Source organism: Marmota monax, unplaced genomic scaffold (genome assembly GCF_021218885.2).
Source record: "Marmota monax isolate L192 unplaced genomic scaffold, Marmota_monax_Labrador192_F-V1.1 WCK01_AAM20220418_F8-fsc00181, whole genome shotgun sequence".
Lineage (NCBI taxonomy): Eukaryota > Metazoa > Chordata > Mammalia > Rodentia > Sciuridae > Marmota > Marmota monax.
In genome coordinates, this window is record NW_026694276.1 from 974,621 (window position 1) to 1,041,708 (window position 67,088).

The following is a 67,088-nucleotide window of genomic DNA, read 5'->3' on the forward strand; positions in this document are numbered from 1 at the left end:
AATCCTGCTCTAACCTAGACTCATTTTTTTCAAGACCTACTTTGTACCCCAGGAATAACTAAGGATTGGATGATGGCTCTAGTTGGAGTGGCCCACATATTTCAGGGCGTCTGTCTGTCTGTGTTGCCCAGACAGCTCCTACTTACCCTTGGTAATCCCTTCTGGACGAAGGATGCCAAGACAAATATAAGTCACTCTATCTCTAGCAGCAATCTTAGATGGCCAAAGAAATGCCAACCTTAGAAAATAAACAGCCCTAATATTAGCCTGGATGTGTGGACATGTTTCCCTAGCAGGTGTGGGGAGAAAAAAACCCTTAAATTCTCATGCATTTTTAAAGCATGCCTCATGCACTGACACCTCCCAGGATGTCACTACATGTCTTTTGGTCCATAACAGATGTTACTACCCACAGGACGGGGTAGCAGCCAGTCCTCAGTTCTTAGGGATCAGTGTAGCTGTCTGTCTCCAGAAGATTTTGAGCAGTCCCATCCCTCCTGATCCCTCATGTCCCTCTGTCACCACGCAGGCAGCAATTCTAGGGCTATAGCACATAGACACTCCCTCTGGCATAGAAAAATGTGCAAGAGACAGATGCAGACAGGTCACAAAGCAGCCCCCCAAATGTCATGCTGTCACCAACAAGCATTTCCAAATGAGGCCTGAGTACAGCATGCTCATGTTCACAGGGCTGTGTCCAGCTGACAGACTATAAGGCATCCATGTGCTCTCTGTTTCTTACAGTTGACAGTCAGGTAGGATGGACAGGACACCCTTATCATGATGAATGATTATTATCATACCTACAAAATCACACAGGTAGGTGCTGTACAAAAGTACCCAGTGCTTTCAGCATCTCTTCCATTGAATCGGAATTGCTTTCTCATAGTATATATCAGAAAGATGTCCAATATACTAAAGCAAGCAAACAAACAAACAAATAAAGTACCCAGAGGTTGGAGGGTCCTGAGAGGTCAGAGCCAAAGAAGTTTAGAGAGGAAACAGGACCTGACTGGAATCTTGTCTCAAATCTAGAGTTCAAATAAGTTTGAGAGAAGAGGGGCTCCTGGAGATGAATGGGGACAGGCAGGTGACAAGGGTGTTAGACAAGACAGAAGCACATCTGTATTGCAAAGGAGGTAGAACTCATCCTATGACCTTTAAGGAGCCAGAGTAGGATCAGGAAACAAGCCTAGCAATGGTAGGACCTAAGATTCTGGAGGTTAAGTCTCTGTCGGCAGCAACATTATATTCACATTCACAATTGCAGCATCTTCTGAATGAAGAGGTAGGCCCAGGGGCAGGGGAAAGTGGTCAGAGTCTGGGAAGAGGAGAGGCATAGAAAGAAGAACAGAAAATAGGAGCTTCAGCTATGTGGAAAGACAGTGCCCTCCCTTGGCTAAGAAGCCAGTGATCCAAGGCAGTACACAAAAATCAACAAATAATTCCAGTAGCACCAAAGTCTGTTCTTTCAAGTGAACAGAAATATTTGTGTAACTTTATACTTTATAATTTATTTGTTTTATATATGTAAAACAAAAAATTGTGTGTGTGTGTGTGTGTGTGTGTATATATATATATATATATATATATATATTTTTTTTTTTTTTTTTTTTTTTTGCATTGGGGATTGAACCCAGGAGTGCATTACCACTGATCTATATCCTCAGCACTTTTTTTGTGAGGGCTTACTGGGAATTGAACTCAGGGGCATTTGACCACATCCCCAGCCCTATATTGTATTTTATTGAGAGACAGGGTCTCACTGAGTTGCTTAGTACCTTACTGTTGCTGAGGCTGGCTTTAAACTCAAGATCCTGCTGCCTCAGCCTCTTGAGCTGCTGGGATTACAGACGTGCGCCACCACACCAGGCTTGTATATATAATTTTAATAAAATGGAATCAAAATTTATTGTAACTCCTCATTTAAAAAGATTTAGCAAGGAAGAACATTTTGTTTACGGTTCTTCTGTAAATGTTCAGATACAAGCAATTTAAAGGTAAAATTGTCCCTTGATATCTATCTGAGGGGGATTGGCTCTAGGACCCTCCTCAGATACCACATTCACAGATGCTCAAGTATCTTATATCAAATGGTGTTGTGTTTGCATATAACCCACACACATCCTCTCAAATACTTTAAATCATCTCTAGATCACTTATACCTTACAAAATGTAAATGCTTTGTAAATATTTGTTATACTTTATTGCTCAGGGAATAATGACAAGAAAAAAAAAGTCTGTGTACTGTTCAGTACAGATGTAACCATTTCAGTCTGAACCACACTTTCCATCCATGATTGGTTGACTCTGAGGTTGAAGACTTGGCAGATAGAGGGCTGACTGTGTTAGAAATAGTACTTTGGGGAAAATGGTGCAACAATGCAAACATCCAAACATCTGTTTTCAAATGTTCAATTTTAATTTTTAAAAGATGATCAAGCATCACCTGTATCTTGAAGGAATAGGTTAAGACCTTTTTTTTTTTTTTTTTTGAGGGGTGGTATGGGTACTAGGAATTGGACCTGTGGCCTTGCCCATGACTCAGAGCTACATCCCCAGCCTAGGACTTCTTATTTAAAAATACCTGACAGCCATTTGTCATCACAGAGAAGGACAATAAATAGAACTTGGTCTTTTTGTTTAAGAAAAACTTGTAACTTAGCTTTAATGTTGGTAACTCATTAAAATGCTTGCCCCAATAACAACCAGTGAATGCCTATGTAAATAGAAAGATCTTCCTGGTTACTCTTATCCCATTATGAAGAGTTAAAAGAACTCATTATATTTTAAAGAACTTTTAAAAAAAAAATAAATGACATCACAATGTTTTTTGCATGCCTAGCTTTAACATCTTGGCTGTGAATAAATATCAAGTGTGGTCCTACCTTGGAAACCATATGAGGCCCCTCTTTTTATTCCAGTCAATAAATTTCCCATAAAACATTATTTTTAAAGAAGTCATTTATTTTTCTCCCACACACCTTTCCTTTAATGGCTCAAAAATAACTCTTTCTCATATATTTCAATAAAATGTAGCAAATTCCATTAACTGAGATGTTAGAAATTTCTATACTTTTAATCAAATCTATAGCGTGTTTCCTATAAGGCATACTCTGTCCTAATATTCATTTCTTGAATTTCCCAGCAATGTTTTCTATGCATCTTTCAATAATGCTTGCCGACAAAAGATTGCCTTTTTTATTGCCACATTGTTTCATGTATTATTTCAGTTATTTTTCATGGTAGAAAAAGCAAATGGTTCCCTAAGTGCCACAGTCTGGCTGGGCACAAATGCCGCAGTCTGGCTGGGCACACAATCACGAGCCACCACACAGCTTGTAGATTCAAACAGCAACTCTTTATTCCCGAACTCACACCAGCCGTCTACAATCACGTTCTGGGGAAATCCACGTTCTCTGCCCAAATCCACCTCCACTGGGCTTCTATCTCCAAAATATACTGTCTGAATCCCGTGAGAACTCAAGGGGAACTCAGGCAGCAGGATACGCCCTATTCCCAGCAGGAATAATCTTAAACCTTAAACCTGGAACCTAAACTGGGAACGCCCTAAACAAGATTATCTTAAAACCGGGAACACCCTAATCTGCCTTGGTCCTTGAGCAAGGTCACCTACATTCAATGTCACTGCAACATGGGGTACGCTGGCAAGGAAATTGTCATACCTACTTGGGTAATGGCTCCCAGCATCTCCCCCCTTCTGATTAATTAAACAACAAGCAATGTGGCTTAAGGACCGTGCCTGGTAGGTTGTCCAATTCAACATATGGTTCTTACCCGTCATCGGAAAACTGACCTTTAGGCGTCAGCCTCCTGTCTTAGGTTGATACCACTGCAATTGAATCATACCCGTCACTGACTACCGGTCCAGCATACAGCCATACTTGTGGATAGGTCTATGCACCAGTGGGGGGGTGAGGTTCTTTGCCTCACCTCTGTTGGCCCCCAAATTTGGCCTTGGTGCCAGTGGGGGAGTGAGGTTAATGTGGCTTATGGACCGTGCCTGGTAGGTTGTCCAATTCAACATATGGTTCTTACCCGTCATCGGAAAACTGACCTTTAGGCGTCAGCCTCCTGTCTTAGGTTGATACCACTGCAATTGGATCATACCCGTCACTGACTACCGGTCCAGCATAAGCCATTGGCCCCCAAATTTTAGACCATCACTAGCAGAAGGGAGGAGGATACAGAAATGCCACGACACCAAGCCAATTGACGGCTCCTTGGGAAAAATTGCATCACTGGTGACACCATCAGCAAAGATATGCCAGCATTACCACAATTCGCTGCACCAAACGATAGTTACATAGTCCAGGCAAGTTCTGCAAGCAGTTCAAAGCGGAGGAATCTATCAATATGTCCATTTCCTCCCAAAATCCGTTTCCTCCCAAAGTAAGTTGACTCTTTGAGCATTACTTGTTGAGTTCTTCACCGGCACTGGGATGGAGATAGGAATTCTGGCAATGATGCTAAAGAGACATTATCCTGAAAAGAATTATTAAATATAATGAAAAGGAAAGGTGAAAGTAAACAAACAGATCTGTTAACCTACTTTAAAAACAATCCTTAACAGCTTTTTACCTAATTTAAATTAGTAAACAAACAGATCTGTTAACCACCTTTAAAAACAATCCTTAACAGCTGTTTACATAATTTAAATTAAACCATTTAAATCACGTGAATAAAAAAATAATAATAATTCGGATCCATTTTTTCATGAGCGCTCCTCATATAAGAAATATGGACATACGCACATGCAGACATACAACACAAAACACAAGAGTGTACACAAACGTACAACACATAAGAAAATAGTAAAGGCCTTGTAGCTTTACCTAGGTGAAATCTCCATTGCAATGTTTAAAAACTCCACAGTCAAAAAATAAAACTGATCAGAAAAACATTAACCTAGGTTTGTATGAGCTCAAAAAATAAAAATAGAACCTTATGATGTGGAAAAATGCAATAATAAAATAGCTATTGAAAAAAGCATCCTGGTTAATCACTGTCGCAGATGTAAGAATGGCCAAGCTGGAGTTCTGGATATCAACTGTTATGGATTTGAGTCAAATCATCTTCTTTTCGATCTGTAGAAACTGTTTTAGTTAATCTCTCTGGAATCCAAATGGGCTGCTGTTCTCCCTGTGGAAAAACACAAACAGACCCCCGACTCCAGACAATCACTGGGTCAGGACCTTTCCATTGTCCTGTTAGAATATCTTTCCAAAGTACTTTAGGCTTATGTACATTTTTTGGATACATATGCCTTTCCGCAGCACTAAGTCCTGATGAATCCAAATTTAAAAAGTTTAGAGTAAAAAGCGTTATTTTAAGTTTATCTTTGGGGGATATATACCCCCTTCCAATTCCCTCTTTTTGCTTTAATAAGTATGTTTTAATAGTTTGATGAGCTCTTTCAACTATGCCTTGTCCCTGTGGATTGTATGGGATTCCTGTTATATGAGTAATACCAAATGATGAGCAAAATTGTTTAAAAGAGGTAGAGGTATAGCCAGGACCATTATCGGTTTTTAACTGTTTAGGAACGCCCACAGTGGCAAAATTTTGTAAGCAATGAGCTATAACATCTTTAGTTTTTTCTCCGGCATGAAGGGAGCCCATCAAAAATCCAGAAGAAGTATCGACTGTAACATGTAAATATTTTAATTTTCCAAATTCTGGCAAGTGTGTGACGTCCATCTGCCAAATATGGTTAGGTATCAGTCCTCTAGGATTGACTCCAAGATTAACTTGTGGTAAAAATGTCACACAATTTTGACATTGTTTTATTATATGTCTGGCTTGTTCCTTAGTTATTTTAAAACGCTTTTGTAAAGTATTAGCATTAACATGAAACCTTTTATGAAAATTTGTAGCTTCTTCAAATGTAGAGAAAATATGTATGTCATGTGTAGTTTTATCTGCTAAATCATTGCCTAAACTAAGGGCTCCAGGCAATCCTGTATGTGCCCTAATATGTCCTATAAAGAATGGATCTTTTCTGTCCCAGATTAGACTTTGTATAGTGGAAAACAAAGAGAAAACAGTCGAAGAAGGGGAAATCCTACCAGCATCTTCAAGAGATACTATAGCATTAACTACATACTGACTATCAGAAAATAAATTAAATACAGAATCTTTAAACATCAAAAAAGCTTGTAAAACTGCATTAAGCTCTACCTTTTGAGCTGATTGTTTGGGTACTAAAAATGTAAAAGTTTGATCAGGGGTAACTACTGCTGCTGTACCATTATTTGACCCATCAGTGAATATATTTGGAGCATTCATGATAGGTGTTTTTCTTGTCATTTTAGGAAAAACTACAGGATGCTTAGACCAAAAAGACAACAAAGGATTAGATGGTAAATGATTATCAAATGAAACATTAGATTTACACATGATTATTGCCCAAGTATTTAACTCATTAGCTAACTCATCAATTTGATCCATAGTATATGGAGTAATAATTTTATTGGGAGAAATTCCAAACACTCCCTTCGCTGCTTTTATTCCTTTGAGTATTAATTGTCCTACAGCCTCAGGATACCTAGTAAGAATAGTGTTAGGAGAATAAGATAAATGTATCCACAATAATGGACCTTCTTGCCAAAATACTCCTGTAGGAATATTTTTTGTTGGTAGTACAATAAATAATAAAGGCAAACTTATATCAATTCTATCCAAATGTATGTTTTCCATATATGTTTCAATAATTTTTAATGCCTTTCTTGCTTTAGGAGTTAACATGCGGGGTGAATTTGGATCTGATGGACCTTTTAGAATATCAAATAAAGGTCCCAACTCTCCTGTTGGTATACCTAGATAAGGCCTTATCCAATTTATGTCTCCCAATAACTTTTGAAAGTCGTTAAGTGATTTGAGTTGATCTACTCGTATTTGAATTTTTGGTGGACGGACCATGGTTGAGGATAATAGAACTCCTAAATAATTAATTGGAAAATTTAATTGTACTTTATCTATTGCTATCTCTAGATTATAATTTTTTAATAAGTTTGTAAGTGTGGCATAACATTCCAGCAATATGTTTTTATCTTTATGTGCCAATAATACATCATCCATATAGTGAAATATTTGTAGTTCAGGATTTTGATTTCTAAGTGGCTGGATTGCTTTGTTAACATATATTTGACACATAGTTGGACTGTTAGCCATCCCTTGAGGGAGTACTTTCCATTCATATCTCTGATCAGGACCTTCATGATTTAATGCAGGGATAGTAAATGCAAAACGTGGACTATCCTCGGGATGAATTGGAATTGAAAAAAAACAATCTTTAATATCTATAGCTAAAACATGCCAGGTTTTTGGCAAAGCAGACAATTGAGGAATCCCTGATTGAGCAGGTCCCATAATAACCATCTCATTATTAATGGCTCTTAAATCTTGCAACAATCTCCATTTACCAGACTTCTTTTTGATGACAAAAATGGGAGTATTATGGGGAGATATGGAAGGTTGTATATGTCCTTCCGCTAATTGTTGTTTGACCAGATCATGGGCTACTTGTGTCTTTTCTTTAGTCAGGGGCCACTGAGGAACCCACACTGGTCTTTCTGATTTCCAAGTAATTTTGATTGTCTCAGTGGCCCTTTCTGAAAATCCAACCCATGTCTGTCTGTTCCTTGATCTATTTGTACTGGTGCTGCTATACCTTGCCCTTGTTTTCCTAATCTTTTTTCTTTCCTAAAGCCTTGTCTAGCTCTAGTAGTGGGCACATTAGGATTGATATTATTTGTTAACGTCAAACCTAATTGATCTAGGACATCTCGTCCCCATAAATTTATAGGAAGATGATCCAATACATATGGCTGTATAGTTCCTTCACATCCTTCAGGATCCTTCCAATCTAATATCATAGAACTTCTATGGGGATTAGTCGCCACTCCTAGGCCTCGAAGCGTTTGAGTGGCTTGTTGTAATGGCCAATGTTTTGGCCATTCTTGACGAGATATGATGCTAAGGTCAGCTCCTGTGTCCAGTAGCCCATTAAACTCATGACCTTGAATATTTAGTTTTAGCATTGGGCGAGAATCTAAATTTAAAGACAACATAGCCCAATCTACACCTGTGGAGCCTAATCCCCTGGAACCTCTTTCTACACTATGACTAGGAAATTTATTATGTAGGCTGGGTATTATTAACAACTGTGCTATTCTATCTCCAGGTGAAATTACTGATATACCTCTTGGAGAACTAGCTATAATTTTTATTTCACCTACATAATCGGGATCAATTACCCCAGGACTTATCATAAGTCCTTTTAATGTAGATGAACTACGTCCCAGTAATAAGCCTACTGTTCCTTGGGGAAGAGGTCCTTTTACTCCTGTGGGAATGATTTGAACTCCCATCTCTGGAGTTAATACTGCTCTGGCAGAGGCACAGATGTCCAACCCTGCGCTCCCTCGGGTTTGTCTGATGAGGGATTTAATGGACAATGTGTCCTGGGCACTACCCTGATGGTGTTGCTGGGATCCTCCACTGCCCCGTATATTTGTGGTTGTGGGCCCCGGAGCATTGGGCCCCCCTGTCCGTTTTTTGGCAATGGAGCCTGATGCCTTTCTCCACGATATCTTGGATAAATACCTGGTCTTTGTCCGTTTTTTGATAAGGGAGTACCTTCTATGGTGGTTTGAGAACGGCATTCATTAGCCCAATGTCTCCCTCTACGGCATCGTGGGCAAATACCCGGTATTCTATTCCTTTGATACCTACTTTTGTTAAACCCTCCTCCTATGGGGCAATTCCTTTTAAAATGTCCTGTTTGTTCACAATCATAGCATGTTTTTGGCCTGGCATCTAAAGCCTGTTGTACTGCAGCTGCCAAGACTTGCCCTTGTTCATTAATATCTCTACATAATTTAATATATGTGTTTAAATCTTCATGTCTCCATGGTCTAATAACCTCTCTGCAGCAACGATTTGCTTGGTCATAAGCCAGTTGTTTTATTAATGGCATTGCTTGTTCTGTATCCCCAAAAATTTTGGCAGCCGTTTGAATTAGCCTATCTACAAAGTCAGCGTAAGGTTCATTAGCTCTCTGTATTACCTTAGATAGCTGACCTTGTAAATCTCCATGTCCTTGTAAAGTCTTCCATGCCCTAACTGCGTCTGCAGCAATTTGTGCATATATAGCAGGATCATATTCAATTTGTTGCCGTTGACCCTCATAAGGTCCTTTTCCTAACAACATATCTAGATTTCTTTGAGGGTAACCGGCTGCTGCATTTCGCCTAGCTGTCTCCGTGCAAAATTCCTCATTGGCAACCTTCCATAACAAATATTGTCCTCCATTTAGTACAGATTTACACATGCTAGCCCAATCTGCTGGCGTCATGTCCAAGTTAGTAATGGACTCAACCATGCTTACCGTGAAGGGAGCTTGGGGACCATAGGTTGTTACAGCCTCCTTTAACTGCTTCACTGTTTTAAAATCTAAAGCACGGTGAATTCGCTGCCCTCCTGCCTGTTCAAGTACAGGGCATGCTAATCTTTGAGGTCCTGTCTCAGGATCCCATTTATCAACTACGGGGTTTGAGGGCCACTCAGCTGTCTCCATCGGTGGGGCTGTTGGTTGAATTACGCCCTCTTGTGATAAAACGGAGTTACTAAAAGCCTCCTGTTGTGGCCTTTTTCCTAACAACCCCTTTTCCTTTAAATTTTCTTCCTCTGTCTGACTAGCTCGAGAGACCTTCTCTTTTGCTTGATCTAAAATGTCTTTCTCCATGGTCTGAACCTCTAACAATTTACTTAACATCTTTTCAGTTTGTTTTTTACTAATTTCTAATCTACTATAAAGATAACGCAACCCAATAAGATAGCACAAAACAAAGCCGAAACTGAATGAAACAAAAACGGAATAAAAAATCGTTGTATCAATTTTCTCTTCCTCAGGGCCGACAAACTTCAAACCTTTAGTCAACCATTTTTTCCAGTTTGCCTGAGAAATTTCTAGGGATAGGCAGCTTGAAACAAAAACAAGATAAATCAAAACAATAACACATTGTTTTTTGAGTTGGTCACCCATTCTTTCGCTCTTCCTCAGGGGCGAGCAATTTCACTTACCTCCAAGCTTCAGAAGTTCCCCGTACGGGCCACCAAATGCCACAGTCTGGCTGGGCACAAATGCCGCAGTCTGGCTGGGCACACAATCACGAGCCACCACACAGCTTGTAGATTCAAACAGCAACTCTTTATTCCCGAACTCACACCAGCCGTCTACAATCACGTTCTGGGGAAATCCACGTTCTCTGCCCAAATCCACCTCCACTGGGCTTCTATCTCCAAAATATACTGTCTGAATCCCGTGAGAACTCAAGGGGAACTCAGGCAGCAGGATACGCCCTATTCCCAGCAGGAATAATCTTAAACCTTAAACCTGGAACCTAAACTGGGAACGCCCTAAACAAGATTATCTTAAAACCGGGAACACCCTAATCTGCCTTGGTCCTTGAGCAAGGTCACGTACATTCAATGTCACTGCAACATGGGGTACGCTGGCAAGGAAATTGTCATACCTACTTGGGTAATGGCTCCCAGCACCTAAGGCCATGTGGTTTTTTTGTGTATTGCAATTACTAAGAAATACCAGAAGATTCTTGTATGTGCTTATCATTATTTTTAATGAAATATTGTTAAATACTGGATTAAACATTAGAATGACTTTAAGCATCATGCTTAATTTTTAAATATCTTACCAATTAGGAAGCTTTCTCCTGTCATTGGCTAATGTCTCAAAGCAAAAACTCTTAGGAAAATAACCTTTGTAACAATACTGTCAACCATATTTCAGGTAATTATTTTGAAAATGTGGACTTTTTTGTCAACTTCCTTTCAGATTCCATTAGATTGTCATTGCTTTTTTACCTTTGAGGAAGAGGGCCATTCCTGGTATTGATGTTTTATGCTTGCATTATTGATATTACCTCCAATTCAGATCTCTTTGCAGACATCTTTTAAAGACATTTTTTCATTTTGTGAAAGTTCACATGGTAGGGCACTAAAAAAAAAAATGTCGATGGGGCTGGGATGTAGCTCAAAGATAGAGCACTTGTCCTAGTGTGCCAGATTGTGGGTTCTTGTGTACAAGGCACTGCAAAAACAAACAAAAAGATGTTGGATGAATTGAGAGACACCTCAATGATATATGACATATTCATTGTTTTCTCTTCACAAAGTTTTAAGATCTTGCAGATTCTGAAGGCTCAAGAATCACAAGCTACCTACCAGGGCTTTCAGTGGGGAGCACCCTTGGACCCTCAATGGTTTGGGAGCACCCTTGGACCCTCAATGGTTTGATACCTAAAGAGAGAAGACCTTATCCCTGGGTTTGGGAGGATCAAGTTTTTAATTCTCCAGGCATTTGCAGCCAAGAAGCATTTTTTATGAGAACCATATTCTCTCTTGGAACAAGTAAAAACAATTGATGGGATTTTATTCTTCATATTCCCCTAGAGTGATACAGATGAATAATCAAGAAAGAGCTCAGACGGTCTGAGATGAGCACCCAAGTCCACTGAGAGTTCTGCTGGGAGAATTCAGATGCTGTTTTTTCCCTGATAAATGGGTGGGCCAATTTGAAGTCAGGCCAGTTTCCAACCTCAGAGCAAGTGAGTTTAGGTACAAACACAGAATGGGAACTGGATATAGGTTGGCCTAGTCTGCCGCCACAGAGAGTCACCTGCTTTGGTAATCTAAAATGGGAATTAAGATTGCGTTTGGCTCCCTGTTACAGAGACTCAAATGAGGCTTTTTTTTTTTTTTGTCATATAACGAAAGTTAGGAGGCAGATGATCCAGGGACATTGTCAGGAAAGTTACAGAGAACCCTGCTCAAACATGAGGCATTCCTTTTCAGCATGGTGAGACAATTACTTCAATCCCAGGCCTCCCTTCTCCAGGCAGGAAGAAGAGGGTGAGGCCAACGTGTGGTTTCTTCTTGGGCCTTTGCCTTTTTGTTCAGAGACAGATACTCTTCCCAGAGAGTTCTACCAATATTTATTATCTAGCATGGTGAACATCTGTAAGTGAACTTGAGAGATGAGGGTTTTCAACCAAGCATACGACCTCTCCAAATAGAACTGGTTCATTTAGTACAAATTAGCGGGGAGGATTCTGGGATGAATCTGGCTCAACTCATGAAGGAACACCCATGTTTCAATTTCATTTGAGTCGACTGACTCTGGCTTCTTCACAGACATCTCTCAAAACCTTTCATCATGCCTTGGATAATATTTTACTCTAAAAGACTGTTGAGAAGCACCGCATCAGGTGAGTCTTGCTGAGTTCCCCGTATGGCCCACTTTTCACTCCAGAAGTATTTCCACAGATAGAACAGGATTCAGGAGGCCTGGGCTCCAGGTTCTGATTTGCTGAGGGGCTTCTCTGTCCTGTGGGGATGAGGGAATACTCCTCCATGTCCCTGACTTACCTTATGGGTACTGGGGATACCTCTAATTCCTAAAGAACTGCAGTCCTCTGTGAGAGACTGTGTGGAGGCTAAGCCTCAGCAGATCTACAGCCTCCACTTGCTGCTATTCAATATGACTCCAGTTGGCTTTCAGCCTCAGTCCCTGAGGACACTGGTTTTCTTTTCTTTTTTTTTTTTTTAAAGAGAGAGGGAGAGAGAGAGAGAGAATTTTTAATATTTATTTTTCAGTTTTCGGCGGACACAACATCTTTGTTTGTATGTGGTGCTGAGGATCGAACCTGGGCTGCACGCATGCCAGGCGAGTGTGCTACCACTTGAGCCACATCCCCAGCCCAGGACACTGGATTTCAGCACGTGGGAGGCACCCCAGACACAGGAGTCAGGGCTGGCAGAGAGGCAGCTCAGGAGCTGGCCCAGGAGCTGGCCATGCCTGAAGTTGTAGATCCTTCCAGCTCCCAGCAAACTTTCTATTTTTGTTCCATTCCTCTTTCCACAGTGATGTGGTTGGTAGATATCATTCAAACTGAATTGAATTTATATTCGTTTTGACTCTAGGCTAATAGTCACCTATGTGGATGATGAAGGAGGATAGATGTCTCCCCCCACCCGCCTCTTATTGTCAAATAAATATACACACTGCAGAAAATTTAGACAACACAGATAACTTTCACGAAGCAGGAAACAGAACCCCTTTGTAAGCTTAGGAGATAAACATGGGTGACCATATAGATGATGAAATCTCCTAGCAAAGTGCCCATGGCAGAAATTGCTCCCCCAATATCATTCTCCCATTCTTTATTCCTACCACAACCCCAATTTTAATTAGGGCAGCAATGTGCCCGGGGAAAAGGCAACATTTCATAATCTCCCTTGCAACCAGCAGGTGCTAACGATTGTCAGTGGAACTTGGGCTTGCAGGAGGACTTCTAAAGGGAGGGAGGGGAAGGGGAGGGAAGCACACATACTCTATCCCTTTCTCTTTCCACTTTTCCTGTCTGGGATATGGATGTGATGGCCAGAACTTCAGCAGATATCTTGGGCATTTTTAGGATTAAATCTATGTGCTAGAAACAGTGAGACAGGTAGAAGAAAGCTGCATCCCTGATGGCTTGGTATAGCCCTGAAGCAGCTGCCTCTGGACTTCTTTTATGAGAGAGAATAAACTCCTAGTTCATTTAAGTCTCTAGGTCAGGTCTCCCTTGACAGTAACTGAATATAATTCTCAGTTGATCCATTGCCTGATATAGAATGAGTGTCCAGTAAATGTCTAAGGCAACATGTTTCTCTGGGAAGAGGTTTAGGCAACAAGAATAAAAGTGCCCAGAAGGGCTGGGGATGTGGCTCAAGCAGTGGCGCGCTCGCCTGGCATGTGTGCGGCCTGGGTTCGACCCTCAGCACCACATACAAACAAAGATGTTGTGTCTGCCAAAAACTAAAAAATAAATATTAAAAAATTCTCTCTCTCTAAAAAAACAAACAAAAAAAAATTAAAAAAAAAAAAAGTGCCCAGAAGAATCCTGGTCCTGCTCCATCACCTGCTCCCTCAGGGACCAAGTCACATGCTCTTTCTGGGCCTCAGTTGATTTTCTGTGAAGTGTGTCAGAGTAAACACTCTCTAAGAGCTTCTTGGGTCTTACCCTCTGAGTCTATGGACTAGACAGACCTGGGTGTTCTAACACTTTCACCTCTTACCAGCTTTGTCACTATAGGTGGTCACCATGACCTCTTGGAGGTTTTATTTTTCATCTTTTTTTTTTTTTTTTTTTTTTTTTTTACCTACCAGGTACACAGGAAACAGCAAGGAAAAAAATAAGATAATTCCGTACTGTGCTACCCAGAAGAGGGAGTCTCCGTAATTCTAATGGCTCTAGGACTTAGGTGACCTGGCCTTCCCCAGCCTGGGCCAGAGCTCGTATTCTGTGTATTTGCCAGGACTGGCTTCTGATACAAAATGACCCTTCTGTCTTTCTCTCCCCAGCAGCTTCTGGACTCTGTGGGCAGCCAAAGCCTTCTGGAGAAGAAAGAAACAGGGAGAGAAATAAACCAGTCCATGGCAGGTGTGAGGGAGCAATAGTCGATCCCTCCCAGAATGAAGCTCTAGAGACAATGTCCTCTGTTGTCAGGCTGACCCCTTCCAAGGGCATCAGGGAATTCTGCCATCATTTGGCTTTAGGAGAGGAAGCTGTGGTCATCCAAGAAGCTCCTCGATTCCCATTGGTCCAGAGCTCTACCTGTGCCGTTATTTCCTGACAGGAAGTTCGGTTGTCCTGGCACTCAATCTCCATGGCAACCCCTGCTTTTGAGACACTGAATGGAAACTGCTGGTGTGGGGAGGCCAGTAGCAGAATACTGATATGCCCGGGTGTCTGTAACAACGACTGCATCTCAATACCTTTCCAGATACCCGAAGAGCTAAAAATACATCCAGCTCTGTCTAGGGCTCCCCAGCCAGGCTAAGCATCTTAAAGCACCTCTGTGCTGACTCTGATCTGCTAATATTAGTACCTTTGGCAACTTGGGCTTGGGGGACATAAAATCGTTCATTGAAAGCAAAATTGCAGAGCTCAGATTTGGAGGGGTACATTTGGGGAGGAAAGGAAGACCTCCTAAGAGGAAACCCAGGGGTTTGAGGAGAGGGATGATCAGCAGAGAACATGTTGAATCCTAACTCCTCACAGAGCTCCAGCAATCTTGCTAGTCCAACTTAGGTCATCGGGGCATTTGTTCATTTACTTGTTCAAAAAACATGTTATTAGGCACTTACTCTGTTCTGGTGGGTCTCTGTGTCAGGCACTGAGATTACAAGTATGAATAAGAGAGTGTGGATGTTCCCTGTTCTCACCAGAGCTTGCAGTATGTTTGAACTCGGGATTCTTATTCAGTCTAGAAATGCTCTGTGTATAGCCGGATGCCTTCCCTGCTCTGCAGTGAGTTTCTTCAGCTAGAAGATCATGTTCTTTCAACCTTGGCACATTTCCAGTACCTGGTAGGTGGTGAGCTAACATGGGACTGAATGCAATGGGATGGAATGGAACAGCACTTGCGGCTACAGTTGTGCCTGTCCTGCCCTAGTGCCACAGCCTCTCTGTGGGCCTCCCAGAGGCCCTGGTTGGCTCTGCCAAGTGTATGCTCAGGCTGTGAGGTACTGTATTCAGCATAGATGGGGTGACTGCTCCATGGACACCTGCTAAGGGAGCTCAGTATAAAGTGACAGGTTGAATTAATTCCTAGTCTCCTTGGCAGGATCCACAGACAGTCCTCCCCCACCCATCTCCTTCCCGTAATCGCTGCACATGTCATTCAATTAATTCTGTATTTCCCAGAGCAGGAGGCTGTGCAGAGTTGAAGCAAGCAGCCTATTCCAGGACTGTTTTTTTAAAAAGCGGGTGTTGCGCACTTAGCCTCAGTCACAGCTCCAGGCCCAGCCTCTTCCTCAGGTAGACAGGCCACAGATGCAAAAATGGACCATGACTACGGCTCTTCAGGACTGTTTCTGGAGACACAGCAGGTGCTGGGCAGGTCCCTGATGTGCATATGATGCACTGGATCACGTGAGGATGCCATACTGAGCCTCGGGGGGTCAGATCTTGTGGCTGGCCTGCTGGTGGGAAGCAGGCAAGAAGCTGGACTCCTGGATGCACCCCAAATCATTCTAGGTCTGAGAATGAAAATGGTTCTATGCAACCTAATCCTCCCTTCTGGCAAGGCAGCTCCAGAGATGCCTGTGGTGTGTGCGTTGGGACGGAGGGTGGAGGGTGGAGGGCCGGGGTGGGGGGGTGGGGTGTCCACAGCAGAGCTGCTTCTGGCTCCCTCTGGAACCCTGTGGGCAAAGCAACAACAGTCCCATTTCCTTCTTCTTCTGCCCTATTTCCTCCGTCACACATGGTGGCAGCAGGTCTCTGGTGGTTTTCTTTTCCCTTCCTCTAGGAGGAGGGATCCTGGGGCTCCTTGGGGCTCGGTCTGTAACATCACCAGCCTGCACTGGTGGCTCCCTGCATACCCACAGGGTGGGGAAGGGATTCTGGAGACACTTTGGTCTCCAAATTAGCTGAATCCTTTGGGATTCTGGGAAGGTCTTCTCTTGTCCAGAACCTCAGCCTGGCAGGTAACAGACTCTTTCAGGGCATCACCTGAATTGCTCCTTAACACCCCCCTGTGCTCTGACAAGAGCTGTCTTCAGAGCCGGTCTGATGGTCCTCTCCACAGAGCCCCGAAGCGCTCTTCTCATGGCTCTGTGGGGGAGGAAAAAACAAGGAAAACCAGATGGCTGAGGTATCAATTGTACATCTGTGGCCTGTGCAGAGAAAGAAGCTTGGATTCAGGATTGAAACTCAGGTCCCAGTCCTGCTCATCCCCTAATCAGCTGGTCACCTTGGCTACAGCACCAGCCCCTCAAAGCCTGTCTGACCCCAGAAGGTTCTCAGATGACCCATAGGGGCAATGGACATTTAAGAGCTTTGAACCGTAGTACCCAGCTGGGAGGAATGTATTCAACACCTACTGTGTGGCTGGCACTGTGCTGAGTGCTGTTCAGATACAAAAGTGTTTGCCTCTGGACTTGAGAAACTTGTGTGCCCGAGAGATGAGATCCTATGGCTATAAGCAATATGACTTTTTGGAATATTGGCTGTCCTTTAGGGAGGACAAGAAGGGGGAAGGAAGAAGATGTATACATGTGAAAGAAAAGGACACATAAACAGACCATGATGAAGTGCTTTCAAGTTCAATAAAGGCGAATGGAGATGGAGAGGGAGGGGGAGAGGGAGATCAGCCTGACCCGGACCATCAGGGATGCTTTATGGAAGAAGCCCATTGTGAGTTGGACTGTGAAGATCGACAATCAGGAGCCACATAATGATGTTTCTGTAAATGAAGGACCACACATATATGTTGGCAGTCCCATAAGATGATATCACCTAGAAATGTAGCCATCTTGGTTTGCGTAAGTATACTCTGATATTTGCACAACATGCGACCACCTAAGGAGGCATTTCTCAGAAGACATCCGACCGATAAGCAACAGACTGTCCAGACTTCAGAGAGTTGACTGAGAGAATGGATCTGGGGTGGAGGATAGAGGGGATCCGGTGATCAAAGGGATGGAGGCCCCTTCAGTACAGCATAGGGTTAAAAGCCTCTTTGAGGGAGCAGGGTGGGAAGACAGCAAATAAATAATAACATCAGTTGGGCTTGGGCTGCGAAGGTAGGTCTATCACTCAGCAGTTGTTTGCCTTGGGAAAACCTTATTAACCTATCTGAGTCCCAATTTCTCTGCCACTGAAAACTTGAAAACAATACCTACACGAACTGACTGTATTAAGGATTATACCAGATCCCCGCCACAGTTCTGCAATTCAACTGGTTGCCCGACCTAGCAATTTCACTTTCTTGAGCCCCAGGTTTCTCATCTTTAGAGTGGGGACAATGCCTCTTCCAAAGTTGGGGCTAGGATGAAACAAGAGATGATATGTCAACTATTTGGCACAGGTAGGTGCTCAATAAATGTTATCATGAATCAGATCCCCTCTAGGGAGGCAGGGCAACTAGGAAGTTTTCTGAGCAGAAGGGAAGGGTTCAAATGGGGTCATCTATCAAGTGGATGGAGTTCCAAGTGAACAAGAGAGCATTTCTGAGTACCACCTGTGCCCAGGAGAGGGAGGAGAGCCTCCTCCCAGGCTGGAGCCAGCAAGTTAATCTGGCGTGACCTCACTCTTGCAGGGCAAACTTCCATCCCCCAAAACCCAAGTGACCAACTTAATAGCTGTAGCCAAGGTAGAGAAGGTATTGGGAGAGGTTCTCCTCTGGCAGCCAGGATGCATTGCGAACCTCATTTCTTTGATGGATGGAAAAATAAATCATTTTAGTGGATTTATTTTCCTATGGGCACACTGAGTCACAGTACCTGGACATCCTTCCCCAGTCATGAAGCCTCTGAGCTCCCCCAAGCTGCTCCTGCCAATGCCTGGGAAGGTAAGCGCACTCCAGCTGCAGAGCCAGTGGGTTCAGGACATCTTGATTAAGAGTGGGCGTGGGATGTGGTGGGCATCACAGGCCTGAGGTGACTCAGAGACTGCTTCTACCCCCTCCTCCCTCGCTTGGCCAGTCCTCAGAAGAGCCACCTAGTGCAGACAGTTTACTATTGTGGCTCCCAGAATCTGCCTGTGTGGAACCTATTGGACCCATGCAGTCAGAACAGGCAGCCTGCCTGGATGAGCAAGCACCCTGGACCAAGGGCAAAACCCTAGAGTCAAATCCCATCTCCTTTACTGATGAGCTGAGTGGCCAGCAAGGGTCTTTACCTTTTGGTGCCTCATTTTCTTTGCCTGTATTATGGGATAGCTGTTCCTGCCCTGCTCAGCTCAGAGGGTTGATGTAAGACCATCTGCATTTGTGTTATCAGCCTAACCTCTTACAAAGAATCATGAACAGCTTAGTCACTTAAGTGCCCCCTTCTCTTTTGGGCTAATAATCCTAAACTCTGGCCCTCTAAGCAAATTTCAGTTCTGTCTCTTTCTTCTATCCACTTCATGCTCTTAGCCTATGGAGCTTCAAAACCCTCTAAATAAACTCTCTTAGCCAAGCGGATCTAGTGTGCTGTGGCGTACAATGATCTCATGGAGCCTCACATGGAAGTTCCTGCAGGGATTGTGGTCAATGAGCCCCTTACCCTGTGGTCACTACCCTGCTACTTGCTGAGGTATAAGCAGTTACCATGCGAAACTCCTGGCTGTTTCTTGCTGTGCCTACTGCCCCACCTCCCTTCTCTGCCTGCCACATGGCCCTCATCCCATCCCCCAGTTCTGATGTCAAAGGCTGGAGCGGTAGCTGAGCACACAGAAGGTGAGGCCAGGGCTTCCTGGCAATCCAGGGGCTTGGCTTTGGGAGCAGCCACCTGCCTCTCTGCCTGATGGGCTTGGCTGAGCCTCCCAGGCCACAGCCTCCCCTCTGCTCCTCCCAGAGTGGTCTGTGCCTCTCCTAGGCAATGAGTCTTCTTTCCTGATAAAAGACTGTGTCTGAGCCCACAGCAACCCAGGAGAAGGTCTGGCTCTCCTCCTTTCACTTGGGTGCCACATTGGGAGGCAAGCCGGGTGCCCAACTCAAAAAAAACCCTGCTGCTTTGTGGGATGATTGGGTGAAGGAAGGAAGAAAGAAATAGCTATGCTAAAATTTAGGATTTGATTTCCCTTAGGACAAGAATTTCTACCCACACTGAAAGCAACCCTGCCCCACCCTAAGGCCAACTGTGTGGGCTGATTTCTCTGGGAAGATAATTCCCTCATTTTGGGGGGAAGTTTCTTACCACAAATGGCTCAGGCTTACGCACGGGTGCCAAATGTGGCACACGAATTATTCTAAGCAACTCAACAGCCTGGTCTTACACAAATCATGAGATAGGGAAGGGTAATTCTGGATTTCTCTTTTGTTTCTGTCTTCCCTACTGTCATTGATTGAATGATTCATTCATTGATTCATTGACTCAAACTCTTGCAGAGCATCATACATCAGCAGGTGCAAACTGAACAAGGGGCTTGCTGTGAACTGTGCCCTCCCTCAGGGACCCTGTATGTAAAAGAGGGAGTTAGTATATAAAGCAATTGGGCAGAATGTAGGGTGGGCTGCAAGAGGGAGACCCAGAAGTCCAGGAAGCCATGGAAGAGGCTCCCCTGCTGCAGGTGTAGCTGGGCTTCTGGGAGGAGATGAGGCTTGAACTGAGTAGGCATTAATCAGGTGAGGGAGCATGGCCTGGCAATGTGGAGGAGGAAGGGGGGGTGCCCATGGAAGGGGAGCGGCGTCAGGGAACCATCTGGAAGACAGTGTTTCATTTAGCTGGAGAAAAGAGGGAATGATGACCCATTCTTGTCAGCAGCTAAGTAAGGTGCTAACTGTTAAGTAAGGCAAGTGTTAGTTTATAACAGCTTCAAGATGGGATTCCTCTTAAGGACTATCTATTTTCATTGGCTGCTGCTGTGGGAAGAGTGTGACTTTGGAATCAAGCACACCTAGGTTCAAAACCTGCTGTTAGTCACTACTTGGAACCTTGAGCAGGTCACTTAATTTTTGGAAACTTCACTTCCTGGAGAGACAACAACCTCCACCCCCTAGGGCTGTTGTGTGGGTTAAAGGAGATGTCATATGGAAAGGGCCCAGCTCAGAGTCAGCACAAAATAGGTGCTCAGACAAGTTGCTTTTACCTCCAAAGGTTAAACATAGGATTACCATATGGCCCAGAAATTCCACTCCTGGGAATATACTCCAAACTGAAAATGGGGACTAGAACAGATATTTATACACCCATGTGCCTAGCAGCATTATTCACAATAGCCAAAAGGTGGATCCAAGTACCCATCAATGGATGAATGAAATAAACATACAACAGACTATTTTTCGGCCTCAAAAAGAAAGAAAGAAATTCCTGATATATGCTACATGGATGAAGCTTGAGGACATTATGCTAATTGAAATAATCTGGTCCCCAAAGGGCAAATACTGTATGATTCCACTTCCATGAGGTACTTTGAGTAGTCCAATTCAGAGAGACAGATAGTAGAATGCTAGTTGCCAGGGGCGGATAGAGAGGGGGAATGAGGATTCAATGTTTAATGAGTACTGAGTCTCGTTTGAGAAGATGTAAGGAGTACTGGAGATGGACAGTGGAGATAGTTGTACAGCAATGTGAATGTAATTAATGTCACTGAGCTGCTATGCCAAAAATGGTTAAAATAGTAAATCTATGCTATGCATATTTTACCACAATTTTAAAAAGTTTTCAGGACTGGGATGTAGTTGAGTGGTAAAGTACTTGCCTAGCATGCATAGATGCTGGGTTCAATCCCTAGCACCTGTGATAAATTAAAAAATTATTCTCCTTCTACAGAAGCAAAGCCTCTTATCCCACCCCACCCCCGCCCACTCTTTCTGTCTCTCGGAAAGTGGACAAAGGTAGACTCCCTGTGACACTTCTGAAAGGTCACCAGCCCTGAGCTAGATGCCTAAATATCAGCTGATCCTGCTCAGACTCCCAGAGAGGGGATTGATTAAGCAATGTTCTATCCAGGCTGAGGACTCTATGCATCAGGCTCATTGGAAGGGAGCTGGCTCTGGTGCTGGAGTTGGGCAGGGAGGGGTAGGGGGATTAGCATTCACTGAGTGTCCATGTGCGCCAGGCTGCATGCTAAACCAGGTGCCAGGCATACAAATGAACAGCTTCTGCCCTCAAGGAATTTGCACTCAACTTCTACCTCAGTTACCAGTGGGCCAGCCCCCGCTGTGGAGATGGCCAGGAGGGTAAAAGGGATGAAACATATTTTTGCCATTATTGGACAGGATTCAGGACCTAGAGAGATTTCTGCACAACCCCCAGAAGACCTGGCTTTTGAGGCCAGCACTGCTACTGACCTCTAACAATAAAAAGGTCTGTGTCCAGACCTTGAGGAGCAGTTGAGCTTGTCTGACAGAATCTTCACAGTGCCGTAGTTGGCAAGCTCATGCCACGGACAGGAAGGGATGGGAAACTTCTCTGGGCTCCCACTGCAAAAGGGAATTGCTTTGGCCAGCATCCCCCTGGGACCACGGACACCAAGAATTAGGGAACCACCCAAAGAGTCTGGGTTTCTGAGAAGAGGATCTCATCCTTCCCACATGTCCCACCTTCCAGACCAGTAGCTGATAAGGGATGCTGTTGCAAAATATGGGTAGCTGTACACACTTAAGGTCCCAAATCTAAATAAGGGTCTTTTATTCACTCAACATTCATTGAACCCCTACTTAATACTTAACATGTTAGTAATTCAGTCTTTACTCTCACCTGGACAGGAGACAGAGATCTATCAAAGTATAATTTACGAATAGTTAAAAGTATGCTTCTCATAAAAAAGATATCATTGAACTTAATAATTAACAAGAGAACCAGTAAGGTGATAGAATTGATTCAAAGAGCATTCGAAGAGCTGGGATTTAAAAGAAAGTCACAGCAAAATAATTTCTTAAAGATAAATTTAGCTCATGTCCTAAAGGGCAGTAAAACTGGGGTTATCTTTCTCACTGGACAGAAATAATCCCATCTGTACTAGACAAAAAAAATGGCCAAGTTAACATGTAACTTCACTTTATGAGTCCTTAGTTAATAATAGCAAATGATGAAGTGAATGAAAACTTCCAGGGGGACACTTTCTAATAGATATATAATGGGAGCCACAGGTATAATTTAAGTGTTTTGGTAGTTACACTTAAAAGCAAATCAAAAGGGTAAAAATTAATTTTAATAATAAAGTTCAATATTAAATTGCAATACTTTATTTAATGTTTTAATTAAATACTAATTTTAATTTTTTATTTATTTAACCCAGCAAGTCCTAAATGTTGCCATTTTGACATGTGGTACTAACCACATTTCAAGGGTTCAATAGCCATGTGTGGATTGCACAGATCTTTCTATTAAATAATCTTTGTGCACATCTGTTCAGCAAAGCCTCCGTGTGAAATACAGTCTCTTTGAAATTAAGAGCTTCAAATCTTATTAACTCCTGAACCTCCTTATGCTGAGACACGGGCCCAGGTGGGCACCAAAGAAACTGACCTGTGACAAGTTTTCTGGCTAAGCACAGGGTAGCTCAATCTCCATTTATCTACATATGTATATCTCCTGGCTATTGTTTCTATAAATTGTAACTGCTCCCAATTTTTTTCCCTTACATCATTTGTTTATTTCTTATACAGCAGGCAACCAAATCTCACCAGCTGGGATCCAGGCAGGCTCCCTGGCTTGACTGCTGGTAACATGTTCCTTCTACCAGCCACTGAAAGAACATACCGTATCCCCCTGATTTTATCTGCAGTTTGAATCATTCTTATGAACATATCTGCACAAGTCTTATGACCTAGGAAGGTGAGTCCAAACTATGGCCCGTAGAACGGTTTGTGTAAGGCAGCTGAGCAAATGTCATCACATCAGATGGTCTGGTTGAGGTGTGTCCAGGACTGTGGGGGTCTGCAATCTGCTGGGGGAACATAGTAGATTAGAAAAAAATTGACCGGGGATGAGTAGGCTAAAAAAAAAAAAAAAGAAAAGTGGTGGAGGGACATTCCAAACAAAGAGAAGAATGAGACCCAAAGCAGGGAGAGGCACAAATTCAGAGAACACTCATGTGTGCACATGACTGGAGAATGGGGCGTGTGGAGAGGGAGGGGCAGGGACTGACGGAGACCTTGATAGGCTGGGTCCCTATAGCAATAGACAAGGGTCTGGGGAAGCTGTGGTGTCTCATCTACAACCAGAAAAGTAGGGACATGACCAGACTTGTCTTATTTTAGCAAGCTACTTCAAGGAGATGTTAGCCTTGTGGCTGGTGGAACCTTCTCCAATTCCCTATCCTCTTGTTACCCCAGTTATGAATGGGGATGAAGTTTGCATCACAGTTGGTAGCTAAAAATATTTTCTGGGCATCAAGTAACAGATGTGATGCCCAAATCCAAGATGAAGAATGCATTGATAGAGGGGGGGCAAGGTGGCTCCTGAGGTCAGGACATAGCAAAGACTCCTTTTGGGTTCTGAGGAAGGCTGTAAGGTGACTTTTATGGATTGGTGACTTAGTAGTTGATACTCTAGCAGCCTTTGGGGCCAGGTTCAGGTAAGATAAAAGAATCCCAGCCTGGCATTGACTCAACGGTTGGCAAGAAAAAGCCCATCGTCTGGAGGGAGATAAGAGCTGGCTTGGATTTCTCTTGCCCTTTGTATCTGAGAAGTCAGGTGTCCTTCCTGGGCATCCCCTGAGATGGTGGTCTCTGGCTCCTGGAAGTGACAGGTTAAACAAGAGCAGGTAAGGCTGAAACAGGCCTGCAGGGTACGAAGAACCAAGAATTCCTTAATTCTCAGCAACATCCTCCTAGATCCCCCACTACACCAACGTTAGAAAGAGAAAAATGACTTATTTTAGTTTTACCTGGAAACATATATGTGCATGGAACAAGCTTCTTTAGCTAAGAGCCTGTGGCTGCCAGGAAAGGATGCGGCAGAGTGGGGTGAGATTTCAAGATGGCTCTGTAGTCCATCCGCCTCTGTGCACCCAAGTGCATGGGGGCTGGGTAGGAGGGATCTCAAGTCAGCTTCCCAGGGCTGATGTGTCCCTATGTGGCCAGTCTGAGAGGCAGCAGATTCTAGGGTCCTATTTCCACTTGGGGCTATACAATCACCAAGTGAAAGACTAACCATCCAGTTGAACGAGGAAATTCTGATCTCATCTCCTTGGAGATATAAGACCTCCCCTGCTTCCGCTTCCATGCTTTGCGCCATGAACTGATCACTGCTGAGTTTTGCACAAATGTCTTGTAATGACAGGAGAGGAGGAAAACCAAAGCCCAGAGCAGCAGGGGCTGCTGAACTGGAACTCAGAGAATGGATCCAGGCCTGCCAGCTCCAGCCCCATGTTTAGAAATGAGCGCCACCAAATTGTCAAATATATGGTTAAAGATAAAATCCAGTGTGATATCAAGCCATGTTCCAAATATCAGATCCAGGGTCAGATGCCTCTCTGCCCTGTGAGCTGCTAGCACCTGCGCTGAGCCCCCTGGTCCCTCAGCTCTCCCTCTCCAGAGCTAACCTTCTGGCCCCAGCCCCTCAGGGGAGGCTGTGGATGATGGTGCTCGTTCCCTTCCCAATTTAAGCATCCTCAGAGGTCCTCCAGTGGAGGCTACCTATTACTTTTGAAAAAGGGCCTTGGAGAAGGAGGAAAAGAGGAAAGAAGGACACGAAGCTTTAGGAAGTGTTGGTTAGTGAGCTCAGTGGTAGGGACACAGATCTCATTTGAGCCTGTGAGAGCCTGTTAAGGTGGGCAGTATCATCCTCAACTTGACAACCTGCAGCTCAGCTAAGTGAAGTGAAATTGTGCAGTCAGGGGTGGAAGCCAGGCTAGAGCTCAGGGTCCCTGATTCCTTCCACATTCAGCCCCACGTGGAATCAATCTGAACTCTAGAGGAAGCGATAACAGAGCAAAGCCCCATATTGAGGACTCCTTGGGATGGACTAAAACCCAGGCTCCAGCTATCTTCACAGCCTGCACAGACCCAGCGTCTAACCCCTAGACAGATGGTTCTTCCCAGAGCAGTGGGGTAGGTTGGACTCCTTGGTGAATCAGATGGAAGCTCTGGATCCTCTCTCTGGGAAACGTACAGTCACCCACCTCCACATACAACCTTGGCTGATATTTGGAGGGGCCCTAAGCGTCAAACAAATTCTCTTTGAAGCCCAGGAGTCTCCCATGTGGACTTAGATAAAGAAAGAGAAAGTGTTTGGGAGAATGAAGGAAGGAACAGCGCGCTCTGGCAGGGGAGGGCATTGCGGAGCTCGGTGGCCCAGGACCTCCCCGGGCGCGGCTTGCTGGTGTTCCATGAGGTCACCCAAAGCATGCCACAGCTCTGGGGGCCTGAGAGAGGCAGGGCCTCAGGCCGCCTTGACCCGTCCTGGAACTGGGTTTTGCTCTAATAAAGGAAGTGGTGTCCATTCCCCAACTTAGCTTCCCAAGTCTCCTTTTGGAAATCAGATCTCTTTCTCCGAAGCCAGCAGTAGCCACAGTTAGAATAAAAACCCAGAGTGGTTTTGGTCTCAAGGTACCGCCCACCTGCCAAGGACAGGGTGGCGTCAGGCTAACCCAGCCCTAGCCGGCCTGTTAAAAATAATGATTACATAAAGAAAACATCCCCAGAAAAAGAATCCTGACTAATCTCAGCTGGACTGGAGTAAAGGTCTCCCGTCCTGACCCACCTCTGAGGTGAGACGGGCCCAGTCTTCCTTGAATTGTTGTCTCTGTTCCATTCATTCATGTGCTTGCTCAGCAGGCACCCAGACAGTGTGGGTTTCGCGGCTGTTCCACTTCCAGCCTCTTCAGTCCACTTTAGGCCCCGTAACCTCAGCCCCAGCAAAGGCAGGACCTCCTCCTCCCCTGCCCTTCCCGCTTTTTCTCTCTACTGCCTCTACTCCAGTTTTCCACTCTCCCTTTCTTTCTCCTTCCTCTTTCTCTCGTCCTCCCTCTCTCTTCTAAGATTCCGGCGGTGTTAGTTTTCCATCACTGTAAGGAATCTCTGACACCTCTGAGATGATCAACTTCTAGAGAAGAAAGATTTATTTTGGTTCAGGGTTTCAGAGATTTCAGTCTATGGCCACTTGGCCCCGTCATTTTGGGCCTGTGGGAGGCTCGATGCATCCTGGTGGGAGTGCATGGCAGAGGAGGCAAATCCATTCATTTCATGGTAGCCAAGAAGCAAAGAAGCAGAAAGGGGTCAGGATCCCAATATCCCCTTCAAGGTCACGCTCCCAAAAACTAACTTCCTTCCACTAGGCCCGACCTCCTAGAAGGAAGAAGAAGTTCCCCTGCCTCCCAATAGCACAATGGACTATGGACCATGCCTTCAGCAGCTGGGCTTTGGGGCAACTGTGAAGATCCAAACTCCTACCTTCCACCTGTCCTGTGCATCCTCTTACCTCATTGCCGCCTTAGCTGTCACTTCCAGCGGCTCACAGGTATGTGTAGAAAGGACCTGGGGGCAGTCCCAACCCCAGGACCTCGCTGGAGGAAGGAGGCTGGCAGTTGTGGTCAAGGTACTCCCAAGCATAAGAAGCAGCTTCATGGGTGACCCTCTGTCTTCTCACTGCTTTAGAAAGCATGCACACAGTTCTCACTGCTTCTGGCTCAATAAGAGGGAAACGGCCCTGCCAGTGAATTGTCTCATGAGAATTAATGTCTCAAGGTCCTGACTCAAGGCTGACATGCCTCATCCAGTTATCCTAAATGTGTGGCTCTAACAAAGGATTTCTGGAAAAGAATTTCTGTTGTGAAAATCAGGTCTGCCAACCCCAGACCCCTGGCTGTTTCTCTAGGTATCCACTAGGAAGGACGCATGTTGGGACTGTTCAGCTGCATGGGCCTGGCTAGCTGTTTCACATATTCCACTTCCATTTGCTCCCCTCAACAGGATCTGCAGGAAATGAATGATTATCCTCATTCCACAGAGGAGCTGGCGCCATGGAGGGGCGGTGTAGATGGGAGCATTGAGGGTGGGATGGTAGGAGGTCAGTATCCCAGCTCAGACAGGTTAAATCATTGGCCCAAGGTCACACAGTTCTGGGGCTGAGGGGCCAGCATCTTCTACCTGCAGCTAGGTCTGGCTAGAGACCCAGTGGAGACAGACACTCAGGGCCAGAGCCAGCCTGAATGGGTTCAAGCCCAAATTGGCCTGTGAAATCTACCTGTGAGTCCTCTGTCAAGTTACTCTCTGTGCCATGCTTTTCTTCATCTAGAAAATGTGAGTGATGAAAAGAACCTTTACCTCCTGGGCTTGTTCAGAGGATTAATCTACATAGAGGGCTTAGAACAATCAGAACAATCTTTGCCTGTCTAGGCACTCGAAAGTAGCTACTAGGACTTCCAGAGGCCCCCGTTCCCCAAGTCTGCAGAAATGCCCACGTTGCTGGGAACAGGCTGGAGGACCACCTTGGGTGAGGGTGACGGGCTTCTGTTCCCATCTCAGATGTGGAGCCTGAAGCCTGGCAATAGGACGGGACTGGCTTAGACCCCTGTGGAAATGCCACATTTCAGCCAGCCTTTCTTTCTTTCTGTTTCTTCCTCCATCCCTCCCTCCCTTCCTCCCTCCCTCCCTCCCTTCCTCAGCCTCTTTCTATGCCCCATTTCTGCAGCAGGAATTTTGTCCAAAGCACAAGTTAGAGCAACTGACGAGCCCTCCAGGAGTTGGGGAGAGCATGAGGTTCCAGAAGAACACTTGTAACAAAGACTGAGAAAGAAGATCATGGAGAGGGAAAGGGCACAGGATGTGAGCCCCTCCCTGGCTGTTCCAGTGGACTCCATGGAAGTCTGCAGCCAGTAACACCAGGAAGAAGAGACCCAGCTCCATGGAGCCTGGGGAGCTGGGGCCATGGTGGAGCGGTGTGAATGGGAGCACTGAGGGTGGGGTGGTAGGAGGACAGCATCCCAGGGAATTGCTCTGGACAAAATTCTGACACCCAGACATGGACTTGAATGACAGATGTGATGGACAGAGATTGACAGACGTCAATAGTGAGAAGTTAAATCATTCACTAACTCTTCATTCGGTCCTTCCTTCATTTGTTCACCACTGAGCTCCTGAGCACTGAGCTGGCTCTGGCACTAATAATGGAAGCATCTGCAGGTGAGCAAACAAGCAACAGGGTATCCCTGTGAGGAGCACCTAAGGTGGAGGTATTCTGCCTGGGATAGTGCAGGACAGCTTCTCAGAGAAGATGACAGCTGAGTGGGCCTGGAGGGATGAGTAAGAGTTTGATAGGCAGATGATGCAATAATGGAATGGGGGGGCGGTGGCGAAACAGGAGAGGGGTAATCTAGACACAGGCAACTCCAGTTGCATATCAATCTGATTTCCTCCTCTGTGCTGTGTTTTTGTTTTGGTTAATCAGAGCCAGATCAGAATTCCTTGTAAAGTCCTAGCCTCTAGATTGACCTACACAAGGGAGCTCCTGCTTTCTTCTCCCCCGAATTAAAAACAAAAAAATAAAGGACGCAGTGGTACATGCCTGTAATCCCAACGACTTGGGAGGCTGAGCCAGGAGGATTGTGAGTTCAAAGCCAGCCTTAGCAACTTAGCCAGGCCCTAAGCAACTCAGTGAGCCCTGTCTCTAGATAAAATATTTTTAAAAGGTTGGGGATGTGGTTTAGTGGTTAAGCACACCCCAGATTCAGTCTCTGGTACCAAAATAATAAAAATAAAATAAAATAATAAAAAAGGGCTGTGAATGTAGCTCAGTGGTAGAGTACCCCTTGGTTCAATCTCTGTTATTCCCCCCACACACACACACACACAAAGAAAAAGAAAAAAAATACAAAAAAATAAAAACAAAGAGACCTCTCTGGTGCTAGGATTTCCTATAACAGAGAACAAGGCTTTAACTCCATAAGTTCTTGCTGTCTTGCAATCCTACGTCCTGCGAAATACAACATACTTGGACCTTCATTCATACTAGCATGTTAATGACTGGCGTCAAATACTTTCTTGTGCATATGTTCGATGAAGAGAGAGTGACGATCTTTGGAAATGTGTTTCATACTGGAGGTGGGGCAGCAGGAGCATGGTAATTAGTGGGAGTCCCTGCATGGGGTGGGAAAGAAATCAAGAACTGAGATGAAGAGTATTAGAGATCAATGTTGCAGTCCTGCCCAGGGAAATCCAGTTTGTCGCAATCCAGCACTGAGGCCCAGAGGTGGAATGGTAACACTGGTGCTTTCATATCTCCCCACTCCCTCCCCATCTTTCCCCAGGTTCCCTGGGAGCTGGTTGCCACCTCTAACAGGGTCCTAAGAGAAATGAGGTCCCTAATCGATTTGCCAGGAGTACAAACAGTATTGTCTCCTCAGGGGAGGAACACGGGGACCCTGCTTCCATGGCTGGATGTAGCTGGGGTGGGGTGGGGTGGAAGGGGCTGGGCTGTGGCCACTGTGTGCACTGAGGATGGCACAGACCCCACACCCCCTGCCAGGCTGAGCAGCCAGTGTGCTGGGAAGGATGAAGGATCCCAGGAGCTGTGTCCCTGTGGAGGTAGCTTCAGAGATGGTGGCACTGGTGGCACGGCTCCCTTCTCCATGGTAACTGGAGAGCCGCCACATCAGGGAGGGCCACCGCGGCAACAACTGCTTCAGAACAGCTCCTCTGGGCCTCCTGGCCTCCTGGGTTTGCCCTGGTCCTCCCCAGGGGTAGCTGGTTGGCCTTGGGCCACCAAAAGGAGGTGAGATGCCTTCTCGGTGAGCCTGGCTTCTGGGCATGGAGGGAAGTCTGTTTGCTCTGATCAGATCAGATTGATAAGGGATTTGAAGTTGGCTGGGCTGAGGGGTTGAGGGAGAGGTGCTAAGGAGAGTCTCTCGGATGTCAGGACTGGAGTTGAGGCTTGGGCTAAGGAATCCTGGTTTCTAGTTCCCCACAGGCCTCCTGAGGGCCGGTTCTACCCCTGGGTCTATGAGCCAGAGTTCAGGAAGCCCTGGTGTCAGTGGGATCTGGAGGAGCCCCACTGTCCCACCCTAAGGCCTGAGCAGACCCTGGAGTCTCCCAGGTCAGGAAAGAATGTTGGGGCTGTTGGCTAGAAGGGAACGACAGGCCAGGCAACTTGGCTCAAGGTTCTGCCTCTTCCATACTCCTCAGCCTCACTCCCTTCCTCCTTCTCCTCTCTGCATCCCCTCCTTCATCCCACCCTCCTCTTCCTCTCTTCCTTCTCACTCATTTCTTCCTTTCTCATCATCTCTTCGTTCACTGTTAACATTTTGCTGAGCATCGACTATGCATGGAGCCAGGGTGGATCAGCACCCTTGCCCAGCTCGCAGTGCAGGGGGCCAGGATTTGATAAGAACCAAAAAGGACCTAGTGGGAAGTGGGAAGTTCTGAAGAGAGGAGAAGAGGAGCTATGGGTATGGGACTCTCCCCTTCCCCTTCCCCCCCTTCCCCTGTTTTCCTCTCCCAACCCTCCTCATTATTCCGACAGTTTCTCCGGCAGGAAATGCATAATGTAGAGAAGAGCTTTCACATGGTTCCCCAAGGACTCCCAGGAATGCCCTAGAAGGGAGGCACACAAGCCATCTGGAGGCAGCTCGGTGGGTAAGGAAGGATGGAGTTCAGCATCTCTGGGCAGGTCCATCTCCTGAACCTGCGCTCATTCATAAAATACGTACCGAGTCCCCAGCACTGTGCTAGGCCCTAGCAACCCACTGGAAGGCAGGCAATAAACAAACACAGAGTTACACAGTGACAAGCTTCTGGAGAAAACCAGCTGGCTGAGGTGCTAAACAACTCGGGTGGAGGGCCTGGAGGTGGTGAGGGGAACCCAGGGGGGTGTGGGGGGGCGCAGCACTGTAAAAACACTTGTGAAGAAGAGATTGGCAGGTGTGAGAAGCCGAGGGTAACGGAGCTGCTGGTTCCCAAGGGCTGAGGGCTGAGAGCAGAAAGGGACAAACAGAGTCTGCAGAGGCAGGAAGTAGCCTGAGCAGCATCAGGGCCTTGAGGGGCCCCTGAGGAGTTGGGATTTTATTCGAAATGCAGTGGGAATTTAGCCACTGAAGGTTTTAAGCAGGGGTAATATGATCCTGGTTTCATTTTGAGAAACTCTCTGGCTTCTGGGTGGAGATGGGGTGGTAGAAGGGCAGAGGGGACCCAGGGAGAGTGGGAGGAGCCTCCTGCAGAACTCCAGGCAGTCCCTGCAGGGGGCCATGAGCCACAGTGCTGAGGGAATGAAGAGAATATTTAAAATACATTTCAGAACCAGAAAGATAGAACTTGCTAATGGGATGGAGTGTGGGGTAGAAAATATATATTTTTGCCAATTGTCTTCTGGCCTTTCTCCCCCACTAGAATGTAAATTCCATGAGGGTAGTAATCCTATCAGTCTTATTATTACTGTTGTTTCCCCAGGACAGGCTTATTTATTTATTCATTGCAGTGCTGGGGATCGAACCCAGGGCCTTGTGCATACCAGGTAAGAGCTGTACCACTGAGCCACACTCCAGCCCCAATACAGGCTTTCCATAAAGATTTCATGCATGATAACTGAGGGAGTGAAATAGGGAGGCAGAGGCGTGAAATCAAAGTCAGTGTCAGGGAAGCAGTGACAGTACTGTGTCTGGGTCAAGCAGGCAGTTAGTGAGCATGGGTAGCATGAGAGGTAAGGACCTGGCTATTTGGGCCAGTGCTGTACACCCAGCAAGTACAGCAGCACCAGGAATGGAGGAGAGGCTCCGTCTGTGTCTCCCGAATGACGGAAGAAACGAACAGCCTTGAGAGGGGATTTCTGATTTCTGGACTGAAACCAGAAATGTGGATGTTACCCGTTCCTGGAAGTGTTGAAGGCCACAGGAGTAGGTGAGGTCAACTAGGAAAGCATCTGGAGAGAGAAAGGGGGTAGCCCCACCCCTGACCAACAACCAGGGATTGCTGATTTAGGAATCAGGGACCTTGACTCAGCTAAAAGCAGGACCCCACATTTTCCAGAGACCAGTACGGGGCAGCGCTGGCATATGTGCATTAACCACCATCCTTCCAAGGCCTCCTGGGGTGGGGGTGCAACTGAGATCACCCAGGAGAGAGCCAGAAACTTGGGAGTCCTCTGGCAGCCCTCTGTAGTGATGTGTGCTGTCCTGGGCCTAGGTATGGTGACTCCAGACCCAGGAGACTGAGGCCAGCTTGTGTGACACCTATTGTGGGTACCAGGGTTTGCACACAAAGGCTGGGAGCCCCTAACTGAAGGAAAGCGTTCACTGCAATGATGCCTCCTGGAGCAGGGGGGTGGGGTCAGGTGTGCAGAGTCTGGGTCACATCACAACCCAAGCCCAGGTGTCCACCTACCCACTGCAGACAAGACGTGCTACATGTTCCTTTGCCTTCCTTATACCCATGATGGGTGGGGAAGAAGCAGAGCGAGTCTTGCTGGGAATTCTGCTCTGGAGTTAGGGAATTGGGAGGAAATCACACTGAGAAAGGAGCTGATCTGACCCCTGCTCACAAGCCCTGGGTTCTGGACAGAACTGGTTGCACAGCCCCAGGTGAGTCAGTCTTCCAACTGGAGGAGGTCTTCTAACCAACCTCCATGCCGAGCAGAAGTTCTTCCCATGAACCCCTGGCACAACACATTACCGTCCAGTGTCTCTTAACATGTCCAGGGAATGGAGTGGTGATTTTTCTAGAAAGAGTCTCTTTTCAGAAAGACCCGGAGGACCTACACCAGATGTTCATGTTGCTACCTTCAGAGGGAGGAGAGGGATGGGGGTTTCCCTCTTGATTATGAGATGTTTTGCAATACCGTGCATTAAATTTCTACTAGCAAACAAAACAACAAGTTTCTTCTTTATCCAAATGCAAGTGTTTCCTAACACTTCCAGGTATCATTGGAAACCCCTTCCTCTCAGGATCTTTCAAATACCTGAAAAGTAGAGATCAGGTTTCCACTGAATCTTCTCCAGGTTAGATCTTCCTCATGTAACTTGGTCCCCAGACCAGTCCCTCCCAGGCACCTCTTCGGTGTGCCAGAGAATAAAACTTCGGAGCATTGCACAGGGAATGGACCAGTCACTTCCTGAGCTGGAGGTTCCCACTGGCTAGTTAGCGAAGTCTGAGAAGACATCCCTTACCCCTTTGTGTGTGGGCACGTGTGTATGTGTGTGTCATGGGGTGCACACACATAAAAGGAAGAGTGAGTTAAATCACCCCTTTCCCTGAGTTCTAGTTTTCTTATCTATAAAGGGGAAACAATGCTTTCACTGTAAGAATCAACTGAGATTAAGGAAATGAAAAATTTAATAGCACAAATTCCCACACTAGGGGCTAATGCCTCCTAAGCCATGTTTGGTTTAGACAGGGGCTAGACATTGGGCCCACAGAGCAAGGCTGCTTGGCTCGGAATCCAGGCTTTGCCACTTGCAGGCTGTGTGGTGTTTTGTTTTTTAATCTTTTTTTGTAATTGTTGATGGACCTTTATTTTATTTATTTTTATGTGGTGCTGAGAATCAAACCCAGGACCCCACACATATCAAGCAAGTGCTCCACCACTGAGCCACAACCCCAGCCCGGGCTATGTGTTTTTGACTTGCAGTTTTCTCCTCTGTGGAACAAAGATAATGATAACACCAATCTTGGAATGCATTTTTATGAGCATTAAATGTATTGCCATGCACTTGATAAATGGCAGCTGTTTGGAATTATCCCTACTCTTACTCTTTTGCATGGAGATAAGGGCTTCACTGGAACAAGGCTAATTCCTAGCACCTATTTTGAAAATTGAGGGCATCAAAACAAAATGGTCATGTTATTCGACTGAGTTGCTCCACAGCACCCCCAACCCCCACATTTGTAAGCGACGGTTATGCGCCAGGCGCTGTGCCGAAGCCTCTGCAGGCACCAACTTGTTTCATCCTCCTGACAGCTCAGTGAGGTAGAGCCCATTGTTGCTCCCATCACCAAGATGAGAAGGGGAGATTCAGACAGGTTAAGTGCCATCACAACTAGAAAGTGATGGAGCCGGGGCTCAAACCCAAATCCTTTTGACTTCAAAAACCCCTCTCAATCACCACAGTGTCCTGTTATCTTAAGCAGTTCCCCAGTTTGGGCTCCCCTCCAGCTCCCGGCTGCCTCAGAGTAGCTTCCTTGACAGCAAGGCTCGCTGTCTCTGCAAGGTGGGGCCTCCTGCTTCTCTCACCCAGATCTGCCCTCCTGTACACTCTGCCCCTCTCTTCCTCCAGGGCTCTGGGTGCATGGTGACACCATGCACCCCAGCTGCATCCCCTTGGGTCCCCTCAGGATCTCCCTGCCATATGATATCCCTGGGCTGCTTGCTGGGTTCTCAGTCTCTGACCATGAAATGGTTCCACATTGATCTACAAAAACAAAAAAACAGCCATTCTGGACGTGGGCCCTGATGCGTAATATCATTATGGAGCCAGCAGTGCATCCCATCCCATTATCGCCTGGCCAAGCTCCTCTGAGCAAGCCTGGCTGCAAATGGCTTTCTTTGAGGGGAGGGGGGCACAGCCCCTATCTGCCCTCCACTGTTGGAGGAGAGATTTTATCTTTAATTGACAACTGGCTGCCTGCCACCACCCTACCTCTTCTGCCAGCCCAGGCTCCCAGCTGATTTTCTCTGACACTTCAGGAACCGGCTTCTCCTTGCTTCTTCCCTCCCCTCAGCCCTGGGGCCCTCACCCTGATGTTCCGTGCTGTCCCGGAGGCCAGCTCTGGGTGTGCTCTTGTCCTTCCTTAGTGTGATGGACATGGAGATTTCAGAAATCTGCAGAGAAACACTTGAGAGCTGCAGGCTAAGGGTGAGAAGAGAGCTGACACTCATTGTATGTCTACCGTCTGCTGTGTGTAGATACATGCCACCCGGCCGGCAGGCTCTCACACTGCCGCCCGAGACAGCTGCTGTTCTTGTCCCCATTCTACAGACAGGGCAACTGAAGCTTGGGGAATTGTCCCCAAGTTATCCAGCTAGTAAGGGGCAGACCAAGACTGAACGGAGGTCCCCATGACTCAACTTTTGCCTCTAGTGAGAGTAAGGAGTAAGACATAGAATCAACAACAACAACAAAAACACAAGCATCCAGACCCAGTACATAATTTGCAGAGCCCAGTGCAAACTAAAACCATAAGACCCCTTGTTCAACAATGATTAATCCTACAATGGTGACAGCTGAGCATTAAACCCAGCATGGGATCCCTCTGAGTGACTCCAAGGGTTACAGCCCATGAAGCTACTCTGCCTGTGCCCCTATATGAATGTGCAGGACAGCAGTGAGAGTCATGGCCCATGTGTAACCATTGCTTGCCATCCCCCGCCCCCATCCTACCCAGGTCTAGGTGTGCTCACTGCCTACCCAGAGGCTGCCCCTGGTAGTGCTACCGGTCCCTTGTTGGCTTAAGTCCATTAACCATCCAGTCATCTCAATGAGTAGCATCCCCAGGGCCTTGGCCCACTTAGAACTCGTGCAATGACAGGGAGAGGCAGCCCAGGCACAAACAAGCAGGAGCAGAGGGGACCTGCCTAAACAAAGACTTCTTCCTTGTGAGGGGGACTCAGGTGGCAGCAGTAGAGATCAGACCACTGCCTGGAAGTCAGAGGTCCAGGGTTAGACCCTTTTGTGTGGCCTTGAGCAGATTTCTTTCCTCTGAGATTTTACCTCTGGCTGCGCTGCATGGAGAACCCCTGGTGGGGCAGGATTATGCTCAGATGTGTAGCATACTTCAGGTGTAGTGGGTGGGGGCCCAGGGAGGTCCCCACAGACCCAGAGTCAGAAAGGAGAGGCAGACACTCACATAGAGGAGCAACAGGACACTCGGATGTCTTTATTGAGGTTCGAGCACAGCATGACAGTTGAAGGCATGCAGACAGGGCAGCAGGGCCCGGCCTAGGCGTGCCTCAGACACACATGAGGAGACAGCTTGAGAGAAGGACTTAACCAACACCAGGGAGGGGCAGGGGGGAGGGCCGAGGCCAAGGCTGAAGGGGTCACCTGGCCTCTGCTATTGCACGCATCCTCTGGCCACCGGCCAGGAAGTACAGTATTGCAACTGGTCTCCTCTTGCCCGAGGTGTCCCCTTCTCAGACCCCTGAGCCAGATGGGCAGACAGACCCCTTTCCTGCCCGTCTGCCCAGCAGCATCTTTGAAAACAAATGGATGAAGGAGACAGAACAAATAAATCAAAAATGAAAGTGACAAAATGCCCCCCTCTATCAAGGACACAGATGGGGTGTTGGAAGGAGTGGAAGAGGCCGCAGAGGAGCCCCTGGAAGTCCCCCCACAACTGGGGTGTGGGGTGGGAGGTAGAACCCCAACCTGGGGTGGGGGTGGGCTAGTGGAGCAGTGACCCTGGGGGGCAGTCTGGCCGCCTACAGACTTCAACAGACCACCTGTTGACAGGGTAAACACCCCCAGAGAGTATCCTGGGACCACCCAGGTAGATGGGTGGTTCTCAGGTGCACTTTTCCTGGGACATTCCCCACACACAGTCAGAAGAAACAAGGAATCTTTGCGGGAAAGAGGATAGGAAACTTGGGGCGGGGAGAGGGTTCAGGGAGACATAGCCTACAAAGAAGACAGACCACCAATAGCACGTGCACTACACACAAGAGTATAGTATGTATGAATATAGATACTATATGTGCATATATATCTCTTCAATGTACAGTAGAACAGAACATCAGACCCAGATGGCTCTGGGCCCCGAGGGTCGCATGGGAGGTTTTCCACCAGTCTTGTGCAAACAAGGATATCTGAGTCTTTCCCAGTGAAAGATTCGTGCCTGGGTTCCAGAGTTTCCCTAAGCCTCTGGCTTTCTGTCTGTCTGCCTGTCTCTCTCACGTTGGTGCCGCTTTAAGAGAGAGTGAGGACTTCAGCCTGGGCATAGTTGGACGAGAGGGCGTCTTGGCAGGTCTCTGTGTTTAAAGAGCACAGGTGTGAGACACTGGGACGCACGCTTTCGGCTCAACATTGCCTTCTGGGGGCAAGGAGTTCAGCAAAAGAAAGGGAGAAACAAAGAGTGACATGTTAGAAGAAAGCCAGCAGCTAACCCACAGGCTGTGGGCTAAGGAGCAGGCCAGGAGCAGAGCTGGAAGGCATAGGGAACCCCGGGCCAAGAGGCCAGAAAGCATAGGGATGGGTTAAGGAATGAGGTGAGCCCTTCATCACCCCTCTGGGCCCAGGGGTTGCAGTGCATATCCACATCTGCTCCGGTAACCAAGCTCCAGAAACTACTAGCTCTCAGGTCTTCAGAGCTGCAATGCGGTATAAGGACCATAACTCTACACCCTAGCAGGGAGGCAGTGGCGAAGCTTCTTAATGTAGCCTGTGGCTCATGGGACCCAATTACTGCCAGCCCTTAAGCTTTCCCCCAAATAGCTGCACTGCCCTCACCACCCTGGACTATTCCACTGTCCTAAGGAGCTGGTAAGGCACTAGAATATGGAGCCACATCATGCCCAGCTCCTGTCCTCAACATGGGAGGACAAGTCTCTGCAGAAGGAGGGCTTGCAGCCTCAGTTGGTGGTCAGGGAGGATGCATATGCCTGTCTCAAGAGGGAAGACCAGTACGTGGCATCTGAGAGCCCACCCCTCTGAGAACCCTTAAGGGCATCCCACCCTCAACCTGGGATTTCTGAGGCCTGGGCCTTCTCTTCCCCTACCTCCTAGTGATGGCACCGGCAGAGCTGCTAGGGGGGTTGGCCCAACAGTGTGGTGGGAGTTTCAGCCCCTCCAGATTGGTGCTGGGACAATTCCTGAAACTATTAGGTCTGTGGTCCAGGGCAGGCATCAGAGTTGGCATCCAGACCTCACAAGCTTCTACCCTGGGGGGCTGCCATGCCACACTGGAGAGCCATTACTTTTATGGGGAAAGTGTGTTCTCATCTTGGAGCAACACCATTTCCAACTCGTTAAGATTATGGGCCTCAACCACCTCCTTAAACACAGCCTGTTGGCCCACTAGTTTCCGGGCCACTGAATATAATTCTTGAAGAAATCAGAGAACATAAGGCCCTTCAGAGCCCCATTTCTGAGGACAAGGAGAGGGCTGTGGTCTTCCCTTGTATTTCTAACACAAATCTGTGCATGTCACAAAACCCAGTCACGGGTCCCTGCTCACTAAGGGAAGGGGAGTGTCTCTGGATTCCACAGACTTCTAGATCCTAAGATGCACTGGTGGGAATACCTAGTAAACCATGAGGTCTAGGATGGGCGTGGTGGGAGTCCTGGCAAGGCTGTGAAGTGTCCCTGGGTGCTCTGGAGAAAGAATGGCCTTAGGTGGCATTTTCAGTGACTTCCATGGGCTCTCCATCATCAAGGGCCTCTTCCCGGGAATCTTTTTGTGAAATCTATCTGCATAAGCCACCAAGGGTGGGTCAGGGGTTTCAGAGGATGACATACACTCAGGCCAGGGCAGAGGAGGCCCTTCTCTCTCAGATGCTCTGTGAAGGACAGCCCTGGCTAAGGGGCGCACCCTGGAGCCCAGGCCTTCCTCCTCCCCTCCAGCCTCTGTCAATCCTGGTCTTAGGCTGAACCGTCACTTGCCCATTGGTAGCTCCTCACAGCCACTCCTCTCGGAAGCCTGGAGCTGAGAAGCTGCCTCTAGGGTTCTCGGTAATCCTGCTACTGCCTGGAAGGTGAGGCTAAAAGCTCCTGCCTGGGCTGCTCCCTGCCTTATAGAAAGGGCCAAGTCCCAACTGTGGGGAAAGGTTTCTAGAAGTCAAAGAAATGGGTGCAAGTCCAAGGAAAATCAAACTACACCATCAGGTTCTGGGTGAGAGAAGGCCTTCTCCTGAGGAGCAAAGCCCAAGGCCTTGGGAGGGCCTGAGGCCAGTGCAGGTGGCAGCCTCCTGGGAGAAAGCCCAGCGTACTTGGGAGCTCTATAAACACTGCTCTTCTCGATTTCCCAGGGACCCAGGAAGGCCCAGAGGTCGAGAGAGGTAGCTGGGGGCAGACACCTACACAGCTCTCCCGCCAGCTGGGTCCTGTCTCTACCCTAACGAGCCAGAGAGCCAGGCGGGAAGTGTGGGAGCCCATCCCCCAAGATACTAGGGGCTCCAGCCTGGCACTGCTGCATCATGTTGCCCAGGGACATCTGTGCCCCCCACAGGGGTGCCGTGAGCATACCCATCCCCGTAGGAGGAAAGAGGGGAGGAGGCGGTGGGTGCCGTGGAAACTTGGGCTCCTGACAACTTGAGGGCTGCCACAGAAATAGCCGCCTCAGTTCCCTGAACCAGAACGGCAAATCAGAGGAGAAAATAGCTGTGGTGCCCATGCTAAACTGGACACCTTGCTCATCATGCCCTGTCAGGCCACACCCCAGAGCCCTCTGCCAGGAGCTCTGCGGGGCAGGGTGGGACCTGTCATGAGGAAGCTGAACTTTGACACTTGGCTGTGATGGGGAAAGGTGCCAGCATCTCCATCCTGCTCCACAGGCTTCCCATCACTTAAAGTCTACATCACTTATAGGGGCCTGTTCCCTTCTGAAGAGTGGTCACATATATGATGCCCCTATAGGATCTCTTTTCAAATCGTTTGGGTCACTTTATTTTGACAGCAAATGGCAGGCAGGCCCCACAGATCATAGCCAAGGTAGAGTGTCCCACTCTATCTTGAATGGACCTTTATGAAAGGAACATCCCACATCTGCTCAGGGGTGATGGAAGCACTTAGAAGGGGATGCTCCTGGCACAGGTTTTGACTGTACCCTGAACCCCAGGAAATAATCAGATCTTCCTGTCCAGGCCACCTTTTTTTGGGGTGGCCCCAGATTTCCCAGCCTCCTGCCAGGTCCCCAAAAACTGTCTTGCCAAGCCTATCTTTGCCACCCTGGGGGAACAGATATGGACCTTCCTTAGTCACTCCTTCCACAAAGTTGCATAATCTGACTCTAAAAATTGCCAGGCACACGGTTCTGCTGTCAGGTCTAATTCCCATCAGGTGAAACAGGAAATGTCTGGGCCAAGGCCTTTGTTCCTGGGTCCTGGGCTGAGGAGGGCTGGGTTGGCAGGTGTGGGCCTCCCTGGGAGTGGCACGAGCAGGTGCGGGTGGGATGGCTTCTGTCTCCTTGCTTCCCCTCAGCTGTCCCTGCGCAAGGTGTGCCCCTGCTCACCCAATGACTCACAAACCTGTTGTGCTCCCAGGCTCGTTAGGTAAATGAACACACTTAATTATAGAAATTAGATGAGTCTCTGGTTCTGGCAGGAATACAGAGCACAGAGGCTGGGTGGGAGCGGCAGGTGACTCACAGGCAGGGCTGGGAATCTGAGAGAGCAGGAGAGGGAGGAAAAACTGTCTCGGAAGCAGAGGAAGCAGTGTGGAGAGAGAGGCTGCAGTACGGGATGCAGATGGGATGCCGGGTGCTGCCGCTGGGTGTCACCCACTGAATCGGGGCACAGGCCTCCCTGCACCTAGGCACCCGGCCCATGGCTCGTGCCAAGTTTGGGGCTTTGATTCTAGGAACCCCTACTTGCATCCCAGGCCACAGGGGAAACGCTAGGTCTCTTCTCCCAGGGCAGCACTGCCTGTAGGCACTGCTCTTCCAAGGAGTCAGACCCCCCTTGAGGGCAGCAGAGATGCCCCACATGACAGCCTGGCTCCTTGCTGGTCTTGGTGTGAGATAGACAGGCAGACAGACAAGACAGGCTGCTTGGTTACTGGTTAAAGGCCACGAGAAATGGGAAATGCATTTGTGGTGATTAAAAATATTAAGGTAGGCATGGCTCTCTGGCAAGGCTGGCTAGTCGCAGGTGCACGGTGCACCACCTTCTGAACCATGGGACGCTGAGACAGAGGCAAGGCCCAGAGACGCAGGTCCTGTATATGCCACTTCAATGGCTCAGAGGAGACCATACTGGGGGGGGGGGCGTAGGGTAGGAGCTCTGGGAATAACCATCCCCCTGCTGTCAGGCTCCAGAGCTGAACGTTTTGGGGAGCTGAGTGCTATGCAGGGACACTCAGGGACCTGAAATCTCCATCCTGATGGCGGTTCCCTCCCATTGCTCCCTAAGGCCCCAGGAGGAACGGGATCACGAGTGTGCCTGCTCGGGTATGTGTTCCCCTGCCCAAAGCAAAGAAGGTCAAGGGTGTAGCTAAGGGGCCGAGTGGCCAGGTGGGGGGCTGGTGAGGGGGTGAAAGGGGTGGGAGAGCAGGAGCTTTCTCGGAGGGTAGGGCGAGCTGTACCGCGACGCCAGTGGAGACAGCCCCAGACTGGTTCCAGCCGCTCCGGCTATGTTGTTTAGACTCCGGGACTTTTCGCAGCCTTGGTGAAGAAAAGGCATATGGGTCAGGGGGACGCAGCTCCTCACCAGAGCAGGTCTGTGGAATCCATGCTCCAGGGGACCCTGCAGGGCCAGTGCTGGCCCTAGGCTGGGGTCGAGAAATTTGTCCCTCCTGGGAGGGATTTCTTGACTCTCTGACCTTTTGGTCTCCTAGGTTCCTGAAGACAGACTCCAGAACCCCACACCCAGCTGCCCTTTATCCTATCTTGTCCCCAGATAAGTTCCTCAAGAGTTTCTTGATAGCCCAGCTCCACAAAGACCCTACAACTTCCAGCACCCAACCTAAGAAGCCCCAGTTAGCACCTGCCACCTTCCTCCCAAGAAGCTGACTCTCTCTACCCAGGGGCACTTAACCACTAAGCCACATCCCCAGCCCCTTTTTTCATATTTTACTTTGAGACAGGATCTCATTAAGTTGCTTAGGACCTTGCTAAATTGCTGGGGCTGCCCTTGAACTTGCGATCCTCCTGCCTCAGCCTTCCAAGCTGATGGGATTACAGGCGTGCGCCACCACTCCTGGAGGAGCTGACACTCGACACATAGGCAGCTTCAGGTTAATGATGAGGTCTGTGCCGGTGGCTGGAGAAGGCGGGGAACCATTCTCTCCTGGTCCTACATGTAGCTGAGTGCAGAAGGGTATGGCATGGGAGTGTGGGGAAGCTGTTGAGTGCACACTGAGAGTCTGGCAATGTTAACTCACGCTCACTTAGCAGGGCCTGTTTCCCAGCAACCCACCTGTTCCCTCTCGAAGGTCACTCTAATTGGCTGAGTTACATGCTTGTTGCCAAGAAGCAGTGTGGAGGCATCTTGAAAATAGAGCAGCAAGGCCCCACAGGCACCTCAGAGAGATAGGGTGGTGGGACACAGGCTCCCCGGCTGTGTGCAGGTGCACGCGACCCCCTTTCATAGATTCAGCTGCTCCCAGGACCACGGGGTCCCTCCTGACTTGAGCCCTCACAGATTCTTCCACACCATTACTTGCACTGAGCACAGGGAAGGAAGCAGGGGTGCTTGGCACTTAGCTCTGTGTGCTCAAGTCCTCCATAGGGATATGGTCCCCTCTGCCCCACATTCTAGGTCATCAGGCTCCAGTTAGAGCAAGACTCTGGGTTTGTACCAGGGTGTGGTGGAACCACTATATGGTAGGGGGAAGAGGCAGGAGAGAAGGGCATGTCCAGAGCCTGAAGACTGGGGTCCTGGGGGAATAGCCAGGGGTGTACAAGGTCTGGGCACACTCCATCTGCTATCGTTTAGTTGGGACCGCTGGGCCCTCTCCTTCCAGGTTAGATTGCTACTCCTGCTTCTGCAAACCAAGACACATGTGCAGCAAAGCTGGACAGACCTCTCAGGGCCAGGGAAGGTGCTCTGGGAGCCTGCCTGGTCAGGGCAGCCAGGGGACATCCCCAGGGATCAGAGGCATTACAGGTCATCTTTGCATCAGCCCCTGCCCCGCCCCCTCACACAACCCAGTCTGGGTCTGAAGTTTGGGGATAGTGAGAAGTAGCAGGTGGGAAATCTGACTGCTGAAGAAATGACCAGGTAATTTGGGAAGAGATTTGTTTGGGGCGGGAAGAGTCAGGGCCTGTCCTAGAACTAGGCAGGATTTCAGGGAGATCAGGTCAGGGATAGGAAATACAAAAAGTGATCAGAAACTGGGCAGGAGAAGTATCTCAGGACCCCTAGTTCTCAGCCACCTCTGGCTGTCACCCATCCCTAATCATCTCTAGCCCCGTTTTCAGGACCAGAAGCCCTAGTTCCATAGCCCAACTTCTGTCCTGCCTCTGGGGCCTGGTGATGGAATTCTGGCTTTCCTTCACATGTAAGGAAGGGGCTACTCCCCTGAACTCTCCAAATCTTTCAGAACACTCAGGACCACTCTCCCTGCCCACCTCACTCTGGTCACCTCTGGCTCTGCCTTGAGAGGACCGTCACCCCCGGGGGCTTGCAGATGTTGGTCAGCCTACCTGGGCTCCAGGGCCCCAGTTAAGAATGGGAGGAATGGGGCCTGTACAGGGCTCTCCAAAGACCTGGAATCTGACTCTCGAAGGTTGAGGGGATCTCTGGGGACTGTTTGAGTGAAGAAGCCTTAGCTGTGTTCAAGGGAGGACTAAGGAGAGGCTGGCAGTGACCCTTGGGCCAGGCCTGAAGGCAGAAGCAGGACTCCAAGGCAGAAAAGGTGATATAAATGAAGGGGCTGGGCCCCTGAGCCTGAGTTCCCTCAACCCTCTAGCACTGCTTGTCCCACGGGTACTCTGGCAGCGGAGGCGCTCTGTGGACCCTTTTGGGATGCTGGGGGCCTTTCCAGTCCAGAGACAGCATACCCCATTCTAAAAGCGGGGACGTACCCAAGGCAGAGGAGATGGTGGCCATGGGCTCAGGGGAGTGGGAGACGTCAAGCTCTGTGGGGAGGGATGGGGAGACTCAGCTCTGCAGGGGCTCCCCACCTGCCCGGCCCGGGGAACCATACCTTTCCGGACACTGCCATCGGCACAGGCATAGTCCCCAGCACTGAGCAGGAAGCAGGCAGCTGCCTTCTTGTTTCTGTCCCGTGTGCCAGAGCGACGCAGGGCCCGGCGCTCCTCGGGGGTAGGGGCGGAGGCCAGGGGCTGGGTGAGGCCAGCTCCCTCCTCGTCCGACAGCACTGCATTGGCATCACCATTCTGCTTAGAGTCTGAAGGGAACAGACAGGAAAAAAAGTGGGAGGGTAGGGCTATAGGGGCTGCCTGGGCCTTCTCTCTCTCTCTCTCTTTGGTACTAGGGATTGAACCCAGGGGTGCGTCACCACTGAGCCACATCCCCAGCCCTTTTTTATTTTTTATTTAGAGACAGGGTCTCTGTTATGGTTTGGATGTGAGTTGTTCCCCCATAGCTCACACGTGAGAGAATGGAAGAGGGTTCAGAGGAGAAATGATTGGGTTGTGAGAGTGTTAACCCTATTAGTGAATTAATCCACTGATGGGGATTAACTGAGTGGTAACTGAAGGTGGGTAGGGTGTGGCTGGAGGAGGTGAGCATTGGAGGTGTGGCTTTGAGGTATACATTTGTATCTGGCAAGTGGAGACTTCTCTCTCTGCTTCCTGATCATCAAGTGAGCTGCTTCCCTCTGCTACACTCTTCCACCAGGATGTCCTGCCTCACCTGGAACCCTGAAGAATGAAGCCGATTGTCTATGTATGGACAGAGACCACTAAAGCCAGAAGCCCCCAAATAAACGTTTCCTCTTCTACAATTGTTCTTGTTCAGGTCTTTTAGTCATAGCACCAAAAAAAAAAAAAATCTAACTAAAACAGTCTCACTGAGTTGCTTAGGGCCTCGCTAAGTTGCTGAGGCTGGCTTTGGACTCACAATCCTCCTGCCTCAGCTTCCCAACCTGCTGGGATTACAGGCATGTGCCACCATGCCTGGCTGCCAGAGCCTTCTTCACAGGGCCACCTGTGCCTCAGACCTGGACCCAGAATGTCACTTGCCCAATCAGAGGAAGGGGCCTAGAATCACTGAGAGAAAATATTCCTGGAGCCAGGAAATAGGCTAAGAGTTGGATGCTGTGCTTGATCTGCACAGCTTCCCTCCCAGCCTCAACCCAAAGTCTTCCCTGAGGGTGAAGCAGAGCAGATGTCCTGCGGCAAGACCCCCAAATGATGTCCACCACTCCTAGTGCTGTTCATGGCTCTCTCCCTGCATCACCTAAGACAGTTATTCTTGCCTACCATGCACTTAGACTGAAAGTACCTACAGGACCTGGAGTTCTCTGCTTGCAGGGCTCCCATGTTTGCAAAGACACCATGCAGAAAAGGCTTCGATTCAGCTCTGTGGTTTTTAGCCCCAACTCCTTGCCTTGGTAAGGGAGTAACTAGTACAGGTGATCTGGGCCCTTGGATACAGAGAAGTGAGGTCTGAAGACAGTGGCCTGGCCACTGGCCAAGCAAGCCATTGATGTAACTAGCCATCATGGGCAGCTAAAGGTGTGGCTGACAGGGCTTCGGTGAAGTGCAACCGAGGAGCCCCCCTAAGAACCTCTCCATGTTTGGATGTGAGGATTGGCTCTGAGCCTAGCAGGGGCCTTGGAGTACAACTGATACCCCTGAAAGACTTACATTCAGGGTCAAGAAGCAGGTACCATGCTGGTGGGCGGGGAGGGGAACCTGGTGGGTGCTGTTCTATCAGGGTCTTCTATAAAGGAAAACCCAAGCCCATGATGGGCACATGCCCAAAGGCCACAGGTGATTGTTCCCACTCAGGTACCTCCATGGAGGATGAATCTTGCTTTGTCCCAGAGGTTAGCCAGGAGCTGCTGCCTCAATCTCTGGCCCAAATCAGTCCCTGGGGCCCCAGCATCCAATAGCCCCCCTACACTAGGCATCCCACATCTCCCCCAGGAGCCCAGGCATCCTGACTATCAGGTGCCAATGCCCTGCAGCCTAACTCCAGGTTGCTGGAGATGGAGATGCTTTCCCATCCTGGTCCACCCCAGATGAAAGTGAGCTCTCTGGCCTTCTCAATCCTTGAAGGACAGGGCACAGAGATCCTTCCGAATGCAGATACCAGTTTGTTCCATCTTCGTCTGCTTCCCAAGACTGTCTGGGCTTCTCCTTCCTCAGTCCTCTTCCATCCCATGTTCAACCCTGAGCCTGGGACTCAATCTAGCTTGTGCTGAACAGAAGGCAGCCTCCCACTGCTGTTACGTTATCGCATTTATTAGGCCAAGACACACCAGACTTGAATGTTTGGAAAGAAGTGATTCATGTGTTGATGCACCTTGGAAGAACAGCTGTCTGCTCTTTGGCTAATAATGACAGCTCCTGACATTAGTAAAGTGGTTTTAACTTCTCAAAGTGCTCTTATACCTATCATTTGGATCTCATCAGGGTCTTAGGGGTAGAATATTGATATATCACTCCTATTTTACAGAGAAATCTATGCCCAGAGAGGATATGACACTGGCACACAGCACAGCAGCTAGGAGGGGATCAGAAACCACGGCTTTCAATATACACACCCAAGCACAGTACCAAGCCCAGTGTACACCGGGTGGAATACTGATCCCACAGATCCCCATTGTTCAGGAAATTCAGAAAGCAAGAGGATGAAGTCGGCTTTGATACTTTGTCTTCATAAAGGACATCTTATACTCATATTAAAGCAAAGCCTCTAATTCCAAGGGGACCTGGGGACTGCCTCAACCATGGAGAGAAGAGAGACCCTCCATCCCAGTCCCTACTCACCTGCCCGTTTCCTCTCCACCACACCCTCTTCCCGGGCAGGGGGGCTGGTATCGCTGTAGGTGCTGTCCCGGGGCGAGGTCTCCTCGGACTTGCAGTAAATGGGTGACTCAAGCTGGGGTGGCCGTGGCACATGCTTCTTCCGTTTCTTGGGCAGCTTCTGCTTGGCCATAGCCAGGGAGTAGTACATGCCGAAGTTGTTGACGATGACCGGCACAGGCATGGCGATGGTGAGCACTCCGGCCAGTGCACACAGCGCCCCCACCAGCATGCCCGACCACGTCTTGGGGTACATGTCCCCGTAGCCCAGTGTTGTCATGGTGACCACGGCCCACCAGAAGCCGATGGGGATATTCTTGAAGTCGGTGTGGTCATTGCCCCGTGGGTCAGAGGGCCTGGCACCGATGCGCTCGGCGTAGTAGATCATGGTGGCAAAGATGAGCACGCCCAGGGCCAGGAAGATGATGAGCAGCAAGAACTCGTTGGTGCTGGCGCGGAGCGTGTGGCCCAGCACGCGCAGCCCCACAAAATGACGCGTGAGCTTGAAGATCCGCAGGATGCGCACGAAGCGCACAACGCGCAGGAAACCCAACACATCGCGGGCTGCCTTGGACGACAGACCGCTCAGTCCCACCTCCAGGTAGAAGGGCAGGATGGCCACAAAGTCAATGATGTTGAGCAGGTTCTTGACAAAGTCCAGCGTGTCGGGGCAGCACACGATGCGCACCAGGAACTCCAGTGTGAACCACAGGACGCACACGCCCTCGATGTAGGTGAGGATGGGCTCCGTCTCCACCTCCCGCCGGAAGCGCACACTGGTGATATTCCCCACCCGGTGGATCTCCGTCACGTTGCGGTCGATGTTGAAGGCCTCGTGAGTCTCCAGGCAGAAGGTGGTGATGGACACCAGGATGAAGAAGAGGGAGGCGAATGCTACCACCTGTGGGCAGGGGACGAGAGCCAGGAGCAGCAATCAAGACAGGGATGGACAGCCCCACTGGGGACAGGGACCTCTGTTCGTGGAAGGTGCGCACACAGGGCACCAGGCAGTGTGTTAAACAAGAGGGGGCATTCAGGCAGAGTCAGAGGCTGGAATTCTCTCCTCAGAGGGTCTCAGCTTCCTAATCTGTCATGGTACCCAGCAGACAGAGGCTGCTGTGTGGAAGCAGCAGTCATGGAACTGCAGCTGCCTGGCCCTGCCTGGGACAGCTCTGCCCATCCCTTTAAGGCTTGTCGAACTGTAATGGGTGTCCAGACCAGCTTCAAATCCTGTCTCAATATGATTCTGTCTCACGGAGCTTGGGGAAGGACCTGCAGTTCTGCCTTTCCCACAAGCACTCAGGAAAGGCCACAGTAACCAGAGCAGTGGTCCTAGAAGACAGCTCCTGGACCAGAAGCAAGAAGTCCCTGGGAACTGGTTAGAAATGCAAATTGCAGGCCCCACCCAAACCTACTGACTGAGAAGCGCCAGGGGTCCAGGGCCCAGCAATCTGTTTCAGTAAAAGTTCCCAGGGAATCCTGATGCACACATAGGTTTGAGGCACACTGCTTTAAGGGAGGCCCCAAAGAATGACCCGAGGACTCCTTCTGCCAGCCAAGCCAACAGCTCCAGCCATGAGGCACCGTAAGCCAGTCTTAGCTCCTCTTTCCAGCCTCAAGATGCCTAGGTGACATCACAGATACCAAGGAAGCCCCAGAAGGAAGACAAGACAACATGCACTGTGGCAGGAGACGCAATGGTCCACCCAGAATCACCAGTTTTGCCTCTTCCCACAAACTGACATTTTCTGGGACATTCAGATCCAAAGAAAAATGAACTGTACCCACCAGGATCAGAGTGGCAGTGGCTGATCCCAACAACTGCCAGAATGGCAGTTAGAATGGCGACAGTGGCACTTGGCAGAGGAATGGCTGGGCTTAAGTGTCTGATCATTATGAATGGAGATGAAATGCATGTGTAATAACACCAATTACAGAGCCTTCATCTGTTATTCATGCCATGCCATTCAACACTGTCGGGAGCCCGTTGTTGGGGACTGTTCTTCAGCCCTTGCTGCCTCCTGTCCTGGTTGGTGTGTGTGAGTTGAGCTTCCTCTCTGAGCAGAGGGCTGAGCCTAAACAGGGGATGAGAGAGGTCCTTGTCCCCAGGACCATTTGGCAAGCCCATGCCCGCCCCTCCCAAACTCCACCTGCCATGGCCTTCACTGTTGAAGGAGGATTCAGACCTGACTCTCAGAGGGGTTTTCATCTTGGGGAATCTGCATTGGAAGTGGAAGGGGAACACCCTTTTCTTAACATTGCAAAACAGCAATGCAGAACATAGGGGGATCCATGAAAATGAGAAGAAGCCACACTCTGAGGGCCTCCAGAGCAGCAGCAAGTCTGAGGGAACTTTGGACATAGATATCCATCAGCTGTCTATTCTATGTCTGGGGTGCCGTTAGGGGTTCTGTATGTGTCACCACCTTCAATCCTTCCAGGGATGCGGGAGGCAGGCCTCAACCTATTTTATGCAGGAGGAACTGAGGATCAGAGAGGTTACATACTTGTCTCAGGTCACATAGCCCAGAAGAGGTACAAACCAGACTTGAACTGTAAACAGTTTAGAGTCTACCTTCCCTTCCCATCTCACTGTCTTCACTGGGCAGGGTCAGTTGTCTCATGCTTGCTATTTCATATCCTTGGGGATGCATACCTTGGACTTGGGACAGATCCCCTATCACATGCTATGATGTACCTCATTTACACTTGAGCTTGGATCAGAAACAGCATAAAAGGAGAAGTCTGGAGAGGGAGTGGGCTAGACACACCTTTACTTTTTAGCTTTGCCTGGAGTGTCTTCTGTCTGCTTCTCCTTGGGAAGGTCCATTTCAAGTGTCTTTGCTGGGCTCATTTTTTCTCCTCTGAGGAATGGGCTGCCAAAACAGTGCAGGCTGACATGGGCCCAGGAAAACGGCTCCAGCCTGTGGCCTCTGCCTGCCAGAGGTGAGATGAGCTGGTGGAAGCACCTGCCGGGGGCCCTGGCAGTGTTGGGCATCCAGGGTCATGGCTTCATCCCTGGCCCCGAGAAGCAGAACGAGTGGGGACAGCACGTCCCAGTTCTGAAGCATGGGAAACAAGCGCGCTCTCTGAGGGAAAGTTAGCCAGGAGAGTCGTCCCACCTGGGAGTCCAGCGTAGGTTAATTAGTGATTTGGAAAAACAAGCTCAGGAAGAGCTGCCAAGGGGCAGAGCACAGGGAGCAGAGATGGAGGAAGGACAGTACCACCAGTCCCTCGCCCACAGGGCCAAGGAGCCTTCCCACTCCCTTCTGCTGCTTGGGGCCCCTGCAGCAGGTCGGGAACCTTTCAAGCCCAGTAGGCACAGCCCACCCTCTCAGTCAGGGAACAACCCCCTGCTCTAGCTATCTTTACTCACTTTTGCTCTTTTTGAACCGGGGATTGAACCCAGGGGCATTTACCCACTGAGCCTCATCCCCAGCCTTTTTTATATTTTATTTAGAGACAGGGTCTCGTGGAGTTGCTTAGCACCTTGCTAAGTTGCTAAGGCTGGCTCTGAACTTGTGTGATCTTCCTGCCTCAGCCTTCTGAGCCGCTGGGATTACAGGCGTGCACCATTGCACTCAGCTTGCTCTTGCTTTTACAGGAAGGACTGTCCCCCACATTACTCTAAGGTTACAGTTCCTCTTCAGGACCCGTTTTATTCTTTTCTCCCCTAAGCTACTCCCCATACTCAATTATTTCCTAAGCAGTTGACTTGCCTGTAACTGGTGCTTTGGGCCAGGCCTCCCCCAGGGGGCAGGGATACTGCTTTCTTTCCCCAAATTCCCTTGCATGGGGGCTGCCCAGGACAAATGGCATCATATAAGAGGTGGCTGATGCACCACCAGCCTGCTAAGGGTCAGGGCCTTGTGCCACAACGCCATCCTGCAGAGCTGGCAGTTGTATCTGAGCCTGCCTTCAGCCAGCCCCTGTGCTGTCAGTCTGAGAGAAAAAGAGAGCTAGGGAGCCCTGAGATAGATGCTGCATCTGAGGGTCAGGTTACCTGGGTTCCTCATCCTGGCCTTGCCCCTCAACCAAGTAAATCGTGCTCTCTAGGAGGCTTCATGTAAGACAGGGACAGAACTAGTACCCAGCTCCTCGTGCCACTGTAGGAATAAATGAGCTTTATATTGAGTAGGTCCTCAATAAAATGGTGACAGAGATGAGGTGTGAGGGTCTCCCAGGAGACCCCTGCATGCAGCTTCTGATATTGCAGAATCCTGGCTTTTTAGAAGTGAAAGGTCATCCAAAAGTCATCCAGTAAAACTCCCTTTCTGCTTTTACAGATGAAGAAACAGAGCTGGGTGTGGTGGAGTACACCTGTAATCCCAGAGATTCGAGAGGCTGAGGCAGGAGGATTGCAAGTTCAAGGTCAGACTCAGTAATTCAGTGAGACCCTGTCTCAAAATTAAAAAAAATGAAAGGGGCTGAGATATAGTACAGCACCCCTGGGTTCAACCCCCAGTATCACAAAACAGAAAAGAAAAAGGTAAAGAAAAAAAGGACTCAGGCCCAGACAAAGGGATTTGCTCACGTTTCTACCAGGGGGTCGGGGTGGGGGGCTGATGCCATCAACCCTCTCCTTAGGTTATGGATTCTGCTGGAAATCAAAACTGCCCCAGCACAAAACTGCTGGTGTGACCTGGCTCTCCTGGTGGCAGCTTCTTTCCTGCCAGCTGGGAGGACACAGGAAGACCTCCGTTCCCCTGGGCCTCCTCAGACACATGCTGGCCACTGTGTCCTATAGGGCACCCTCCCATCTCCAAAGCTCAGGTATTCCAACTAGATGGTCAGCCCTATTACCAGCCTCCTCCACCAACCCACCCTACGGCTATCCTTGAGGAAATGTAAGGTCACACTCTGGGTTCAACTTGGGCTCTGCTACCATCCTATGAGAATTTGTGTGGATTTCTTAGCCTCTCCTAGCCTTAGGGTCTTCATTTATAAAATGGAAAACTGAGCACAGACTATGTACCAGATACAGTGGGGACAGCAGGAGAAAACCCAAACACCGCTGGCTCATTAGAATGAAGGGAACTAAGGGAACTATTTACAAATAAGTAAAATACAGAGCACATCAGACAGTTTAAATGTTACAGAGAAAAAGAGAAGGTGTATGGTGGCGAGGGAGCTATTTCAAATAGGATGGTCAGAGAAGATCAAATGACAAGGGGATATCTGAAGAGAGACCAAAAGGGGTGAGGAAAGGAGTCACAGGAGGAGCCAAAACAGGGGCAGTGCAAAGGTACTGAGGCCACAATGTGCCTGGTGTGTTTCAGGGAGTGAGACCCACCTTATACAGTTGTTTGAGGATTAAAAGAAACCATGCTTGTACAATCAGCACAGAGACCGTAGTGTCTCAGGAATCTGGCACAGGTTAGCTGAGGGGAGAGGTGACAGACACCAATCACTGGGAACTGAATACAATCACTGGGGGCCGAGAAGGGGAGCCCAAGGAAGGAGGGCCAGGGAGACAGATGGACAGATAAACAGAAGAAGACTCATGCCCAAAATCCTATATTAAGGATGAAGTGTAGGAGAAGGGAAAATTGAGAACACAGCCAAAGACACTTGCAGAGGAAGATCTGGGGGGGGGGGGAAGGGGGGGGGCTGAGTCTCTTGGGGAAGTCAGATCCTAGTATCCAGGCTAGGACTGGGGTACCCTGGGGCTACAAAGCAGGAAAGGAGGGTGGTCTGACAAGGATGGTGTCTGAGCTGTTCTGGCCTCCTGGATGAGTGCCTACACTGAGGCCCAGTTCCCAGCTAAGGGGTGCTCCCCTAGAGACAAACCTGCCTCTGGCCGCAGCCCCTCTCAGCCTGAGCAGCCAGCACACTCTGCTTCCAGTGTCAGGAGTCCACCTCTACTTCTGCCTGCCCTCTGCTGCGGGCACTGGGAGCCTCTCAGGGCCCCCTAGAGCCCATGAGTCCCATTCCAAAGCAGGACCGCTGTCTGAGAACCTCCACTTGAGTCAACGGCATTCCTGGTTACTGCTCACTCGTGTCCCATGCAGTCCCCCCCCCCTGCTTGGGCTATTCTCCTGGCCAAGAAATGCCCCTTTCCCTAACTCTGCAGGGTTTAGCACTACCCACATTGAAATTTTATTTATTTATATATTTATTTATAACCTGCCTTCTAAAAATTACTTAAGGGAGCTCAGTCCACCCAGCTCTACTTCTCCTTCTTCTCCATGTAGAGGGGGACTGCCAGCTCCCTCCTCTAGCCACTTATTGGAATTCATTTTTTTATGACCCTGTGCCACCTCTCAGGATCCATCTAGTGTTACTCTGTCATTTCTCACCAGCTGTTTTCCCCTTGATTGCCACCTGACCGGGCTCTCCTCAGGAGTGCAGACCACCTCCCACTTATCCGCATGCTTCTAAAAACCCAGCGGTGTCCACCATGTAGTTAAGTGCTCAGTAAGTGTCCTCTGATGACTGCGACCAAGGTGACTGCCACTCCCTCTCCCAGTTCTGTTAGAAGAAGGGATCACCAGCCCTTTTCATTGTGGCTAGAGGCGACAAGGGTATGACCAGGAATAACCTCCAGACATGGGGCTCTAGTTGACCACCCCACAGCCTGAAGAAAACCCCAGCAGGGTCATGGCACATGGACTGTGTCCAGGAAGCAAAGCTGGCATGCGTGTTCGGGTGCCCAGCACCCCACTGACACCATCTCTGAGGGGAAGGATCCAGGGGTCTCCCTGCTCCCAAGGCCCAGCTGTCTTACTCTGCTCCTGGGTGCTCTTCCCCTCACCCTGCTCTCCAAAATAGCCCAAGTTTATTTTATCCCCCTCCTCCCCTCCACACCCCAGCCCAAATGGTGACAAACAGAAACACCTCATCATCCCAGGCAAGATGTTCAGAGACAAATGTTGGTCTGTTCAGAATGAGAAAGAAAAACACAAAACAAAACCCAAACCAGGAGGAAACAGAGGCTGCCCCAGGCAGGGTCTGTGAAGAGGCGGCAACTTTTGGCCTGGCCCAAGCTCTGCAGCTCCTCAGGAGGGGCTGGCACCATCTTCCTTAGCCAGGTCCTAGCCCAGAGGGCAGAGGATCAGTGAGTGCTGGCCCTCCCTCAAAGCCTATTGTGACCACTGCAAGTCCCCAGGCAATGCTAGACCAAAGAAGCCCGGGACCTGCAGAAGGCCCCTGCATCTCTTCGCTGGAACACCTGGGTTTCACTGCTTTGCCTGGACCAGGAGAAACCTAATGTTCACTCCTAACCAAGACTCACTTCTTTTTTCTTATGGAAGTCCCCCAGTAAGAAACAAGAGACAGGGTAAAACTCAAGCAATTCTAGGCGTAGAAATTAAGGACAGGAGAAATCGGGGGATGAAGCTCTTCCATGAGGACTACTCCTGAATCTTCCAGAAGCCAGAGATGTTCTCTGGGCAAGAGCCACGGGAGACAGTGGTAGGAGCATAGAATTGGACCCATGAGACCAGGATTGGGATCCTAATTCTACCATCAGCTGTGCTACCTTGGGCAAGCCGCTCTGTGCCTCAGTTTCCTTATCTGTACATTGAGTTTAATAATCCCTGCCTCCCCTGAGCCAGAGGAACTAGGAGAAGAAAGCATAGGCCATGCACCTGCCACTCACTGGAGCCTGAAAAAGAAGAATCAGCTCTGGCTGCCCTCCCAGAGCAGCAGGATCCTGTGGACCACCTCCTCCATTTAGGTGGGGAAAAAAAATCTATTCAGAAACTGATTAGTCAAAGGAGAAGGATGATGCTCCTCAAAAGGGCTGACAGCTGAGCTAAAACCAGCCCAGTTCCTGAGACGTCAGAAAAGAGGAGGGGGTCCCAGGCTTCCATTCGTTGGGCGTCTGGACTTCTCTTTGCAGAAAAAGAGAAAGGAGTGATTCTGTAGCTCTGCGAAGCCACCTTGGGAAGCCCTGACTCTGACCAGGGCAGCAGGTAGTGGGGCAGGTGAGAACAAGACCAGCCTGCCCCTAACTCAGGACACAGAAACAGAACCACAGAGGCAGCTGCCCATGGTCCAGCTCCATCAGGGGTGAGCATCCCGGCCAGGAGCCTGCCTGTAAGGGAGCAGCTCTGCGGGCCAGGCCGGTAGCTAGGCAACAGGCTCTCCTAATCAGCTCAGTTCACTTTCCATTTGTGTCTGTTTTGCTTTTGTCATAACACACTACTCAAATGACCGGAATGTCTTGTGTGAAGGAACACCCTGGGTAGAGCACCAGTCCTCTACCCTCATGTGTCCTTCTAGGTAACATCCCAAGGCCACTACCCAAGGTGCTGCAGGTGCCTCTCAGGGAGGCAGTGGCCATGAGTGAGGCAAGGCATGCACACATACCCAGGAGCAAGGGCTAGGATGGGGAGTGTGACTGGTTTAGGGTCAACGGAGGGGGACAGTGTAGCCCCAGAATCTCCCCTGCATGACACTGTACCCTCAGGCCTAGAGGAGTGACAGAGCGAGTGTCCCTTCTGATGTCCCCATCTGCTCCTGGGTTTTCTGATGCCATCCACAAGAGGTACAGAACCTCAAAACACCCTGCAGGTCAGAGCAAAAAACTAGGCACCTCTCCATGCTGCAAATAGCCTGGAGCAGTGGGAAGAGACCGTCGTGACCACAGGAGCAAGGACTTCGAAGTCAGGGCGCTCTGGCTGTGATTCAAAGCTTGGCCACTATCTAGCTGCGTGGTCTCAGGCCAGTTGAATACCTGCTCACAGCCTCACACTGTTAAATGGGAATAATAGCCTTGTTGTAAATTCATTGGAAGGATTAGAGATTAATGTAAAGTATGTATAGCAAAATGTCTGCACAGGGTACCCAGTGAATAGCAGTTATTAGTTGTTAAAATTCAGTATTTCCACCTGTGTGTCCAGGAGCAGCTTGAGGCTTGCCTTTGCCTGCATTCCTTGGCAACAGGCAAGTCTTCTTTTGGCACACGCGACAGTCAGAGCTCCATACAGCTCCTCACATCAGTACTAACAACCCGAAGGCTGGAAACTAAGGGTGGTTTGCTGGTTCTATTACTTAAGTGTCTTTGGCAAGACACATGTTTCTGAATCCTGGTTTCTTCACTGATGAATTGGGAGAATTAATCCTGCCCTACCCCAAACTTCAGACCTCAGCGGGAATGCCCAAGCTGAAATGATTCATGCCCAAAGGACAAAGCATCTTGGGTCCCTGGAGGACCCCCAAGGATCACACTAGGCTCTAAGCTTAATGATAGTGGCTTCTGGCTGGGCCATTCTGCAGTGGGTTGAGGAGAAAATAAGCTCATTGATGGTACATCCCCTTGCAATCCTGGCAAGAAGAACCCGGAGAAAAGTCCCCAGAGACACCAGAATGCTCAGAAATAGGACCTACCTCCCTGTTTCTCTTAACTACCTCTTGTCATTCCTCCTCAATTGTTTGTCCCTTTTCCCCATCTCTATCAGGCTAAATCTGCCTCATTCCTGTCCAGCAACTTTGAAAGAGTCTGAATGATCTGGGCTTGTCACTCTCCCGTGGTGCAGACAGCCAAGAGCCAACACTAACAGGGTCAGTGAACTGCATGTGACGCCCTTGGAACTCACAGCAGACCCAAGCCAGGGGCCTTACTGTGCCCACATCTTCTGAGCTGGCTTCAGGGCTTCAGGACAAGACACCAAGGCAGCTGTGGTGGGAAGAGAGCTGAAAAAGATTCCTGACTTCTAGTGGCTGCCTGCAGCCCCAGTCCAGCATGCCATAGCCCCTGAGACCTCTGCTCCTCCCTTCTATTCCAGACAGGGGACGCATCTGCCTTGGTCTGGCATTTATGCCAATTTAGCCCCTACCTGCAGCCCCATTCCCCAACCCTCTGTCCTCCCCTGGGTGGGGAAGTGGAACTTTTCCTTCCATGATTAGGATGAGATGCAGTCCAGGCAATGCTTGGGGGGGGGGCGGGGCGGCAGGGCCCTGAGACTCATTAGCATAACAACTTGGTATGCCAGAGATACCAACCAGCTTTCACAACAAGCAGTCCCCAGACCCATCAGATCACTTCGCTCTTTCCTGTCTCCCAAACAGACCCCAGCCAGGCTTTAGGCTGTGGCCTTGAGATAAGACATTGGCTGGACAATTTTCTTTTTTAATGATTCTAAAGCCATCCTTTGGGGTTTTAGCTGCCCAAGCATAACAGGGATCCCCTGATCATCCCCTCCCACCTATAAGGGTTAAGGAAGACCAGATTAATTTAGGGAAAGTGGTGAAGAGGGACTAGACCTTGCCTAAATAAAACTGTACTCCCCCTCCCCCTCACACTCCCATTTGGAACAGTAACCTGAACCAGGGCTTTCTGGGAAGCCACTTTATGCAGCAGCAGTAAGAAAAGTAGTGGCAACAAATCTGGCATCATCACCAGGAAGCCTGTGGCTGGCCTTTGGCAGTGGGAGCCTGAGGAGCCTAGAATAGCAAGCCCTTCCGGTCTAACTCCCCGCTTATCCCAGCTGAGGCCAGGCAGCTCAGGTATATAGGAAGCCTTGGGGCACAGCCTGTTCCCAAAGAACCAAGGCCCCTCCTCACCTGAACTGGAGGCCTGGGTTCTGGTCTCAGCTCTGCCTCTCCTAAGCTCAGCACGCCGGAGGCTCTGTCCCTCTCTCTAAAATGCATAGCTGCCAACTCACAGAGATGTTGGCAGGATTTAAGTGGGGTGACATGGAAAGGAAGCATCTAACAAAAATGAAAAAAAAATAAAAAAGAAAGAAAGAAAAGAAAATCCCAGTTTTCTTCTCTTAGTCCTGCCTCACCCCAGCAGAAGGCAATTCTAGTTCTCCAGGGCTGTGGCCCTGTGGAGGAGTGGAGGGCAGCTGAAGATGGGGTGGCTTGTGCAAACCAAAGAAGGGATGAAGAGCTGTGGGCACCCCACTCCCTGGGGGGATGCAGCAAAGCAAGGCAGCTGGGATGGGGTCCAAGTAGTAAGTCAAGTGTGTGCAATCTCCTGATGGAGCGTGCAGGAGAGAGGGTGGGAGTGTGTAATTCCCCAGAGGGCCCTGGAGGGAGTTGGGAGGGAGGTGAGAACAGACTGCGGTGGTAAGCTAGTCCTGCTGGGCTCTGCTCTGCCCCTACCCACCACCACCACGCGCCCCTTGCAGACACGAGAAGGGGAGACCCGGACTCCTGACACTTACCCTGGCCGCCCGGGAGGAGTAGGGATCCTCAAAGAGTGCCCACATGCGTGGTTGCCAGCCGCGGCAGCCCCCGGAACCGGCGCCAGGGCCTGCGCCTCCCTCGTGCGGCCCCAGGCGCTGCAGGGCTAGCTCCCGCTCATCATCGCCGACCTCGTCGCTGGGCCCCGCTCCACCGCCACCCCCGTCTGGGCTTTCGAAGATGTCGAGCGCCTCCTCAGCGTCGCGATGCTGGCGGTAGGTCATCCAGCAGCAGGGCTCCACGTCGGTCTCGTCGATGCCCCAAAAGGTGAGCTCCTCCTCAAAGAGCGGCCCGCACACGTCGGCGGGGCAGTGCAGCTTGCCAGTGCGGTAGTAGTTGAGCACGTAGGCGAAAACGCCCGGGTGCCGATCGAAGAAGAATTCACATCCTCCGCCGCCGCTGCTGCCGCTGCTGCCCGCACCGCCGCCATCGGACTCCGGCCGGCCCCCGCCGTCGGGATCAGCCAGCCAGGCGAGGCGGGTGCCCGGCAGAGTGCGCAGGGTGCTGCGGTAGGTCTCATGTCGCGTGCCGCCCACGTTGATGATGATCTTCTCCGACGCCTCGCCCTTGGCCATCTCCTCCTTCAGACATGTTTTGGACGGAGGCTTGTTCCCCGACTTGCGCCCGCGGTAGGAGGAGACACACACCGAGCTGATCATAAGAAGCGCTGCGGGGCTCCGGCTTGGGGCGGCCGCTGCCCTCCAAACACCCTTCCAGAGGAGGCAGCGTCAGACGGGGGAGGGGGAGGAGACGAGGAGGAGGCAGGAGGCGGCGGCGGCCCCCTCTGCGGCTTGGCCCTGCCCCTGTCTTCCCCCCGGGGCGCGTAGCGGGAGGAGTTGGGTTTCTCGGGCGCACAGGTGGTTGGGGTTTGGGTAGGCAACGCTGGGGCGGGAGGCAGGAGGTGCAGAGAGGACTCAGCAAGGGGCCCGGGGAGGTAGCGGCAAGCAGGCTAGGACGGGACACACAGACTCCCGCTCCGGGCCAGGGACACGCCCCCCCTCACCCGACAAAAGACCAAGAAGTGCTCAGTCCCGGCACACTGCGAGGGTCCGGGGCACGCGCGCGCTCACACTCACAAGAGCCACCCTCCGGCTCCCAGACCGCGCGGAGCCCGGGAGCGGCCGGTTTCTCCGCGGCGGCAGCGCAGCAGCAACAAGTCCTCCGAGCGGCTGCCGGGGCCGGGCCGACGATTTCAGGGCAGCCGGAGCTCGGCGGGCCCGGGCTGCGCGAGGTCAACACGAGGCGGCGGCGGCGGCATGTGGCCTCTTCCCCCCATTCATAAATCCAGCGCTGGGCAAGGATGGCGGGAGGGGCTGAGCGCAGCGGAGCGGACCAGCGGGTGGGGGCTGCGCAGGGAGAGGCGACTGTAAGAAAACAAGAGCGCCCGCAGGAGCGAGCCTCGGGTCCTGCATCCACGGCTGGGAGCCGCGCTGGGCTGGGCGCCGCGCTGCGGGGGCCGCGCCGCGGCGGGGGGGCCTCAGACGGGGCGTCCTGCGCGGCGCCAAGCCTGGGGGGCGGGGCCGCTCCGGGTAGCGGGGCTCTAGGTGCTGGCGAAGGAGTCTCCCCGGCGGCGGCCGAGAGGCCAAGGACACCTGCAGGCTTCTGGGGCCGCGCCGAGCGGGAGCCTCAGCGCAGCGCCCCGGCGCCGGGCTCCTGCGATCTGGCGGCGCCGGGAGCCGCGCCATCTACACGTCTGCCCATCTCCGGGCGGGGCGCTGGCCTTGGCTCTCGGCAGGGGGCGGGCGCTAGGTGGCCTCGGGAAGGGGGCGCCTGGGCACCAGTAGACCAGGACTCAGGGGGCTCTGCGTCTCCCTCCGGCGATGACAGCGGACTCCGCGCTCCAGTGGCGCCTTTTCCTCCGGGTCCCGCCTGGCCTGGGCGCGCCCTCCGCCGGGAGGGGTGGGCGGAGCGGGGCGCAGGGCCGACCCGGCTAGCTGCAGGGCCCCGGCGCCCGAGCTCAGCCTTCCTCCGCGCAGCGGAGCCCTGCCGAGGCGCGTAACCCCCTCGCCGCCAGTGCCCAGCCTTGCGCGCCGCCCCTGCGCGCCTCCGCCACCATCCCCTCCCTCCGCCTCCCGGGCCCCGCTCCCGGCTTCCCCCGAGCTAGCAGCTCCTCCCACTGCAGCCCGGGTGACACCCAAGCGCCCTCCACTCTCTAACCTCTAACCTCTGCCCACCTCTTATTGCTGAGCCTGTCGCCCCTCCTCCACGCAACGCTGGTTGCAATGTTGCCGTTTCACTGCGGCTAACTGAAGACTGGGATGAGAGTGAAGATACGGTGTCTTGAGGAGGAGACTGCTCCAAACACCGAATTTGGGGCCTCCTGACCACCGTGCCCCCATCCTGTGCTTTGGAGGCCTGTAGTCTTGATGCTTGTGGCCACTGCCCCAGTCACCACAGCCTCTGCCATGGAATGGGGGACAGAGCGGCTTGGGCAAAGAAGCAGCGTCTGGTCTGAGCGGAGGGAAATTGTAACCCTGGTATTGCCCATGAAGAAATATGTTGTATGAGTGTGAGGTGGTGGCCCCGACCCATCTTTAGGTTAAATGGTTTACAGTTCCCTGGAGAGCACATGGAAAGTGGCTTGTGACTGTGTCCTGGTCCTGTGATTGTTTCACTTCTTGTAGTTTGGCTTGTCCTGTGGTTCTGTCTCCTTGCCCCTCCCTGACCTGAGCTCCTACAGGCCACACTGTGCTTTTTGATCTTGATCGCACCAACAGTGCCTGCCTTTCAGAACCTGTTTGTTAAGTGATTGAGAAGCTGTCATACCCTAAACATTAGGCACCAACTGGACTTTGCTGGCCCTGTCCCAAAATCAATTTCCAGATTCATTTGTTTTTATTTGTTTTTAAGCCCAGAACCTCTTCTACATCTTTAAGCTCTCCCTCACAGCTTCAGCCAGCCTCCATGTCTATCTGGGTGATATGCAGAGGATTTTAGAGCAGAAATGGAAATGGATGGATACACCTGCCCTGAACAACTGTGCACCATCCAATTTCCAGATGAGGCAGGACCTAGAATACCAGGAAGAACAAGACAAGGGCTTGTGAGTGTTCTCAGGAAAGGTTAGAAGCCCAGAACAAATGTATGGGATTTTCATAAGCAAAAGTCTCATCATTAATGAGATTAAAAACCAAAAGGATGGGGATTTTGATGATGTGTACTAATATGCAGGGGAGGTGGGTACAATCCTTCTGTAGTCAGAAAAATACATTTGCTGACATCCTTTGGTATCTAGTCCCTCCTCTCCTCAGACCTAATGTCTGCATTTCAGAGTTTAGGTGGACTTGAGTTTGCTGCAGTGAAAAGAACTATTCCAAACCTGACTGGGAAGAGAAGACCCAGGACTAGCTGGAGCTAGAGTGCAAAAGGAAAAACTGCTGGGCGGATATCAAAGAGTTAACTGCAATGATGACTGTAAAGTCCCCTCTGGACTGTGTCCTGGCAAGCCCCTTGTAGTCTCTTCATCGCTTTCCATTCTTCTGTTTGGCTGATGGTCATTCTGAGAAAAGGGACAAGATGATGGGGGGGGGGCGGTAGAGTGGGGAATGGGGAAGAAAGTCCATCACAGCACCCCACACCTGATTTACTTATTCATCAACAAATATTTATTGAACATCTACTGCCTGCCAAAAGCTGTTCCAGGCACTGGACATACATCCGTGAATTAAACAGCCTCCCCAGGAAACCTCTGCCCAGTCATCTTCCATTCCGCAGTGCTGTTGGCTGGTGATGAGCACCTGGAGAGAGGGTGGAAGGAGAACACTGCCAGGGAGGAAGGAGGCCAGGAGGGAAGGGAAGGAGATGGGAAAGCTGGTATGGGGGTAGGATAACCAGAGGCAGCCAAGGAAAATAGGCAGTCAGGTACAGGTGCACTAAGAGGAAGACTCCTGGTCAGCTCCTGGAGAAGTTAGCTGGGACAAGAGGCTTCCAGAGAAGGCCTTACCACTTGCTGAAGGTTTTATTCTAGAGCTCTGGACTAATCTGTTCTCTGGGCCCTTGTGGGCTTTTCTAGGGGAGTCTGTATGTTACAGTTGGCATCATGGGGCTTGTGTGTGTGTGAGGTCGTACTATTCTTTGAAAACACAAACCCCAGGATGGAAAGAGCCCCCTGCCTGCCAGCTGGATGCCAGCCTAATGTGGGTGGGAGGGTGCTGCCCCCTGGTGGTGCTATGGTGGCCTGGTCCTAGACCTTACCCTCTGCTGGGAATGTGATGGTTGAGTAGAAAAGGGGACTATTGTGGTATGGAGTGCAGCTAATCCTGGGCGTCCTGTTGATCCTAGAACCCCACACAAGACTATCATCCAGGACTCTGTCTGTTCTGTCCATTCCTCCAAGACCTTGATAACTGAGAGGCTTAGGCAAGACACAAGCAGTCACAGTTGGAAAATTGAATTGCTCACCTTTCACCACTTTCCTATCCTGGGCACCCTGTTTCTCCTGGCTATAGGGAACAGCATCTGCCTGGAAGTCAGTTCACACTAATGTATCAGCTGCAGTGGGTTTCCCTCCCCAGGGTTAGGAGTACTGCCAAAGAGAAGGAGAGAGGATAATGTTTGATTCTAGAATGACACTGATGGAGGATGTCAAACCTTTCCAGAGCCCTGCAGAGAAGGTCCTTGCTCTCTGAATACTAAAGCTGGACCCTCCTTGAAGGAAACTGAGACTGAAATCAAAGCCATTTACACTTCCTCTTTCTCTACGGGGGGGATGTATGTGGGCTCAGCCTCTTTGGGGGTGACAGGAGCCATCTAAGCTCCTCTCTATCCTCCTTCTTTGGCCGCATTTGTTTTGAGGGATTCCAGGCCAAGGAGCAGCCCCCATGTCTGCCTGAGTAAGGTAATAGCCATTGGCACTCACACCTCCCCCTTTTGGCATTCCAGCTCCTGCCAGGGACCAACCCCTCCTCCTTCAGGTCCAGGCCAAGGAGCCAGCACCCTTTCCCAGCATACCCTGCTCCCTCTTATTCTGGTTAATTGGATTTCTTTATCAAACATTATCACCAGGCAATAATGTTGTCCTCTCATGGAGGGAGAAAGGAAAGGTAGTCAGGAGAAGGCTGGGAGCCTGTTGTCCTCCCACCCCACCTCCAGGCATCCTGCAGAGATCCCCAGGTTCCAAATCAAATGAAAGCTTTCCCATAAGGGCTCCAAGGAGAACCTAACCTTAAAGGGCTGCCCAGAGTCATCCAGGCCTTGTGAAGGTCAGCTAAGATGGCTGTGACCAAGGACTGAAGGTACAGTTGGGTTACTGTGAAAATCTGATTGAAGTTGTATTTGGGGCTCTGGGTAACTCCAAACACATCCTCTGATGGCCCAGCTCGTAAAGGGAAGAGGCCAGAAAGATACAGACCACAGGTTCAGGCTGGACCAGGACTTAAGGCCTCATAAACCATGGCCTTAGAGTCATAGGGTTAGAAAGAACCTGGGAGCCAGCTCACAGGCACATGCCCACTAAGGAATTTCATGCCTAAACAGCCGCAGTGAACCTGAAAGGCAGAGCCATGACTGCAGTTGGGCCAAGGCCAGAGAAAAATGTGGGGACCCATGTGGCCTCTGCATGTAGAACAGCGTTTGTGGCAGTCACAGGACCAGGGCCAGCAGAGTGGACCCAGGTGCCAAGAGGCCTCTTTGTTCAAGGCTGCTGGGCTGGAGACCAGCCTAGGCCCAGAAATCACCTCTACCACCCAACACACACACAGACACACACACACATAGACACACACACACACACACATTAACTTAGGTCCCAGCTGGCAAGACTTCTTGGCACTCAGCATTTCTCCATCTAGAAAAGTACAGAATCCTCCCACCCAGACTAAATTCCAGTAAAACTGGTTCATTCCATTAGAGTAGTTAATTAGTCCTAATGGGCCCAGTCCCCTCCAGCAATGTCCTGGGGAAATGGGAAGCTGCTGCCTGGAGATGCAGACCAAACTCAGGATCCTCTTGGCTGCTCATGAAACCCAGGAATCCTTCCTTTGTGGGTCAGCCCTGGGCAGGAAGGGAGAGACCTGGAATCCAGCCAGCTCTGACCCTGGAGGCCTGGGGACAGACCCTCACTCCGTCTTTCTGCTGCACAGCTGACACTCTGCCTGGCACAGAGTAATCCTCATGATGGTTTGCTGGTTTGTTGAATGACAGACATTCTCCCCTTCTCCCAGGTTTCCCCCCAACTAAGCCAGTGTGTCTGGCACTGGTGGCTATGCCACGGGAGGGCTACTTCAAGTCAGATGTGACTGCCTCCATGAGACTGAGACCCCTGCCTGGCCTGATCCTTCTTTGTGTATTTCTCATGTGTTTAACACAATCCTAGGCACTCAGACTACTTGATTCATACCTGCTACATGGAATTAACATAGGGAGGATAGGGTGGGAGAGGACTGGCACCCTTCTTGTCAGTACCTTGCAGTGTGGTACACTGGACTGGGAGTCAAGAAACCCAGGCCTTGGGGCTGAGGTTGTGGCTCAGCTGTAGAGCGCTCTCCTCACACGTGTGAGACCCTGGGTTGGATCCTCAGCACCACATAAAAATAAGTAAAAAGAAACCCAGACCTTTCCCTAGTTTTCATTTGCTTACTCGTAGGAATAAGTTGTTATATGAGAAGGTTGACCAAATGATCACTCAATTTCACATTCTGGTTACTACTATTATAAAACAAATTACCCCCAAACTTTAGTGGTGTTAATTTGAGAGCCATTTTCTTTGGCTCATGATTTTGTAGGTTGGGAAGTTAGAAAGGGCTCGGTAAGACGGTTCTTGTTTAGAATCCTCCATGCAGCTGCAGTCACATGTAAGCTAGGACCGCAAACTTTTGAAGCCTAGCTGGTCTAAACATTCACCAGGCATGTTCATGGGCCTGGCAGTTGACACTGGCTGTCGTCGACTGAGTGTTCAGCTGAAGAGGCCAACTTAAGCACCTGTAAACACACAGCTTCTATGTGCAGTCTCAGGGTCAATGGACTTCTAATGTGGCAGCTGGTCTCCCTCAGAACCAGGTATCCTTAGAACACTGCATGCAAGTGGCATGGCTTTTGCTAATCTACCCTTCGAAATCATAGAGCTTCACATCCACCATATTCTGTTGGTCAGAAGAGGCATTTGCTTATTCAAATTCAAGAGAGATAGACTCCACTTTTAAATTTTTTTAAAAAATTCTAAAAAAAAATAGAATTTGTTCAAGTAAAAACAAACAAAGAGCTCTTACAGGGCAAAAGGAGATCAATTAGGGATTTTTGACTCTACTCTTGGGGACTTTTCTTCAAAAAACAAACCATTGCATTACTGAAATCTGTGAAATACTTCAACCTTGGCCCAAGTCCCTTATACTTGGAGCTGGATGAGCCTGTGTGTGTGGTTATGGCTCTTGGGGAGAATAGGATAGTGTTAAGGATCAGGAAGACTGCCCCCCACACACACACACACTCTGAGTACCCCTTTCCTTGGAAAGGGAATCCTCTCACTCCTCCATCCTTGGTTTCTCGGGTTCAGACTAAAATGTCTTAAAACAGTTCTAGGAGCCTGGCTCATTGCACGGCTGACGGAGCTCCCAGAGTGAAGCAGGCCCCATGAACCTACCCAGGGGTTGCAAGAGAGGAGGGTAATGTTTAACGAGCAGCTCTTGTATTAACATTTGGAAGAATTCTATACGGTATTCCAGCAGGTACTACAAGAAGGAGTGTGTTTATTCCTCACAGCATCCCCTCCAAGAAGAGACTTTATTGTCAACCTCCTTTTTTTTTTTTAATATTTATTTTTCAGTTTTCGGTGGACACAACATCTTTATTTTATTTTTATGTGGTGCTGAGGATCGAACCTGGGCCGCACGCATGCCAGGCAAGCATGCTACCGCTTGAGCCACATCCCCAGCGCCCTCAACCTCCTTTTATAGATTAGAAAATTGCAGGTTCGGAGGGTTAGTGGCTTGTCCACAGTTGGCGAGAGACTCATGGTTCAAACTACCTGTGTCATCTAACCCCAGGGCAAACATAAGGCAGAAGAAGTCTTTCATGTTCTCCTGCATGTCCTTATCACCTGCTTCCTCCACCCAGGACCCACATTTACCCACTGACTTCCACATCAGAACAGACCTCTTGTATGTTCCAGTTCTGTGGGTCCAAGGAGAAGGCTTCCACGCAGATGCCAATGACCAAAGATGAAGATCCCTAATACCCTAAAACAGCTTCATTACATGGGCAGCCAATGCCCCCCACCTTAATTCTGTGTGCCCTCCCCTTAATTCCAGGCAGATGGTATGATCCATAGAATATGGTGGAGGTAACAGTGTGCCATTTTCCAGATCAGACCTTAAGAAATTGGCAGTTTCATTTTCTGCCTCTCGGAGGTTTTGGTTTTTTAGAAATGATCTCACTATATTTCCCAGGCTGGACTTGAACTACTGGACTCAAGTAATCCTCTTGCCTCAGCCTCCTAAGCAGCTGGAATTATAGGAATGCAGTTCCTGCCTCTGGAAATGTTCTCTCTGGGCACTTGGAGTTGAGATGAGAAGTCTGATCACCAGAGATTAACTCTGCTGGAGGAACCAGTTCACTCTGTTCATTCTGATTGATGTTCCCTGCTGAACCCAGGCTCCCAGTCTTTTCCTCTGAGGGGCTAGACATTTGAATGAATGTAAGGGAGGCTGCCTTGGACTCTCCAGACCAGCTCTTCTGCAAGCTGAATACCACTGAATGACCTCAGTTGCTACTAGAAGAGTTGCTCAGACAAGCTCTGCCAGAATTCCTTACCCATAAAATTGTGAGATGTAATAAAATCATTGTTTTAATTGTTGGTCTAACTTGGAACACAATATGCAATAATGTGTTGGATTATCTCATTCAGTATATTCATTATTTCAACGTTACATACTAGGAAATTTAAGATCAGACGAATTAAATAACGTGCCCAAGGTCTCCCAGGA

At 49.5% G+C, this 67,088-nt stretch overlaps 1 protein-coding gene across 4 annotated transcripts; it reads right to left on the reverse strand.

The window, feature by feature from the left end:
* Positions 1–16,287: 16,287 nt before the first annotated feature.
* Positions 16,288–60,160, reverse strand: Kcnc4 (potassium voltage-gated channel subfamily C member 4). 4 transcript variants are annotated; one of them, XM_046467253.2, is made up of 4 exons: positions 58,152–60,160; positions 47,002–47,938; positions 44,247–44,450; positions 16,288–16,703 (listed from the first exon to the last, which is right to left on the reverse strand). In XM_046467253.2, the coding sequence occupies exons 1-4, from the start codon at positions 58,827–58,829 to the stop codon at positions 16,696–16,698; spliced, it is 1,827 nt and encodes a 608-aa protein (XP_046323209.1). In that variant the 5' UTR covers positions 58,830–60,160; the 3' UTR covers positions 16,288–16,695. The 4 variants fall into 4 exon arrangements, with proteins under 4 accessions (XP_046323209.1, XP_046323207.1, XP_046323208.1 ...); XM_046467251.2 differs by lacking the exon at positions 16,288–16,703 and adding an exon at positions 36,296–37,414; XM_046467252.2 differs by lacking the exon at positions 16,288–16,703 and adding an exon at positions 36,296–37,476.
* Positions 60,161–67,088: the final 6,928 nt, after the last annotated feature.

Coding starts and splice junctions, on each gene's coding strand:
- Kcnc4 (XM_046467250.2), bottom strand. CDS start 58,829: ATGATCAGCTCGGTGTGTGTCTCCTCCTACCGCGGGCGCAAGTCGGGG. Junction 47,939..58,151: donor ACTCCTCCCGGGCGGCCAGG/GTAAGTGTCAGG, acceptor CCCTGCCCACAG/GTGGTAGCATTCGCCTCCCT. Junction 44,451..47,001: donor GGTGGAGAGGAAACGGGCAG/GTGAGTAGGGAC, acceptor TGTTCCCTTCAG/ACTCTAAGCAGAATGGTGAT.